At 35.0% G+C, this 72089-nt stretch overlaps 1 pseudogene; it reads left to right on the top strand.

The window, feature by feature from the left end:
• The first annotated feature begins 50435 nt into the window (after positions 1 to 50435).
• LOC149555851 (putative disease resistance protein At5g47280) lies at positions 50436 to 59885 on the top strand (annotated as a pseudogene).
• The last annotated feature ends 12204 nt before the right edge of the window (positions 59886 to 72089 follow it).

The following is a 72089-nucleotide window of genomic DNA, read 5'->3' as shown; positions in this document are numbered from 1 at the left end:
AAATCTAAAAGTCTTAGAGATAAGTTCTATGATATGAGAATGCAAGAAGTGAGAATGTTGCTCAATATTGATTTAGAATATAAGATGATGTTAATGCAATAAGAGAAGTTATCGATAAGATAGATGATGAGACTATAATTAGCAAAATTTTGAGAACATTGCTTCCCATTTATGCTATTAGAGTTTCTACAATTCAAGAACTAAAATGTATACCAGTTTCTGATCTAACTCTTGAAGGTCTAGTAGATAGGCTAACTTCTTTTGAGCTATCTAATTTTGATAATTTCAAATATATAAATGTTGAATCTACTTTCAAAGCTAAGTTTTTATTAAAGGAACCTAATGAGAAGAAGAAGAAAAAGGTAAAATATGTTTCAAGTGATAGTGATACAGATGATGAGGATGTAGAACAACTTGAAGCACTTCTAGCAAGGAGATTTCATAGAGGTAAAGGAAAATTCAAAGGTAAGTTACCTATCAAGTGTTTTAATTGCAACAAAGTTGGTCATATTACTACTAGATGTCTAAAGAAGAAGAATTACAGAGGTGGAGACAAGTACAAAAGTAGAACAGATGTAGACAACAAAGATTACAAAGATAAAGGCAAGAAGTCTTGCTGCATTACTGAAGAGGAAACTAAAGATGGATCTGATGATAATGATGATGAAGTGGTGTATGTTTCAATGAAGGATGATTCTAATGAAGATGAGGCAACTGCACTAGTTTCTTATGTAAAAAAGAATGATAGATGGATCATTGACAATGGGTGTTCACATCACATTGCTGGAGGTAAAAGTAAGTTCATTACCTTGAATTATTATGATGGAAATAGTGTAAGGTTTGGTAATGATGCATCCTATCTAATAAAAGGGAAAAAGGTTCTATCAGACTCACAGAAAATATTTTATGTGACAATGCTTATGTTGAAGGACTTAACCAAAATTCATTGAGTGTGTCATAGCTAAATAATTCAAGTTGTAAAATTGAGTTTGAGAACAAGATTGCTGAGATATATGATACTACTAGAAAACTAATTGATAAACGTGATCAAACTAGAGGTAATCTATTCTACCTTGATAAGAATGATGCTACTTGTCTAGTTGTAGAATTTGATAATGTGTGGCTATGGCACAAAAGGTTATGTCATGTTAATTTTTATAACTTGGTTAGTATTAGTAAGATGAGAAGAGTAAGAGGTTTTCCTAAGTTGAAGAAACTTGACAATATAATTTGCAAACAATATTAGTTAAGAAAAATGACAAAATATAATTTTTAGAGTAAGACTCATATCTCTAAAGGAATATTGGAGATTCTTCATACTAACTTGTGTGGACCAATTGATGTGAAAAGCTACAAAGGTGATAAGTACATTATGCTATTTGTTAATGATTATTCTAGGATGATGATAGTTATGTTTTTGAATTAGAAATCTGATACTTTCCAGATTTTTAAGTGGTACTTAGCAAGAGTTGAGAAGGAAACAAGTAAAAGTTTAAAATGTTTGAGATCTGATAGAGGAGGAGAATTTACATCAAATGAGTTTGAGATGTTTTGTAATGACAAAGGAATCAAAAGATAGACATCTGCCCCTAGGACCCCTCCACAAAATAGAATTGTTGAAAGGGGAAATAGATATGTAATGGACTATGCTAGGAAACTCTTGATGGAGAATAATGTTTCTTTGAAATATTGGAGAGAGGTTCTAAGTACAACTATCTATACCTTGAACCATGTGTAAGTCAAGAAGAGTACACACTCAACCCCTTTTAAACTATGGTATGGATACTCACCAAATGTAAAATATTTTAAGGTATTTGGAAGCAAGTGTTATATTCTCAAATATTTTAAGAATGGAAAACTAGATGCAAAAAGTGAAGAATATATATTCCTTGGCTATTCCATAGAAGTCAAGCTTATACGTGTTTAAATACTAACTAACAAAGTTGTGGAAAGTGCAAATGTAAAATTTGATGAATATAAAGAAGTACATGAGGTTGAACCTATGAAGGAACTAGAGGAATATAAATCATTTTTATATTTGTATGAAGGTATATCTTCTAATGAAGATGTTGTAAATCAAGAAAAAGTTTCAGTGACTGCCGAGTCACATACTATAAATGTTGAGTTGCATTCAAGAACCAAGCTACATTTGGGTGTCGAGTTACAAAATGAAGTTGAGGCACATTCTAACTCTAATATTAGTGTACATGAAAGAGATGTTGAACTACCTGATAGAGATGTACACAGTGATTTAGAAGTTGAGAGACCAAATGAGCAAAATAGAGTAGAACCAAGATTGTCAAGGCATGTCTAGAGACATCACCATGCAACACAAATCATTGGAGATAAAGATGCAAGACCAATGAAAATGAATATGTTAAGAAATGATACATGTTGTCTTAGTATGCATGAACCTGAAATAGTGAAATATGCCTTAAAAGATGTGGACTAGAATAAAGCCATGAAAGAAGAGATTGAATAGATTGAGAAAAATAAGACATGGACTCTAGTTCCTAGACTAGAAGATAAAAATATGATTGGCACCAAGTGGGTATATAGAGATAAGTTAGATGAAAATGGTAAAGTCACAAGAAACAATGAAAGATTATTTTGTAAAGGACATGCACAATAAGAAGGGATAGACTATAGAGAAACATGCACTCTTGTTGCAAGATTGGAAGGAATAAGAACTCTGCTTGCTTACTCTGCATATAAAGGTTTCAAAGTTTATCAAATGGATGTTATATCTACATTTTTTAATGGAATATTGAAAGAAGATGTCTGTATAGAGTAGCCAGAAGGATTTGTTGATGCTAGCAACAAAAACATGGTATGTAGACTACACAAAACTTTATATGGTTTGAAGTAAGTACCAAGAGCATGGTATGAAAGACTTCACAATTATCTTGTGAAAATTGAATTTGAGAGGACTAATAATAACAACAATCTATACTTGAAGATAGAGAAAGGAAAAGGTATTTTGATATCTAAAATTTTTATTGATGATATCATATTTGAAGGTCAAGATACTTTATGTAAAGCTTTTACAAATGAAAAGAATATAGAATTTGAGATGTCTATGTTTGGACAGATCAAGTTCTTCGTGGGTTTGTAAGTACATCAGATGAAATATAGTATATACATAACTCAGTCAAATTATGTAAAGGAGATACTAAATTTTTTTGGATTGGAAGATTCCAAGCCAATAAGTACACCTATGGTGATAGGACATAAATTTTCTAAGAATGATGATTCAACTGAGGTGAATCAAACATTGTACAAGTCTATGATTGGAAAATTACAATATGTAGTACATAATAGACCTAATATTAATCTATTGGGATAGTTGCAAGATTCTCTGCTAATCCTAGGGAGAATCATTTGATGGTTGTTAAGAGAATAATGAGATATCTGAAAGGAACAAAAGACTATGGTCTACACTACAAGAAAAATGAGAAATTTGAATTGAGAGCCAACACAGATGTTGATTGTGATGGAAATATTCATGACAGAAAGAGCAATAGTGGAGGAGCATTTTTCTTAGGAAAAAGTATGGTTACATGGACTAGCAAGAAACAAAACTACATATCTCAATCTATTGTTGAAGTTGAATATGTTGTTGCTACACTAAATTATACAAATAGTGTATGAATCAAATAGCTACTCAAAGGTATGAATGAAGAAATCATTGAACCTATGATACTTTATTGTGATAATACAAGTGCTATAAATATCAAATAATCATGTGATGCATATAAAGACTAAGCACATTGCAATCAAGTATCATTACTTAAGAGAATTAGTTCAAGATAAAGAGGTGAAGATGGAATATATTAACACAAAAGATAAAATAGATGATAACTTCACAAAAGAATTACCTAAGAATGCTCATGAGTATCTAAGAGGTAAAGTAGGGGTGATACCCTTATTTGAGGCTATTTAAGAAGCATGAGAAATGCCCTGCATCAAATAAAGATGATTGACATATGTTACACATTAATGCAACAGATCTTACTTTAGGAGCTGCTTGAAGTAATCAATGAGATGGGGCTACAAATTAGTCACAAGTTAGGTGATAGAGGGAGAAACTAAAAATGTTCATATCTGCATATTAAGATGACAAGTATCTTGCATTATTGTCAAAGAGGGAGAAAGACAAAGAAAGGGAGAAATACATCAATCTAGAGAGGGATATTATAGAAGATGCAGGTAGAAGAAACATAGAATATCTACTTAGGGGGAGATAGTGTTGAGGAAGATATAATAAGTGATCAAGAGGGACTCATAAAGATGAGTTGATTGTTTTTTTATCAAAACAAAATTTTGTAACCTATTCAAAAAATGAAATTTGTTGATAGAGGGAGAGATTTTAATACAAGGAATTATTTTCTTTATGGTATTACTATTGATTGTATTGATTGAGTTTAGTTTTCCTTCAATGCCAAAGATGGAGATTGTTGAAAATAGATTGATACAAGTATGAGAATGTGTTTCAATCATTGGTTTGCCATTGATGTCAAACCTACTACTTGCTGGTAAGACATCTACTTAAATGATTTTAGTACTATAATTTGTTTGATTGATGAAGAGGATTTGATCAAATGAGGTAACAATAGAACCTAGAGGAAAGCTTGAGTTATGTTATTGAAAAGGAGTACAAGGATTAGTTAAGACAATGATATTATAGTGCATTGATTATCTACTTATGGTTGCACAGGATGGATACACAGATTAAGTTCAAAAGAACAAGTAAAAATAATTAAGTTTGCTAAGCTTAACAATTTGCACAATAGGTACCAAGCAATGTTACTTGGAGCTGAGCATAAAATTAGTTGGAGCTGAGTAAAGTCAAATTTTAGTGTATATTGAGTGATACACTATAAGCTAAGTAAAGTTTAGTTGATGTCGAGCACCAATAAAATTTAGTTTGTGCTGAGTGATTTGATAGTAGATGTCGAGCAATGGAATTTGTGCCAAGCATTAGAAGAAAGTTAATGTCGAGTGTCAACATTATGAGAAAGATTATGAATTCAATGAATTTGACTAACCAGTTTGATTTCTTGGATTGTGTGAACCGTGTGGAAGATAAGATTGATGAGTTGGTGGTATAGAATTCAAGATGAATCATTTTGAGGAAAATTCAAAGAGAATTGAAGGAGAACTTTCTAGAAGGGAATGAAATGAAAAGATTGGTAAATTCATTGAATCCTACCTAATCCTATGTAACCCTAAAATGGACAATAGAGGTTGAATGTAAAAAGATCTTACTTTTCTATATATAGAGACAATTGGTCAGAAGCAAAGGTTGTCATGTGTGAGAACTTAAGGAAGAAAAGGAGTCTAAGGTATTATTTCTTTCAGTGACCAAAGAGAAGAGGCTACTATTAGCAAGAAAATAAAGAAGGCTTAAGGGTATGGATACTTGAAGGGTGAACAAGTTATCAGAGCTAAAGTGTGTGAAAGCCAAGCAGGATGAATGACTAAAATAGAGATCTGAAATTTGCAAGTGTGTTGTAAGTTGTTACTAGTCAAGCCTTACTATTATTTTCTAATCATTGTACTAGTCTAGGGTAAGTCCTTTAGATTAAGGTTGACCTAACAGTCATTTGTAAATCCTTTAACTAGGTGACATTCCAAGTGAATGATCTAAACTCCTCCAACAAGGCTCACTCCTAACAAAGTGATTGAAATCCTCTAACTAGGTCACATTTAATAGTGTACATTGTAACCTTTAAGAGGGTTGGCCTTTCACAGGGCATGACCTTAGAAGACTGAGAATGAGTAGCATGTTACTAGTGGTTTTTCCCAAGTTGGGTTCCCACATAAAATCATTGTGTCAAATGTGTTATTGAATATGTTATGTTTCATGCTTACATTTTTGCAAAGTTGATTTGACAGTAACCTACAAGTTTAAGTGATTGTATGATCTAATGGATGCATGCATAATGAATATGGGTTCACTAAGCTATGAATTTTTTTATCTATACATGTGGACCTTGGATAACTGATTCGCACCCCCTCTTAGTTATTCTAAAGAATTCTAACAATGAAGAATGTTGAACAAAATTGACTTAAATAGGGTTTATTCCAATTAAGTGGCGGAAGAAGGGAAGAAGAAAATCTTCTAAAATAGTTAAATTTATAATGGAAGTTGCTATAGAATGTGTGGTTTTATCATTGATTAAAATTTTTAAACTATGCTCACAAACTTCATACTCAGTGAGCTTAATGTAAGAGCATACCTAACTTGTAAATAAATTGAGATTTGCATAATTAGAAGATGGTGTAAATTTATTCTTGATGACAGTTGTTTGAAACACCTTGAAATAAAATCATCATAATAAGAATTTGATGATGAGTAGCGGAAGATATTCATGACATGGAAAAATAGTGACTTAGAGTACTTATTGGTAATGGTTAGGTCCTAACTTTTTTGACATTGGTGGTATTAGTAGTAGTTACGTCCTATACAAGTAAGGAAGGATTGAGGCATTAGATAAAGAGAATGTAGGGAGATGGACAATTCAAGGAATTTTATGGACTTCATAAGTGGCATAAAAGGTGATATAAAAGAATAATCAAGAATGTGTACTAACAAATACCTAATAATAGGAATATAGAATGGAGTTTTGAAGGATAAGAGGAAGTGAGTAAATTTTTTATTTTTACTTGTTAGTCTCTCGAAGGATTATTCCAAGGTTTTTGTATGTTGATTCTTGGTTATAATTAATTTAGAATTTATTTTGTTTAGTACAAGCATATGGTTGTTCATATGGCACTAAATTTTAGTAAATAAGTATAATATGTTATTATTATTTATGCTTATTTAAGTCACTGATTTATGTCATTATCATACTTAGCAATTTTTAATATATTAGTGAATATCATATTTGGTGTTATTTCAATTGTTAGTTTTATTTAAATGAGTGTTATTATAAACTAGAGGACATTTCTTTATAGATTAATTAGTCTTTTTGATGTTATTAATCATGGAAAATAAAGAACCAGATGAAAGATAATCAATTAACCTCTATTGTCATATTTTTACTAAGGAATGTAAAATACATATATTTTGGTTTAAATGGTCTAATATTGTTGGTATGTTGTCACTATTATTTGGATTAGATTGGGTTTCTTTTGAAATAATAGAGGTTTATTATTATTATAAGATTGTTTGGATTGGCTTCTTGTTTTGGGTTCGTAGTCTTGGATTACACCACTTTTTTGAGGTATTATTATTTTGAAAATTTGAGAGTTATGAATTGATGGATTATACCTTGTGATTTTAAAATTAGATATAACAAATTTAATTTTAACATTTTTTACATGCATGTATACTAATCTATGATATCTATGTAAATATATGTAACACTTTGGTAGGGAGAAGTATCTCACAAGAAATGGATCATAACTCATCATTATTTGTTTGATTCTTTATTATAGCACATAAAGTCTAAAATTGAATGGAACAACTTTTACAAGCTCATTATGTCCTTGAGAACATTTAACTAAACTAATCATAGTTATTGTCAAGACCATATTGTAATGTGGATAACATACTAATAAATGGCATGGTCCCTTAAAGTTAATGAGAACAATGTATCAAAGAATTTGAGTTCACATATTAGTTAGACATGCAAAATTAATGGTTTCTAAATAAATACAAGAATCACATTTTTATAGTATAACTCAAATGTTGAGACTATAAATTCAATTAGCAATAGATCATAATAATTTCAAATAGAAGAAATGTGAAATGTAGAGGATTATTTGTAATGTGCAATGATGGAAATAAATAATTGTACCCACTTTCATCATAAGTTGATCAAATTCTTTTAATATTATATCCAAGGAAGAGTCTATGAACATGGGAGTAAGTGCACCATGATGGTGTGCAAAAAGGGAGGTGTAAGTGGACACCTTTTTTTTGAAATTATGTAAACTTGAACTTGGAAGAGTCATATGAGGGTCATGTACTCAAAATGTGAAAATGTGTAAAACAAAAATTTGTAGTACTATGAATCTACTTTTAGAATATTAAGGTTTTCAAAATATCGATAAGATTAAGAGAGACAAACTTGATGCACACATAAAACTATTCCTATTTTTTACTGAAAAACATAACACAATTGTTACCATGTGCTCCACAAAACATATAGTTATATTTAGTATTTCAAAAAAAATCTTTTGTAGGATGATGGGTAAGAGGGATATATAGAAGTTTTGTATTTTTTTATAATTGTATGACAAGTAGTTTTTATTCTATGATTTTTTGAATTGACCTTATCTTGAAATATAGGTACATGTTTGTGTACTAGGCATAACTTGGGTCAAAAAATCTAAAATCAACACCTTTTTTTAAAAAGTGTAAAGAATCAATCGTAGAACAATAATATCCAATTTATTTTTCATTTTCTTAAGTGGATCAAAATTTATTAAAAAAAGCGGTAGAAATATGTCAAAGAGGACTGTGAACACACTAATATAAAAAAATTAACCTCACAATGCTAATGTTGTCCAATTTTGTTTAAAAATTTATTGTTAGAAAGATGAGAATATGTGTGAGATTATGGTGATAATTTTAGAGATACCCAGTTCACCGTTTGTGAACTTGATGAAGTCAAAGACAAGAATTGATCTTTGAAGATGAAAAAACATCTAAAGTAACAAAATAGGGAGAAAACATCAACCCAAGCCTTTGGTAGGTTAACAAGCCTATTAATAGTAAAACTTAATTCTCATACTACCCATTACGTGACCATGCCATCTGTATATAAATTTAAAGTCAATTGCCACTTCCCAGTAACATTATCTATATATATATATATATATAGACATATTTATATTGTGTTTATCTCTAAATATATATAAATATACTTATATAAATTTATAAATGTAATATGTCTCTAGATATATACATATAAAAATACATATGTTTATATCATCTATCTACTCTCTCTCTCTCTCTCTCTCTCTCTCTCTCTCTCTCTCTCTCTCTCTCTTTCTCTCTCTCTCTCCCCTTTGAAAAGATACTCATTTCAATACCAACACCACATACCAAAGTCAACATAAAAATACCAGGTATAATCAAATATCATAAATTAAGAGATAGATTTAATGAAAGATAACCACTTCAAGTCAAAAGCCACATTTCAAAATTACAACAACCAATGAAGCACCAACCACCATCAATGAAAGAAAATCACCAAGAATAAGTCCATACAACAATAAATACACCACCAATCAATACACCTTTGGAGGCTAATACAAAATCTATAGAGGAGACTCATGCTACATACTAGGGAGTGTCATCACATGGTCAAACTACTTGAGTTACTCTAGATTGGTCTCTCATTGGACCTCATACCCTCAAGCATTGAGTTATCCTAGACTGGTCACTCTAGACCCCAGACGCTCAATGTCACGCATGTGGAAGTAGAATACCCTCTCATGAAGACCAATAAAAAATAATCATGCCTCTTACTAGGCATCATCTCATTCCCATCCTTATCATGTATGGGCACTCAAGGCATGGGCAAGGCAATATCTCCCAGTTTTCTTTTTAGTGTGTCTCAAGGAAAGGACTAGGCAAGATATTTTAATTACTATGTTATCACTTGTTACACAGCGTATAATAGTTTATTGGTACTGACCACTTTGGGCCTTGGATCCCTATTGCAAGCTACTTCCAAAAACATGTATCTAGACAACCTCCCCTAGAAACATAAGCCACAGTTATGTCCCATACTACAACCCTCGTAACGATCAAAATTGGTTCCTTAACAAGTAACTCAAAAATAATTTGGCTTTCAAGGCCCAAGGTAACATAAATACTTGTCAAATTACACTTTGTAATGAAAATATCAATTCAAATTATAAAGTGCAACATGATATCTAGTCAAATAAGCATCATAAAATAAAACTCAAATCCTTTGGTGCACATCGCAACTTGGTTGTCTAGACAACTAAAACCCATAAAAAAATAAAATACCACAAAAGTATTGAAAGCACCCATGCCGGATAGACAACAAATTCAAAGCCAACAAAAAATTCCCATATGAGCAATATGCAACAAAACAATTAATGTTCCAAACCAAGAAAACATAGAATCAATCTGAGATACTGAAAACAATCAAATATTTTAGTAAGGTTTGATTTGGCTATAAAGTATCCATATACAAATCACTAGCATAATAGTAAACTAATTATTTAATGATAATTAATAATATTACTTTAAAAAGGATATCATTTTCATTTATATATACAAACTAAATTTAGTACCCAAAATAAAATCCATCACTCAAATTTAGAAACATATAATAAAGAACAATTATTATTCATTAGACCACACAATAACAAATGAATCTAATTATAACTAAATTATTATTATTCTTTCAAGGTGATTTATGATTTACTTTCGAACTTGGTATTTGTAATCACCCAAAAATGGTCTAGTAAATTATAAGACCCCTTGCTCTTTTAAAATTATTCTAATGCTAGACCATAAATCATTTATCTTGACCAAATCTATTTATTTGATTAAAACCCATGGTTTGACCACTTTATCCTAAGTCTCTTATTTAATTTAAAGAACTTGCTCCCTTTTAATTAAATAAAAATTCCCACTTCCCACTTATCCTAAGTGCACACACATAAAACATTATTACAATTTTTAAAATAAAATAAAAGACATTTTTGTCTACACATGAATCCACAACTTTCTATGTGAGAGGAACCTTTTATTTTTTAGATAACTTTAATTATCCTCCACACATTTTAAGCCCTCTCAAAATTCAACTATTGATTTTGGTTAGTGGAAATGCTTATGCACATGGATCACTCAAGATGCATTCTCCTCCCTTGATTATGCCTTTTTTTCCCCTTAATCTCAACCGTCCATTTTTATTTAAAAAGACGGTCTGTGTAATGTCCCCATTTTAGCAGTTGACCAAGTGTGTGTGTGTTAGCCTTGTTCTACATGGTCCCAAGGGCTAACGAAGGGTTTAATGGGATCTTGGAGTGTTTTGGCCTAGTCATTTCCAGTTTGGGCCAAAAACGAAGTTGGTTTACTCAGTTTCAAGCATACTTACTATTTTTAGTAAGTCGGCAGGACACAGTGTAGGTCAATTTTGGTGATTGGATTCGATACTCCTTGATGAGAGCTTTCCGATGAGCTATCACTAGCATTATTCGAAGTCCGATTGCTAATACATTTTAATGCCTGAAGTTTTATTAAAGTAACGTCTAATTTAATTGTAAAACATTAAAGTGTTACTTTAATATTTATTTTATTGTGATGTGTACCCAAGGGAGACATAAGGGGTATTTTAATATATGTTTTATATTACACATCTTTTATCCCACATTGCCCATATGAGTTGAGCGGACCCTTGGGAATATAATAAAAGGAAGCATTTGTGGCTTCATTAGACATGTTGAATATGAGAAGAAATTGGTGTGTGAGTTGCAGCTCCGTTCTTGGCATTTGAGGATGTCTATCCTCTCTTGTAACATTCTAGACGTCATTCCCTTGGCATTTGGCCTTTGGAATTCTTTGTTATTGGCTTCATTATCAGGTAGTTTAGTTGCATTTCCGACTACAGGCAAATTTGGTATTTTTCTCATATCTTCTTCACTACTTGTCCGACACTTATGCCACTTGGAGGGAATGGTATTATGAAGGTAGTGGACTGATTGAAGGACAAAGTATTGTAGCAGCAAGTTCGTAAGCATGGGCTGGAGTATTATGTCAATACTGCTGAAGTAATTAGTGAGTTGATAAATCTGCCATGTATTTGGTTTTATGAATTCTGAAAATAACATTTTATTAGCAGCAGTTCATTTTCACTTTGCATATCATTGTAGTTTCTTTCTTGTTTATGTTGTATGATACCAATTCCATGTACGAAACACAACAAACAATAAACATTTGATTTTCAGAGTTATAAGGGTTTTAAAACATTAAATAGAGAAATAAGGAGTTGAATGCAAACTATTTGACATAATTCCTTTCAGCAATTTGGTTTAGTTTTTTGGGACATCCAGGGGTGCCCATTACAGTGGTATCAGAGCTATAAGTCCTACCATCCTGTGGAGGTCTTATAGGGAATTTGGAACAGTCAGATAGAGGGAAACAGTGTTTGACGAAATGTCAAAACACTAAAATCAGAAATAAATAAAAAACACAGGCTAAGCATTTATCTTTGAGCATGCGATACCAGAGCAAGACAAAATAGGATTTTAGACTTGCAAAGCAAACAGTCTAGTACATCCGTGTAGGTAGACATTGAACCCAACCATATAGACATAGAGGAGATATTCTTTGATCAGGACAATAATATGGGCGATTGAGATGACAGGAATACAGGATTAGGCGGAGGCAGAAATGATAGTCCAGATCAGGGGGAGGTACTGTTCCGACAATTACTGGATACATTAGAGCAGGGGCAGTGTATGTAGCAGGAGCAGAATAGGCGAATGGACATGATGTTGTAGCTAATGGCTAGACAAATGGGTGTCAATATTAATCTAGGTGATGCCAACAACAGAAACAATAACAACGAGGGAAACAATAACAACGGGGGAAACAATAACCATGGAGGCCAAGGCAACAACAATGGTCCTGAGAATAACATTAATGGTAATAATGGACATGGCAACAATGGGAATGAGGCTGATAACTTTAGACACGTTGCATGCCCAGCAAAGACTGCGAGCTCGAGACCTCTTCTACCCACTTTCCCACCCAGAGATCCGGTTCAACCAGTAAATGAACCACAGATTACCGAGTTACACGATCAGTTCAGGAGGGACTGGGAGGCTAGTGGACTAGAGTTTCAGTCAGATATTTCTCTTAGAGATTATATGGACTTAAGGATGAGACACATGCCTAAAGCAGGAGGGTGGAATCAAAACTTTGAGCTAAGGAAGAAAGTTGGAAAACTTTCTTTACCTTATTATGATGCTTCAGGGAAGATGACTGCACGAGCTTGGGTGCAGAAGGTAGATACATACTTGCAGCTAAATCCTATGCCTGAGGAGGAGGCTATCAAGTATGCGGCTATGCACTTGGATGGCGTTGCACATGAATGGTGGCATCATGGCATGGTGACTTTGGGGCATAATCAGATTACATCCTATGAGGAATTCACCAAAACATTGATTGGGAGATTTGACACTAAGGATCCTGAGTTACATTTCAAGGAGCTAGCATAGTTAAAATAGTCAGGTTCTGTGGATGCTTACATTGCCGAGTTTCAGCGCTTGTCTGTACTTGTTACTGATATCTCTCCTAGGAGATTGGTGGTGTTATTTTGTGATGGTCTTGCTGATCCATTACGAGGTTGGGTGAAGGGACATGATCCACTCACGTTAGCTGAAGAAACTAAAAAGGCATGAGATTTAGCCCCTTCGGTATACAAAGGAAAAAACTATTCAACAGATTCTTCCTACCGCAAGGACAAAGACAAAAAATTGTTTCAGAAAGAGTATAGCAAACCCAAAGAAGGATCAAAAGGACTAGACAATGAAACCTTGAATGAACTTTGAAAGAAGAAGTTGTGCTTCCATTGTAGAGAGCCTTGGGACTTATCTCATAAATGTTCTCTCAAGGCTAAGGCAAATCAAATGGAGTATTTTTCAGCAGAAGAGTTAGAGTCAGAAGGGGAGGATCAGCACTCCGATTCAGATGAGGGTAACACTATAGAGGAGAGCAACATTCCTAAGGATGATAGATCGTTGGCATGCTTGATAGGGGCCCAAAAGGAAATCACATTTAAGGTCAGGGGTACTATCTAGGGGCAGAAAGTGATATCTCTTATTGACACTGGGGCTACACATAACTTCATAGATGTACAGTTGGTAGCCAAGAGAGGGTTACAGATAGATGAGCATGATGGGTTTAGAGTCATGGTGGCTAACGGTGATAAGTTATTATGCACTCGGAAGATATCTAATCTTTGAAACAAGTTTGGAGATGGCTACGAGTTGGAGGATGAGTTCTATGTTGTGGACATGGGAGATTATGATGTCATCCTCGGCATGACATGGATGGCTTCACTAGTTTAGTTCATACTCAATCTAGCAAAATTGGAGATGAGATTCCAGCATGAGGGCAGAATTGTGGTACTTAGAGGGCTTTCAGATGGAGGTTGCAGAGTAGTGTCCTTGAGGAGAATGCAGAGACTTTTTCGTCATGATGACATAGAGTGGGTAGCAAAGTGCCACATTATGGAAACTTCACCAGAGCCACAAGAAAAGAGTGATCCACTAGATGTCCAGAAGATACTTGATAGACACGCTAAAGTATTTAGCGATATTCCTCATGGGGCTCCCCCTGACAGAGGGATGGAACATGTTTTTGAGCTCAAGGAAGGAGCCAAACCAATTATGATTACTCCCTATCGTCATCCTAAGAAACACAACGATGAGATAGAGAAGGCGATTAAGGATTTTTTGGTGATGGGGCATATCAGGCCCAGTAAGAGCCCCTTTGCTTCAGTAGTAGTATTGGTAAAGAAGAAGGATGGGACGATGCACATGTGCATCGATTACAGGGCACTGAATAAGAAAACAATTAAAAACAGGTATCCCATTCCTAGGATTGATGAGCTGATTGATGAGTTGCATGGGGCATGCTTCTTCACCAAAATTGATTTGCGATCCGGATACCATCAGATCAAGATGAGAGCAAAGGACATTGAGAAAACAACCTTTCGATGTCACTATGGCCACTTTGAGTTCATGGTTATGCCATTTGGTCTAACCAATGCACCTGCTACATTTCAAAGTTGTATGAACCAAGTATTCAGGAACCAGCTAAGGAGATTTGTCTTGATATTCTTTGATGACATCTTGGTCTTTAGTAAGACCTGGAAGGAGAACTTACATCATCTAGAGGAGGTGTTATCTATTCTGCAGAGAGAGTCATTGTATGCCAAGGAATCTAAATGTGAGTTTGGCATGACTGAGCTCCTTTACCTTGGGCATATCATTAGTTGTCATGTCTAGTTCTAGCTCTACCGAATTTAATGAAGCATTTTGAGCTTCATTTTGATGCATCAGGTGATGGGATCAGAGCAGTATTGATGCAGGAGAAGCATCCCATTGCATTCGAGAGTAGGAAGCTCCAGGGAGTTGAGAAAAGTTATTCTGTCTATGACCAGGAGATGTTGGCCATAATGCATGCATTGGCCAAATTTAGATCATATTTGGTAGGTGGACATTTTGTGATCAAGAATGATCATAACAGTATTAAATACTTCATGAGCCAGCGTGATCTTAATGACCGGCAACAAAAATGGGTGACTAAATTGTAGGCTTATGACTTTGACATAGAGTTTGTCAAAGGTAAGAAAAATGTGGTGGTTGATGCCTTATCTTGAAGACCTCATTTATGTGCTCTGGCAAAAATTTTAGGAGATTGGAGAGATCGGATTATAGTAGAGTATGTGGGAGATGCTTGGGCTTCTGTATTGATTTTAGGTACCATACAGAATGATCGCTATGAGGTGATAGATGGATTGATCATAGTCCAGGATAGGGTTTATTTGATTTCGTCATCACATTTGAGAGAGGCAATACTGAAGGCATTTCATGATGCACCCACAGCTGGACATCTGGGGGTCTTCAAGACCTACAGGCATATCCGAGAGTAGTTTTTGTGGAAAGGGCTCAAGGATGATGTTCAGAGGTATGTCAGGGAGTGTGTGGTTTGTCAATAGAATAAGGGAGAGCACACATTTCCTGCAGGTTTATTACAACCCTTGACCATTCCTGATAGGAAATGGGAAAGTATTTCGATGGACTTCATCACTGGTTTACCACGAGTGTAGGGAAGGGATTGCATCTATGTGGTTGTGGACCGCTTGACAAAGTTTGCTCACTTCTTTTCTATTCTATCCACTTACACAACAGCACAGGTGGTAGATCTTTTCTTTAAAGAGATATTCAAGTTACATGGGCTGCCCAGATTCATTGTCAGCGACCAAGATAGTAAGTTTATGAGTTTTTTTTGGCAAGAGTTGTTTAGGTTGTGTGGTACAGATCTTACACCTAGCACTAGTTATCATCCGCAAACAGATGAGCAAATAGAGATTGTGAATAAATGGGCAGAAGGATATTTGAGGAACTATGTAACTACACAAAAAAAGGCTTGGATCAGATGGTTGCATATGGGAGAGTATTGTTATAACACCACTTATCATATGTCCATCAAGATGACTCTTTTCATGGCACTCTATGGTTATGAAGCACCTAGCTTCATGGATTTAGTTTTGCGGGACAGTAGAGTGCCAAAAGCCAAAAACTTATTGCAAGATAGTCAGGACATCTTGAAAGTGCTCAAAGAGAATATACAACAGGCCCAGAATCAACAAATTTTTTATGCTGTTCAGCACCAAATAGAGCGTAACTTTGAGGTAGGGGATATGGTTTACTTGAGGCTACAACCATATAGACAGTCATCGCTCAAGAAGAGTGGAGCTGAAAAGTTGAAACCTAGATTTTATGGTCCCTACAGGGTGATTCGCAAAGTGGGCAAAGTTGCCTATGAGCTTGAGCTTCCAGAAGGCAATCGAGTGCACAATGTATTTCATGTGTCTAGGCTTAAGAAAGCCATTGGTCAGAGTGTAGTGCCTTCTGTAGATTTACCCCCTTTGGATGAGGAGGGGAAGCTTGTGTTAGTACTCGAGGCTATTCTGGACACCAGAGAGAGGAAGATTAGAAATAGGATAGTGAAGGAGTATTTGGTCAGATGGAAAGACTTGCCGGAGGAAGATTCTATATGGGAGAGTGAGCAGGTTATTCAGCAGGATGGACTGAGATTGCTTGAGGACAAGCAATTTCAAGGGGGGCGGAGTGTAATGTCCCCATTTTAGCAGTTGACCAAGTGTGTGTGCATTAGCCTTGTTCTACATTGTCCCAAGGGCTAATGAAGGGTTTAATGGGATCTTGGAGTGTTTTGGCCTAGTCATTTCTAGTTTGGGCCAAAAATGAAGTTGATTTACTCAGTTTTAGGCATACTTACTATTTTTAGTAAGTCAGCAGGACACAGTGCAAGTCAATTTTGGTGATTGGATTCGATACTCCTCGATGAGAGCTTTCCGATGAGCTATCACTTGCGTTATTCAAAGTCCGATTGCTAATACATTTTAATGCCTGAAGTTTTGTTAAAGTAACATCTAATTTAATTGTAAAATATTAAAGTGTTACTTTAATATTTATTTTATGGTGATGTGTACCCAAGGGAGACATAAGGGGTATTTTAATATATGTTTTATATTACACATCTTTTATCCCACATTGCCCATATGAGTTGAGCGGACCCTTGGGAATAGAATAAAAGGAAGCATTTGTGGCTTCATTAGACAGGTTGAATATGAGAAGAAATTGGTGTGTGAGTTGCAGCTCCGTTCTTGGCATTTGAGGATGTCTATCCTCTCTTGTAACATTCTAGACATCATTCCCTTGGGGTTTGGCCTTTGGAATTCTTTGTTATTGGCTTCATTATTAGACAGTTTAGTTGCATTTCTGGCTACAGGCAGATTTGGTATTTTGCTCATATCTTCTTCACTACTTGTCCGACGCTTATGCCGCTTGGAGGGAATGGTATTATGAAGGTAGTGGACTGATTGAAGGACAAAGTATTGTAGCAGCAATTTCGTAAGCATGGGCTGGAGTATTATGTCAATACTGCTGAATTAATTAGTGAGTTGATAAATCTGCCATGTATTTGGTTTTATGAATTCTAAAAATAACATTTTATTAGTAGCAATTCATTTCCACTTTGCATATCATTGTATTTTCTTTCTTTTTTATGTTGTATGATACCAATTCCTTGTACGAAACACAAAAAACAATAAACATTTGATTTCTAGAGTTATAAGGGGTTTAAAACATTAAACAGAGAAATAAGGAGTTGAATGCAAACTGTTTGACATAATTCCTTTCAGCAATTTGGTTTAGTTTTTTGGGACATCCAGGGGTGCCCATTATAGTCTCTCCCCATTCTTTCATAACAATGATATGGGTGAAGGAGTTGAAGCTATCATCACGCTACCAATTTGAAACCTTCGTACCTTGGAGTCTCATTTCATTCTTGGAGTACTTGGAGCTTACTCTCATCTTGCATCTTGGCCCTTGTTCTTCATGGCTAGGTTAGCATCTATCCATCTTGCATTTCATTTTCTAGATTAGTTTTTTGTCTCCATTATATTGCATTGTACTTTTTCTTTCACCATAGCTATGGTTTTCATCTCATTTAGCTTAGATCTTGCATTTCATTTGAATATTCCATTCTATGGTGCACCTTGCAAGGGTTTCTTAAGTGGTTTCATTTGAGAGTCATTGTCATATTGTTATTTTCTTACTTCATCCTTGTAAGCCATAGATAGCAAGCTATAATCCACCTATTGAGATGCTCTTCATCATATGTATTCTCAAGTATAATGATTTATAGAATTGTGTCCACATTCTTCACACATATTTTTGGCACCCACCATGGGGTTAGAGTCAAGTGTTTAGCTCCATTTTATTATTTGCATTTTAGTTGTATTCTCATTTCTATTTTTTTACAACAATTTAGTGGATCTAATCAAGTGGTTTTGTAGGTTTCTCACTTTGGTTTTAAGGCTAACCCTTGTGCAAATTCATTTGAAGGCCCAAACCCTAGGTTTTCAAAGATTTGATCATATTTCTTAAACCTCTTGGAGTTCATATTTAAAATTCTTTTTGCAGGTTAACGATGCATCCAAATGTCTAAGTAAAAGATTTAGATTTTTTTGAATTTTTTTTGTGAGTTATAATATTTTTACTTTATTTCATAAAAAATCATTTCTAGTCGCAAATCAGAGAATTTTTGAGAAAATTTTACATTTTTGGAAAGGTATTTAAATGGTCTATTCTTTCTGTTTTGAATTTGGAAATAATATTAGGTCTCTAAAAAATGGTTTGTTTTGACAAAATGAGCCCCTAGGGCACAAATGGAGAGATATGACTGGATTTCTTACATTTTTAGAAACCTCTCTAGTTTTTAATAGGGATCTCTTCTCTACATTTTCAATTTTAGGGCAAAAATCATAGCATATAAAGTCAATCTTGATGACTAGGTCAAAATAAATAAAAAGGGAAAAGGGAAAAAAAGGAAAAAAAATTGAAGAAAATAAAAAGTCGAGAGAAAAAGAAAAGGTGCCTTAGTGAAAACCACTTCTTGTGGCACCTTGGTAGAAAAAGTAAAGGGAAATAAGTTCATCCTACAGTAAAAACCGCTTCTTGTGGCATCTTGGATAAGTACAATAATGAAAACCTTGAAAATAGCCATCATGTGTAATTCTTCCATCATATTCCCTCTTCCTCTTTGATCTTGAAAATGTTGAGCTATCCTTACATATTGGCTATCTTATCCATCAACTTCCCTATTGTACTTGCTCATTCATTCATAACCTTCATAGCTAGCTTCATTTGTATTTCCCTATCTCATCACCATCCTATCTAGTTTACCCCTTGGTCTTGATCAAAAGAATAATAAGAAAAACATGGTTCTCATAGGCCTCTTAACATACCTGCACTTTTGGACTACAAACTTTTATGATATTGGATTTCATAACTTTTCCTATATGTTATCGCATTTATTAGCTTCCATTATTTATCCTATATGTTATCTTTCTTGCTAGCTTCTTCTGCTTATCCCATATGTTATCTCTCTTATTTGCTTTAACTACTTATCCTCCATGTTATCTACTTTCTTGGCTTTCTTGACTTGTCTAACTTGATTCATATGGATATCTTTCCCTAGCTTGGGTACTCTTGAGGAGTCAGTCCTCAAGGATCACTTTCATTTTCTTTATTCTTTCTTGCTTATCCCTCTTATCCACTTGGTTCTACTTTATATTCTACACCTTGCTTGACAATGGAACAAAATGATGTGATCTTTGTTGAGAACTAGTAATCTCTAAATCATTCTTTAAAAATTAAAAATTATTATGATGCTGAAAAATGGTCATTTTGTGAAAACCTAACAATAGGTGCTTTGATGTATCATAAAAAAAAATCAAATATCTCAAAAATACAAAAATAAATAAATAAAGTCCTGAAAAAAATATTGTCAAGTGGTGAAAACCTAAAACTAGGTACTACGTAAGACCCATGTACTTATGTCTATTAGTATATTTCTTTGCACTCTGAGCTTAATCCATTTCACTTTATATGTCCTTTTGGTATTCCTAGTTTTGGAGTTGATCCTAGTCTAGGTCTACGGGGGCATAGGTGGTCTTTTGCATTATCTAGGGTATCTTTGTTGCATTGACATTTCTTTGGAAACTCTTGCAAATAGTGTTTCTCAATACTTCCCCTTGACATTGAATGTTTCTCAATACTTATTAGATACCTTTTCTATAGTCTAGGATGTTGTGATACTTCTCACTGGCAGATTTGATTCCTAAGGAAGACAATCATGTGATTTGCACACACACTTAGACACAAAAATTGGCTAAGACTTGTTGGCTTATTTTTCTTTATGTGTTGTCTATGATTATTTCTTTGCTAAGTGTCCCCTCCCTAATAGTCTTTCAAGCATGTCATGGACTAGAGGACTAGGGGCATGGGGCATGTTTTCTTTTAATTTCTATATGCGGGTGTTCTCTTTGATTTTATCTTAGGTGTCTTAAGTATTTTTCTTGGTCCCATGGACACTTAGGATCAATTCAAAGGCTTCATCCTTGTATTTTTTGCAAGTGTGTACTTATGGTTATCTTGACTTTCTTGTATCTTGATGCAAGCACAATCTTGATACATTAAAACTAGGGAATCTGATTGTGTAGTCATCTTGACTTATATGTCTTTGATACATAGGTTGGATTCCCACATTTCAATCCGATATAGATCATATTTATATCTTCATAGATCATCCTAGTGATGGTTGTATGATCTTTCAATGTCCCTAATAAGGCTCAATGTTAAGAAAATACCAATATAAAGAACCTACTTTTGCAACCCTTGCATCATGTAGCTTGCATTTTAGGGTTCATTATAGGATTAGTCTTGCATTTTGAGTGTCAAGAGAACCTCCTCCATCTTTTATGGACTTATAGTTGACTGAGTTTATCTTCACTTTCTTCTTGATCATATATTTTCACTTTCTTGATCTTTCATGTCACCTCTTTGCTATCTTATCATCAAAATTGTTAATCTTTTCATCACATTTATCTACCTTTTGAATATTTTACCTAATTTTGATTTTCTACATCCATTTTTGGGCTTAAAATCTAAATCTAAGTTCATCTTGCTTGTCAATTTGTCTTTTTAAAATTTTACCTTCCTTTGCATAGTTGACTATTCTTTTGAGGCATGTTCTATCATTCTTGTGGTCACTTATCTACATCACTTAATCTAATATCTTGAACTTTATTCTTTATCAATTTGATCAAATATATCTATTTGGGTTTCTACATCTCCTCTATTATCATTTCAATTTTGTTCCTAAGGGGGCAGACATATTCATTTCTTAATCCTTGTTCTTGTTTTGGGGCAGGATCTTTTCTCAGTTTTCTCAGTTCTTGATTGGCCTTACTTAGTCTTTGCTCAGTCTTTGGCATGTTTTGTTCAATCTTACTTAGTCTTTGATTTTTTCTCAGTCCTTGCTCAATTCTTGTGAAGTTTTCTTAGTCCTTGATTTGTCTTTTCTCATGCCCCTTTTCTCAACCACTTTTTCCATTCTAGGCCAAGATCTTTTTCTATTTCTTTGAAATCATCATTCTTTGATGTAATGTGTTCCTAGATCGATCACACATTAGTCAAAGAGGGGCAAATACAATCATTATAAAATGGTCTTGTAAAGTATAAGACCTCTTTTTCTCTTTTAAAATTATTCTAATGCTAGACCATAAATCATTTATCTTGATCAAATCTATTTATTTGATTACAACCTATGGTTTGACCACTTTATCCTAAGTCTCTGATTTAATTTAAAGAACTTTCTCCCTTTTAATTAAATAAAAATCCTCACTTCCCACTTATCCCAAGTGTACACACATAAAGCATTATTCCTATTTTTAAAATAAAATAAAAGACATTTTTGTCTACACATGAATCCACAACTTTCTATCTGAGAGGAATCTTTTATTTTTTAAATGAATTTAATTCTGCTCCACACATTTTAAACCCTCTCAAAAGTCAACTATTGATTGTGATCAGTGGAAATAATTATGCACATCGATCACTCAAGATGCATTCTTCTCCCTTGATTATGCATTTTTTACCTCTTAATCTCAACCATCCATTTTATTTGCAAGGAGGGTCTCTCCCCATTCTTTCATAACAATGATATGGGTGAAGTAGTTGAAGATATCATCATGATGTCAGTTGAAGCCTTGGTACCTTGGAGTCTCATTGCATTCTTGGAGTACTTGGAGCTTGCCCTCATCTTGAATCTTGGCCTTTGTTCATCATGGCTAGGCTAGCATCTATCCATCTTTCATTTCATTTCCTAGCTTAGTTTTTTGTCTCCATTACATTGCACTTTTTCTTTCACCATAGCTAGGGTTTGCATCTCATTTAGCTTAGATCTTGCATTTCATTTGAATCTTATGTTCTACGATGCACCTTGCAAGGGTTTCTTAAGTTTCTTCATTTAAGAGCCATTATCATATTGTTATTTACTTTCTTCAACATTGCACATCATAGATAGGAATCTATGAGACACCTCTTGAGATGCTCTTCATCATGGGTATTCTCAAGTGTAATGGTTTATAGAAGTGTGTCCACATTTTTCACACACAATATTCACTCACTTGGGTTTTTAATTTGAATTTCATGATGACTATCTAAATGGTTGATATTGTTGACCTTGTTATGTGACAAGTATTATTTTTATCATGTTATTATGGACCTATGATAGTACATACAAGGGAGAGCACTATGAGATTGTATATAAAAAGGAAAAACATTTGGTTCACATAGTTTGCATGAATACTACATTAATTATGATTCAATAAATGATGCATGAGATGTTTAATTCATTATTCAAATGTAACCTTAAATTATAAATGTCATTTATGATGCTCATTGAATGAAAATCTAGATTTATTTAAGAAAATATAAGGAAGAATATTTGATCAATGTAGTTTTTGGTTTATGATTAAATAATATTCATATTGTTCTTCATGGTTGGATTTGTATATTTAGTAGTCTAGATTGTATCAACTTCCTATGTGACCCTTTTTTATGATCTTGTGGATATCACTTTTGACTTTGAGTATCATAGTAGTGATAGTTGACTTCCAGGAGTAAGCCTATTTTAAAGGGGGGAGGATATGATACCCCTCCTTTACTGTCATTGTAGACTTCATTGTTGAAGTTCTATATGACTCTTTTGTGGACATGTTATCCCATAACTAAGATTTGAAATACAATAGATTGTTATGTAGAACAATTTATTATATCACATAATAATGGTTACTTATGATGATGATGCTCTAATTTCTCTTAATCAGTGAATGCAACTACCTTTATAATGATGTCATATGATGTGTCTTCAAATGATTCTTATCATATCTTCATGTAAGAGTTTCTTATGTTAGAATACATTGATATTTATGTTGTTCTTAGATAGTTTTGACATTTGAGTGTCAACACACTTAATCACTTTTTTGTATTGAAGTCGAGTATAATATGTATGTCGAGCCACAGTGTTTCTTGAGTAGTATATAAGTGCCAAGTGACATATAGGTGTTGAGTCACAATTGATGCCAAGCAAGTCAGAATGCAATATATGCCAAGTGAGCCAAAATTATGCATGTGTCGAGCGAGATAGAGTGTAATAGGTGTCGAGCAATTCAGGATAGTATGTGTCAAACACCAGTAGTCTACTATGTGCTAAGTAACACAAAATCAACATATGAGTTTGTGCCCTCACAAACTCAAATGTAAACCATTTTTGGATCCAACGTAGAGATTTCAAAAAGGAAAAAGGATAAGGACAAATCATTTACATTCCCTATGTGATCTACATGTAGCCAATTAGAAAAATGGAGAAGGCATGCAACCAATGAGAAAAATACAAGGTATGAGTAGGAATTTGAGATTCAATATGAATCGTAGATCCATACCTAACCCTAGGTCTTCACAAGATTTAAAAGGAGGTCGAATGCTCCAATGCATATGTGGATGAGAACAATGTATGGGGAGATTATAGCAAAATTTTAGTGGGAAGAAGGAAAGACTTAGAGGAATAGAGCAACAATTTCATATCTAGTTGATCAGAACAGCATAAGGAACAAGAAACATGATCAAACATCAAATCTCAGAGGATCAAGACCAGAGAGAGCAGATCAAGTGCTTGAATCCAGCAATTAGAGATAGCATACTGTTAGGTTTTATTGTTCTAATACTTTCTTGCCATTGTATTAGATGTTGAAATCTTATATTGATAGGTTAGCTTAATAGCTAGGTAGGAGAACCTTTGGAGAAGGTGATTGAAAATCCTATGTATTAGGTGGGTTTAATAGCCTATTGTAAATCCTTTAACAGGGTAACACTTCATGTAAAGTGTTTTAAATCTTATAACTAGGTCACTATTGACATAGTGTAAAGCCTTTAACAAGGCAGGCCTTTCATAGGGCAGAATATTAGAAGTGCCTGAACATTTATTGCTGCAGTAATTTTTGTGGGTATCATCCCCACCCAAGTTTTACCTTCTTATTCCTAGAGGGTTTCTGGGTCACGAATTCTCTTGTGTTATGTGTTGATGCATGCTTTCATTTCATGTTTGCTTATATGTTTACATGCATGTAGTTTACTTTTTAGTTATGTAATTTAAATTGTTAAAAAAAGGTTAAAAGTGTGGTACTTCTAATTCACCCCTCCCCCCCCCTTCAGAAGTACTCTTCCCATTTTGAAGATTCAAAAAATTGGTATCAGAGCTAGCTAGTTCTCATGAGGAAAATCCTAATAGCTTAGAGAAAAGGTTTGAAGGTGGAAGTCTTCAAATTTGGGAAGATCATTGACAATCAAGTAATTGATTTGAAACTAGCTCTAAACAAAGTGGAAGAAGCCAGAGAGGAACTGAGAAAATCCTTAAAAAGAAGAAAGGAGATAGCCATAGCTGAAAATGACATACAGTACAAGGAGATTGATACTACACAAGTGTTTGTAAATGGAGATTCCAAAGAATTTGATGCAGCAATAGCAAAATTGATGGACAAAAATAGAGCTCAAGCAGAAGAGATAAGATCTCTTAAAATGGAACAAGAATCACAAGCCATAATGCTTTCTGAAATGACTGAACAAAAGAAAAGAGCTATCGAAGATAAGGCCATGATAGAAGATGATAAAAGAAATCTCACCAATAGACTAGAAGAGAAGACAATTGAATTTTGAAAAGATCTCAAACATGTAGCTAGACACCTTAAGCCAGATGATGAATGTCCATCATAAGCTAAACATGAAGGACATTGAGATCTCCACCTTGAAGATGCAAATTGAAAAATTGCAAAATGAATTAAAGAGAGAAAAGGAGATAGTAGAAGGCTACAACAAAACCAATGAGGCTATCAAATATTTTGAGCAATTACTGAAATCACCAAGGACTAGTAATGATACTTTAGGACTTGGCTACACCAGCACTAAACAAGGAGAATCATCCAAGACTACAAAAGAAAGGATCAACAAAGGTAAGAACACTAAACCTACTTGTCATTTTTGTGGTAAAAAGGGACATACCTCTAAAGTGTGCAGCAACAAGAATAGTCATCAACACAATCGTATTGGTGGAATCTATGATTATGATTAGTGTTTTTTAAGTAATTGTCAGTTGCTTGTTTAAGAACTAATGTATGGTATGTGGTCTTTTGTGATCTTTTGATTTTATTGAGCTTAGAGTATGTTATTTATAATTTCATGTCGAGAAGTGGCTTACAATGGAGGTGAGGGCCCAAAGTGACTGCTAGGGTAACCCATTGTAAGTTGTTTAATAAGTGAAAACATTACAATAAAAGGGAATAAAATGAACCTAATAAGAGTCTTTTTATTTGCTCGCCCATGCCTCGAATTCTAGTACAGACTAGGATGGGAGTAGAGAGGATGCTTGGTTGTGACCATGCATTATTAGTATGCCTTGTCAGTACGAAAGGATACTAGTGCCGCATAGAGTCACTAGGGGGCCGAGGTCAAGTTAGATTGCTAGGGTAACTCTAGCATTGATTCGTGCGATGACACTTGCCCACTTGAATAGTAGATTTCTTACATGTCTGTGTTGCCTCTAGGATTAGTTGATACTTGTGTCTCGGTACCTTTGAGTTAGATTGATTTTAGGTGATTCCTTGAACCTGGATGTTGGATTTTATTATTGAGTTTGATATCATGTTTGGGACTTGAGACTATCTCCTCAGCATGGTGGGAATGGGCCTTTTTGGGTTCCACAAGGTCGGGTGGTAGTACTTTTTCTTATACCATTGAGATCTGACTGTCAAATATCTCTGGTGGATGTGTTTGTGCATATGTTCCTTTCTATCTATTCTTGTATTTCTATGATGGATGGTTGTACTATTGTATTGTATTTGATTTTATAAGATCTTAAGAGATGATGCAATTTATTTCATGATGTATATTATTTCAGCCTTTCATACCCTATGGCATGTACAATGGATGATTGTGCATTTTGTTTATTGCCAAGTGGCATCATATATAATTGTATATTATTTAAATGGATTCATACTAGTATACTATTATTTGATGTGGATTTATTATATATTAGATTTATTATTAATTAAACTTAAATGTGATTCAACGTCATGGAAACCTTAAGAGTTGTAACTTGTTTATGTGTTGTTGATGTATGTTAATTGCTTCTGCTATGTTATAACTATTGTTGTTAAGTTATTATCTTTAACTTTAAAAAAAATGTTTGAAAAACTTAGCAAAACTTTAGGTTAACTTCTTTTGGGTCACACGGTGGGGCATTACAACTTCAAGGTGTTTTTTCAGTTTGGGATTAGTAGTTCTTTCTTGGTTCAGTAGGAAACAAAAGTTTGTGGCTTTAAGTTTAGCAGAAGTAGAATACATAACAACTAGCACTGTGACATGTGAAGCTATATGCCTTCAAAATTTGTTGGCAGCCTTGTTTGGTTAGAGAGTTGAAACTACTGTGGTACATTGTGACAATCAGAGTTGCAGCTAGCACGGTGACATGTGAAGCTATATGGCTTCGAAAGTTGCTAGTAGCCTTTTTTGGTCAAAGAGTTGAAACTAATGTGATACATTATGACAATCAGAGTTGCATCAAGTTGTTTGAGAATCCAATGTTTCATGATAGTTCTAAACTTATAGACATTAGATATTACTTCATTAGAGATTGTGTACATAGATAGGTTGTTCAGCTACAATGCATACCTATAGATGGGTAGGTAGCAAAAATTCTGACTAAGGCATTGGGGAAGGCTAAATTCATCTTCTTCAGGGATAAGTTGGGTATCATGTAGAACAACTTCCTTGCTAAGAGGGAGTGTTAATTTTTGTAGTGAGAAAGTTGTCCAGTCCTAATTAAATAATTACGTATTTTACCGAGAACCTTGGTTAATTAAATAATTGTTTAATTATTAAATTCTTACAACCAATTTAATTATGGTTGTTAAGATTTATTTTATCTCAGCTAATGGAATTGATTATTTTCGTTTCAAAGAGTGTAGTATAAAAGGAGGGCTAGGGGGCATTTGTAATCATCAAGTCTTGAAGACACATTTGTAGCAATAACAAATGTATTTGTAGTGTTAGCAAATCAAGTAGTTGATTAAATTTTGTGAAATCATTTGCAGTGATAGAAAATGCATTCACAATGAAAGAGAATAATGTTGCAGTGGGACAAGGGCACAATGTTAGCATTGGGATAATAGTGGGGGATATCAATGGGAGATATTGGGAGTTTGTCAGAGTTTTGCCAGTGAGAGGCAAGGAATTCTTTTGTAACTCTTATATTGCTGAAGATTAATATATTTTTCATTTGAAGAATTGGTTTTCCCTTAGAGGTTTTTCCAGGAAAAATTTTGTCCAAAAATATTGTATCATGGTGTTCAAATTTCTTTATGCAGAATATTTGTGAAGTTGCAATTGTGTTGTTGTTTAATGTTTGGTTGTGAATTAGTTTTTGAGAGGTAAATAATCTTTCAAGATAGGAGATTAATAATCAATGATTGCAATCATTATTTTTCACACTTTGGCAATGTTTTTGAAGGCCCTCTTCTTGAGGAAAAATATAATAAAAGCACTAAATTTGAGAAAAAATAGCATAGATTTAAAAAAAAATATCGGTCATGAAAAAATCAAAATTGAATAAACATTATTTAAAATTTTTGAATGTCTAAAAAACCATAATTGCAATGGAAAAAATTTGAACAAAAAAAAACCTTAAATGAGATGATCGATACCTTGTGAAAGAGGTGTTTCAATAACATCTTATTGCTTAATGTAATAACCAGTGAAACATGTGGACTCCACCCTAAACCTCAAAGTACCCATCCCGGGACATCACCGCACCAGATACTTGGAGCATTGGACTACCCCCACCTCTGCCATTCTACAACCATGGTGCAACTAGGATAAGTACTTGAATATCTATTTGAATTTTAATTTTTGAATGTTACTAATAGATATGTAATATGTTACCATGTTAAATGATCAATGACCTTGTCACCATCCCCTCCAAAATTGAGACCCGTTGTTGCCATCCCATAAACTTGTCCAAAACATCCCGTTGTACCCCACTACGAATATTACGAATTTTACACTATTAATAACTCGTTCCCTCCAAAATTGAGACCCACTGTTGCCATCCCAAAAACTTGTCCAAAACATCCCATTGTACCCCAATACGAATATTACAAATTTTACACTGGTAATAACTCATTCTCTATACTAGAGAAATGGGGAAGGAAAAGCAAAACCTTGAAATAATAATAATATATTTTCTAATGAAATGAAATGAACGATTCCTATGGAAATGATGCTTATTGTTCCTTATTATAAGACTCCAGTTTGAAGTGGAGCTGGACATGGAAGCTTTGCGTGTAAAAAGAGTCTATGAAACAGAGGTGAAATAGTGGTCAAACTGCACTGTTACCTTTAAAACGCACAGGAATGACCCTAAAATTATTCGAACAAAATGCTTGGAAAATGTGGAAGCAGAAGACAAGGCACATGGTTTTTAAAAAGTGGAAGCAAATTGTATTATAAATAATAATTCAAACATCTATTTTTCTATTATGATAATAGTTTATTACGCAATAAAAGATTTTCAAAGGTGTGAGACCATTTTACAGTGTAGGATAGAGCATCTAGTATGATATCAAATAATAATCAAGAAGAGCACCAAGGAAACCACTAAAACCATTACCAAAACTTTCAAATCATCCATCTGGAGGAGGGTGCTTTGTTCTAAAATTTAACCACATTACGAAGATCATTTTCCTTCACAAAGAAAATTTCATAGAAACCACTAACAGATGTAGCATAAACAAAGAAACCAGAGTATGATATCATTCAGGGACTAGTGGACTAGTGCTAACCCCACCCCAGACAGGGACTAGTGCTGCACGCACAACAATCTAATACAACTGGTGTAAGACTCAAAAGGCCTATAGTAAGTAGACAAGACCGTAGAAACGCACTAATAGTTTTATTAAAAAAACACTTATTGCATACCCCTAAAAACTACTATTATATACTACAGGTGTAGAACAGACAAAAAACATGCACCGCAGTCATAAGAAGCGCCACTGACCCTACGAACGAAGCTATGATCAAAACCCAAATTTCTCATATAGTAGTTATAGAGGCCTTTCCTGGCATTGTTGACAGGTTCACAGATTGGATTCCATGTTGATCTGCTCAATCTTTTCGCAATCTCCTCATCGTCCATGCCCAAGGTTGAAAAGATTTCATTTTTCCTCAGCAACTCCACGTCATTGGTGTCATGGATTAGCTCCTTCAATAGCCAAATAAAAGTAGTAACAACATTTTATTTAATCTCTGGTGAGCATACCTCAAATGCTATCAAGTTTGTAACGATCGTCTCAGTCATAATACCAATCTTTAGCATGGGAAGATATAAACTAGAATGAGTGGTATCAAACCATATCATCTCAATGCCTCCATCGAAACGGCTGAATTTTACTCCGATTTTGCTCAAGTCTGAAGCAGACGGAATACCAATCTTTCGTTGGTTGCGAAGCCTAACCTCTTTCGATTGTCGCTCCTTGTGATTTCTGTTTCTAAGCCGTGCACGAGGAGACCAGCCATTTTGAGTAGGGCGTTGGTCAGAACCCTCATGATGACGCTTCCTATAGAACCTTGCATGGATGGAATGCAGGAGATGTTGACAGCTATCTACATCTAGCGGCTCTTCATGTCTGTGTTCAATCCACAAGGGGGAGTATCTAGAGCATATGCCTTCAACAAAGTTCTTGAAATTAGACTGATTTAGTGGACCACAAATAAAAGCATAGAGTGACTCTAAGGAAAGCAGAGGGATTTGATTCTCCAATTTGAAGACATCTGTCATCACAGCAAACCATAGACCTTCACCTGACTTTAGATCTTGGAATGGGTTGCTATACTTATCTGAGATTTTTTTTTGGTCGATGGTGGGAGAGTAAAAGGAGGAGGAAGGAAGCATCCCTAAACAACATCATGGCAAAAGTCTCATCGTTCAAATTTTTGAATAAATGAGCGTCCCCGTAGAAGTCCCTACAACGAGGGATTGCACTTGCAAAGAAATTGTCATCCTTAAGATCTGGAAGACTCCCGTCATTTTGAACTTTTTAAAGTGGGTCAAAGAAATCTTCGGGAAGCTTGCTGATAACCGTCCGTGCAATGACTTGAGATTTCTCAGACTCCATTTCAGCAAGGTGTGGTTTGAGGAAGTGATAGGGCCCTAACAATATCGCCTAAGGAATGAAGATGGCATCGTTTTCTCTGAGAGTAATTGGCACCATGAAAATGCTAGCAAGCCCTTTATCGCTACCCACTTGTAAGATGTATGAATCTTCTTGGTTTTTGGCCAACCATTGTGAAACATCAATGGGATCTTGACTGTCCATCATACCTTTCAGCTTAGATGTGCACAAACTTCACCAGGATGCAGTAACGGGCTTAAGGTTATTATGCCCAAGGCATTTTTCTATTTGAAGAAGCTAATTTTTCCATCTAACGGCGGATAATGTTGTACATCATCGGCATGACCATAGAAACGATCCTATCCATTGCGTTTTTTGCCTGGATAGTGATTGACTGGCACAGAGACCTAAATGTGGAACAACTGATTCAAATAAAATATAAGAACCTCTCTTTCTAATCTTTAATTGATGTCGACATCAAGAGAAAATGCTAAAAACACACAGACGGCGAGAAAAACCTTACCAACTTCAAGATTGGATTCCATTTTGCCCCAGCGCAATTCTCACAATCTCGACACAAGCAGCAGCAATTATTTGATTACTTCGCTCTATTGAAAGGCATGTTCATTCTATATTTATTTTTTAAACATCCCCATAGTTGTGAATATTACAATTACCTTCTCCCTCACTAGATTATCTCTTTGATTTTATCTTTGAAGTCAAGTCATTCTAAATTTAATAATAACAGAGACTTCAAATTCCTTTCTTTCGATTTGTCAGAATAGTGTACTTTGTTTTGGAACACTCGCAAATTATATTCTGTTGTCTTTTACTTAGCTTGTGAAATAATCGCATAGTTATTATGTTGTTTTAAGGAAAATCGTATTTTCTGGCTTTATGCTTAAGGTCTATTTGGTTCCTGGAATTTAAAAAAATGAAATTTCTGCGAATCTTGGTTTAGACAAATCAAGGTTTTGCAAATCTTCATTCTAATTTTTGGGATTTTACTTAAACGGTTTATTTCACTTGGAAGATGCATGTGAAGGCACATTTTTATGAGTAAGCTTAGAGTTGAAGACAAATTTCAAAAAGCAGTCCAATCTATTTTTTTCACACTCCTTAAAAGACATAACCAGGTTTTGATTTTAAATTCCTACTTGCTAGTAGGAAGTTGGAAAACCTGGTATTGAGGCAAAATTGGAAGTCCGGTTCATTAATTCCATTTTGCCAATTTTGAAACAAACACAAAAAATTTCAAATCCGGGTTTAGAAAAACCAATCCCTGTCATCTTCCAGGAACCAAATGAACTCTTAGCCTCATATTCTGTGAGAAGAATACTCCTGTTGCTTCTCCTGGGAACACCTTTTTATTATAATAAGAATCCGGTTAACTTGGTCAAAAGCAAGCAACTCAAAAGAAGAGAGGAATGTTGAAAGACAAGTGATGCATTTGTAGCCGAATCGAGGGATTCTCGGATGGGTTGGCGACAATCAAAATTAAATCCCACACAACAAATGAGGTGGAATATTATATTCAAAATATTAATCTCATTTACCTCATGTATAATACAAAATTTTAAAGTATGCATGATTAATCTAAACATTAAAGGGAATTAAAAAAATATCAGAGAAGCAAAGCCTATGCCGTGAGAAATCATGTGACGAACTTCTTCTTCATGGCAATATTTCTCCTTCATGTAAAAATTATTGCTGATACAAATCACTACAATCTCCTCAAGCAACTTCTCATTTTAATGAAGATCGATCATGCATGAGGTTCGACCTGTGGAACGTTCAAAATCCTTGAAAACAAAAAACCACTATTAGTTGGATAAGATAAATCGAAAAACCTTTCCCAACAACCAGGAAATCGCATTTTTGGTGCGAAACCCAACTTAGCAGCCTGAACATCTGTAGGGAGAGTTAAACAAGTCGAAAAAAAACCCTTTGCTTTTGTCGGTAGTGTGAAAGAGGTCAAAAAAACTTGTTTATCTCCAACGCGAGACAAATCCAGTGGGTAGTGCCCACATAGGGAATTCCTTATCAATTAATTAAAATTGTTAGTACATGAAGAATATAGTATCATTAAAAATTATTATATCATTATTTTGTGCTTACAATGATAAACTAGTACGTTTTTAATAATACAATTATTTTTTAGATATAATTTAATGTGAATAAATTAAATTGCAATAAATTTTTTTAATCATTAATAAAGTCTTTATATTAATACTAAAAAAGAAATTATATATCAAGATATGCCATTAGAGGCAAGAAGACCCTTCCATATGTCATGGACATATCCATGCCAACCCAGTGAAAAAAAAAACTTCCCAACAAAAATTGCCACCCAACCCTTTACATACATCATAGCAAAATAACCACATAATTTACATAAATATGATCCATACACCTAGACTTCCAAAACCAAACCAAATGCTACTCAACCTAAACTTATTAAAACCACTTCCCTACATCTTTTTTGGTAAAATTTAGAAACCCAATGCTTGCCCTAACAACACCAGCCTTGCAATAAGCCTACCTCCCACCAGAATCTTTCATACGAGAAGAAGCAAAGACACATCAATGCTTGTTCCAGAGACATCTATAAACTTAGCTAGGGAACTCATCACCAGATCAACACCTGGCCCAACTCACGTTAGCTGAAGCAACTAAAAAGGCATGAGATTTAGCCCCTTCGATATACAAAGGAAAAAACCATTCAAAAGATTCTTCCTACCGCAAGGACAAAGACAAAAAATTGTTTCAGAAAGAGTATAGCAAACCCAAAGAAGGATCAAAAGGACTAGACAATGAAACCTTGAATGAACTTTGAAAGAAGAAGCTGTGCTTCCATTGTAGAGAGCCTTGGGACGTATCTCATAAATTTTCTCTCAAGGCTAAGGAAAATCAAATGGAGTATTTTTCAGCAGAAGAGTTAGAGTCAGAAGGGGAGGATCAGCACTCCGATTCAGATGAGGGTAACACTATAGAGGAGAGCAACGTTCCTAAGGATGATAGATCGTTGGCACGCTTGATAGGGGCCCAAAAGGAAATCACATTTAAGGTCAGGGGTACTATCTAGGGGCAGAAAGTGATATCTCTTATTGACACTGGGGCTACACATAACTTCATAGATGTATAGTTGGTAGCCAGGAGAGGGTTACAGACAGATGAGCATGATGGGTTTAGAGTCATGGTGGCTAACGGTGATAAGTTATTATGCACTCAAAAGATATCTAATCTTTGCATCAAGTTTGGGGATGGCTACGAGTTGGAGGATGAGTTCTATGTTGTGGACATGGGAGATTATGATGTCATCCTCGGCATGACATGGATGGCTTCACTAGTTTAGTTCATACTCAATCTAGCAAAATTGGAGATGAGATTCCAGCATGAGGGCAGAACTGTGGTACTTAGAGGGCTTTCAGATGGAGGTTGCAGAGTAGTGTCCTTGAGGAGAATGCAGAGACTTTTTCGTCATGATGACATAGAGTGGGTAGCAAAGTGCCACATTATGGAAACTTCACCAGAGCCACAAGAAAAGAGTGATCCACTAGATGTCCAGAAGATACTTGATAGACACGCTAAAGTATTTAGCGATATTCCTCATGGGGTTCCCCCTGACAGAGGGATGGAACATGTTATTGAGCTCAAGGAGGGAGCCAAACCAATTATGATTACTCCCTATCGTCATCCTAAGAAACACAAGGATGAGATAGAGAAGGCGATTAAGGATTTTTTGGTGATGGGGCATATCGGGCCCAGTAAGAGCCCCTTTGCTTCAGCAGTAGTATTGGTAAAGAAGAAGGATGGGACGATGTGCATGTGCATCGATTACAGGGCACTGAATAAGAAAACAATTAAAAATAGGTATCCCATTGCTAGGATTGATGAGCTGATTGATGAGTTGCATGGGGCATGCTTCTTCACCAAAATTGATTTGCGATCCGGATACCATCAGATCAAGATGAGAGCAAAGGACATTGAGAAAACAACCTTCCGATGTCACTATGGCCACTTTGAGTTCATGGTTATGCCATTTGGTCTAACCAATGCACCTGCTACATTTCAGAGTTGTATGAACCAAGTATTCAGGAAGAAGCTGAGGAGATTTGTCTTGATATTCTTTGATGACATCTTGGTCTTCAGTAAGACCTGGAAGGAGAACTTACATCATCCGGAGGAGGTGTTATCTATTCTGGAGAGAGAGTCATTGTATGCCAAGGAATCTAAATGTGAGTTTGGCATGACTGAGCTCCTTTACCTTGGGCATATCATTAGTGCAGATGGTGTTCGGGTTGATCCTGAAAAGATTAGAGCTATTGTAGAGTGGTCTACTCCCACAAACCTTACACAGCTTAAGGGATTCTTTGGTTTATTTGGTTTTTATAGGAGGTTGTTTAAGGGATTCTCACAGATTGCTACACCCTTGACAGATCTTACCAGGAAAGGAGCCTTCGTGTGGATAGGAGCAGCATAGAGGTGTTTTGAGCATTTCAAGCAAGTAAGGTCTTCATGTCCAGTTCTAGCTCTACCGGATTTCATGAAGCCTTTTGAACTTCATTTTGATGCATCAGGTGATGGGATTGGAGCAGTATTGATGCAGGAGAAGCATCCCATTGCATTCGAGAGTAGGAAGCTCCAGGGAGTTGAGAAAAGTTATTCTGTCTATGACCAGGAGATGTTGGCCATAATGCATGCATTGGCCAAATTTAGATCATATTTGGTAGGTGGACGTTTTGTGATCAAGAATGATCACAAAAATATTAAATACTTCATGAGCCAGCGTGATCTTAATGACCGGCAACAAAAATGGGTGACTAAATTGTAGGCTTATGACTTTGACATAGAGTTTGTCAAAGGTAAGAAAAATGTGGCGGTTGATGCCTTATCTCGAAGACCTCATTTATGTGCTCTGGCAGAAATTTCAGGAGATTGGAGAGATCGGATTATAGTAGAGTATGTGGGAGATGCTTGGGCTTCTAGATTGATTTTAGGTACCATACAGGATGATCGCTATGAGGTGATAGAGGGATTGATCAGAGTCTAGGACAGGGTTTATTTGATTCCGTCATCACATTTGAGAGAGGCAATACTGAAGGCATTTCATGATGCACCCACAGCTGGACATCTGGGGGTCTTCAAGACCTACAGGCATATCCGAGAGTATTTTTCATGGAAAGGGCTCAAGGATGATGTTCAGAGGTATGTCAGGGAGTGTGTGGTTTGTCAACAGAATAAGGGACAGCACACATTTCCTGCAGGTTTATTACAGCCCTTGCCCATTCCTGATAGGAAATGGGAAAGTATTTCGATGGACTTCATCACTGGTTTACCACGAGTGCAGGGAAGGGATTGCATCTATGTGGTTGTGGACCGCTTGACAAAGTTTGCTCACTTCTTTTCTATTTTGTCCACTTACACAGCAGCACAGGTGGTAGATCTTTTCTTTAAAGAGATATTCAGGTTACATGGGCTGCCCAAATTCATTGTCAGCGACAAAGATAGTAAGTTTATGAGTTTTTTTTGGCAAGAGTTGTTTAGGTTGTGTGGTACAGATCTTACACCTAGCACTAGTTATCATCCCAAAACAGATGAGCAAATAGAGATTGTGAATAAATGGGTAGAAGGATATTTGAGGAACTATGTAACTACACAAAAAAAGGCTTGGATCAGATGGTTGCATATGGGAGAGTATTGTTATAACACCACTTATCATATGTCCATCAAGATGACTCTTTTCATGGCACTCTATGGTTATGAAGCACCTAGCTTCATGGATTTAGTTTTGCGGGACAGTAGAGTACCAAAAGTCAAAAACTTATTGCAAGATAGTCAGGACATCTTGAAAGTGCTCAAAGAGAATATACAACAGGCCCAGAATCAACAAATTTTTTATGCTGGTCAGCACCAAATAGAGCGTAACTTCGAGGCAGGGGATATGGTTTACTTGAGGCTACAACCATATAGACAGTCATCGCTCAAGAAGAGTGGAGCTGAAAAGTTGAAACCTAGATTTTATGGTCCCTACAGGGTGATTCGCAAAGTGGGAAAAGTTGCCTATGAGCTTGAGCTTCCAGAAGGCAATCGAGTGCACAATGTATTTCATGTGTCTAGGCTTAAGAAAGCCATTGGTCAGAGTGTAGTGCCTTCTGTAGATTGACCCCCTTTGGATGAGGAGGGGAAGCTTGTGTTAGTACTCGAGGCTATTCTGGACACCAGAGAGAGGAAGATTAGAAATAGGATAGTGAAGGAGTATTTGGTCAGATGGAAAGACTTGCCGGAGGAACATTCTATATGGGAGAGTGAGCAGGTTATTCAGCACGATGGACTGAGATTGCTTGAGGACAAGCAATTTCAAGGGGGGCGGAGTGTAATGTCCCCATTTTAGCAGTTGACCAAGTGTGTGTGCGTTAGCCTTGTTCTACATTGTCCCAAGGGCTAACGAAGGGTTTAATGGGATCTTGGAGTGTTTTGGCCTAGTCATTTCCATTTTGGGCCAAAAATGAAGTTGATTTACTCAGTTTCAGGCATACTTACTATTTTTAGTAAGTCAGCAGGACATAGTGCAAGTCAATTTTGGTATTTGGATTCGATACTCCTCGATGAGAGCTTTCCGATGAGCTATCACTTGCATTATTCAAAGTCTGATTGCTAATACATTTTAATGCCAGAAGTTTTATGAAAGTAACATCTAATTTAATTGTAAAATATTAAAGTGTTACTTTAAAATTTATTTTATGGTGATGCGTACCCAAGGGAGACATAAGGGGTATTTTAATATATGTTTTATATTACACATCTTTTATCCCACATTGCCCATATGAGTTGAGCGGACCCTTGGGAATAGAATAAAAGGAAGCATTTGTGGCTTCATTAGACAGGTTGAATATGAGAAGAAATTGGTGTGTGAGTTGCAGCTCCGTTCTTGGCATTTGAGGACATCTATCCTCTCTTGTAACATTCTAGACATCATTCCCTTGGGGTTTGGCCTTTGGAATTCTTTGTTATTGGCTTCATTATTAGACAGTTTAGTTGCATTTCCGGCTACAGGCAGATTTGGTATTTTGCTCATATCTTCTTCACTACTTGTCCGACGCTTATGCCGCTTGGAGGGAATGGTATTATGAAGGTAGTGGACTGATTGAAGGAAAAAGTATTGTAGCAAAAATTTCGTAAGCATGGGCTGGAGTATTATGTCAATACTGCTGAATTAATTAGTGAGTTGATAAATCTGCCATGTATTTGGTTTTATGAATTCTGAAAATAACATTTTATTAGCAGCAGTTCATTTCCACTTTGCATATCATTGTATTTTCTTTCTTGTTTATGTTGTATGATACCAATTCCTTGTACGAAACACAAAAAACAATAAACATTTGATTTCTAGAGTTATAAGGGGTTTAAAACATTAAACAGAGAAATAAGGAGTTGAATGCAAACTGTTTGACATAATTCCTTTCAGCAATTTGGTTTAGTTTTTTGAGACATCCAGGGGTGCCCATTACAGTCTCTCCCCATTCTTTCATAACAATGATATGGGTGAAGGAGTTGAAGCTATCATCACGCTACCAATTTGAAACCTTCGTACCTTGGAGTCTCATTTCATTCTTGGAGTACTTGGAGCTTACTCTCGTCTTGCATCTTGGCCCTTGTTCTTCCTGTCTAGGTTAGCATCTATCCATCTTGCATTTCATTTTCTAGATTAGTTTGTTGTCTCCATTATATTGCATTGTACTTTTTCTTTCACCATAGCTATGGTTTTCATCTCATTTAGCTTAGATCTTGCATTTCATTTGAATATTCCATTCTATGGTGCACCTTGCAAGGGTTTCTTAAGTGGTTTCATTTGAGAGTCATTGTCATATTGTTATTTTCTTACTTCATCCTTGTAAGCCATAGATAGCAAGCTATAATCCACCTATTGAGATGCTCTTCATCATATGTATTCTCAAGTATAATGATTTATAGAATTGTGTCCACATTCTTCACACATATTTTTGGCACCCACCATGGGGTTAGAGTCAAGTGTTTAGCTCCATTTTATTATTTGCATTTTAGTTGTATTCTCATTTCTATTTTTTTACAACAATTTAGTGGATCTAATCAAGTGGTTTTGTAGGTTTCTCACTTTGGTTTTAAGGCTAACCCTTGTGCAAATTCATTTGAAGGCCCAAACCCTAGGTTTTCAAAGATTTGATCATATTTCTTAAACCTCTTGGAGTTCATATTTAAAATTCTTTTTGTAGGTTAAGGATGCATCCAAATGTCTAAGTAAAAGATTTATATTTTTTTGAATTTTTTTTGAGAGTTATAATATTTTTACTTTATTTCATAAAAAATCATTTCTAGTCGCAAATCAGAGAATTTTTGAGAAAATTTTACATTTTTGGAAAGGTATTTAAATGGTCTATTCTTTCTGTTTTGAATTTGGAAATAATATTAGGTCTCTAAAAAATGGTTTGTTTTGACAAAATGAGCCCCTAGGGCACAAATGGAGAGATATGACTGGATTTCTTACATTTTTAGAAACCTCTCTAGTTTTTAATAGGGATCTCTTCTCTACATTTTCAATTTTAGGGCAAAAATCATAGCATATAAAGTCAATCTTGATGACTAGGTCAAAATAAATAAAAAGGGAAAAGGGAAAAAAAGGAAAAAAAATTGAAGAAAATAAAAAGTCGAGAGAAAAAGAAAAGGTGCCTTAGTGAAAACCACTTCTTGTGGCACCTTGGTAGAAAAAGTAAAGGGAAATAAGTTCATCCTATGGTAAAAACCGCTTCTTGTGGCATCTTGGATAAGTACAATAATGAAAACCTTGAAAATAGGCATCATGTGTAATTCTTCCATCATATTCCCTCTTCCTCTTTGATCTTGACAATGTTGAGCTATCCTTACATATTGGCTATCTTATCCATCAACTTCCCTATTGTACTTGCTCATTCATTCATAACCTTCATAGCTAGCTTCATTTTTATTTCCCTATCTCATCACCATCCTATCTAGTTTACCCCTTGGTCTTGATCGAAAGAATAATAAGAAAAACATGGTTCTCATAGGCCTCTTAACATACCTACACTTTTGGACTACAAACTTTTATGATATTGGATTTCATCACTTTTCCTATATGTTATCGCATTTATTAGCTTCCATTATTTATCCTATATGTTATCTTTCTTGCTAGCTTCTTCTGCTTATCCCATATGTTATCTCTCTTATTTGCTTTAACTACTTATCCTCCATGTTATCTACTTTCTTGGCTTTCTTGACTTGTCTAACTTGATTCATGTGGATATCTTTCCCTAGCTTGGGTACTCTTGAGGAGTCAGTCCTCAAGGATCACTTTCATTTTCTTTATTCTTTCTTGCTTATCCCTCTTATCCACTTGGTTCTACTTTATATTCTACACCTTGCTTGACAATGGAACAAAATGATGTGATCTTTGTTGAGAACTAGTAATCTCTAAATCATTCTTTAAAAATTAAAAATTATTATGATGCTGAAAAATAGTCATTTTGTGAAAACCTAACAATAGGTGCTTTGATGTATCATAAAAAAAAATCAAATATCTCAAAAATACAAAAATAAATAAATAAAGTCCTGAAAAAAATATTGTCAAGTGGTGAAAACCTAAAAAAAAGTACTACGTAAGACCCATGTACTTATGTCTATTAGTATATTGCTTTGCACTCTGAGCTTAATCCATTTCACTTTATATGTCCTTTTGGTATTCCTAGTTTTGGAGTTGATCCTAGTCTAGGTCTACGGGGGCATAGGTTGTCTTTTGCGTTATCTAGGGTATCTTTGTTGCATTGACATTTCTTTGGAAACTCTTGCAAATAGTGTTTCTCAATACTTCCCCTTGACATTGAGTGTTTCTCAATACTTATCAGATACCTTTTCTATAGTCTAGGATGTTGTGATACTTCTCACTGGCAGATTTGATGTCCTAAGGAAGACAATCATGTGATTTACACACACACTTAGACACAAAAATTGGCTAAGACTTGTTGGCTTATTTTTCTTTATGTGTTGTCTATGATTATTTCTTTGCTAAGTGTCCCCTCCCTAATAGTCTTTCAAGCATGTCATGGACTAGAGGACTAGGGGCATGGGGCATGTTTTCTTTTAATTTCTATATGCGGGTGTTCTCTTTGATTTTATCTTAGGTGTCTTAAGTATTTTTCTTGGTCCCATGGACACTTAGGATCAATTCAAAGGCTTCATCCTTGTATGTTTTGCAAGTGTGTACTTATGGTTATCTTGACTTTCTTGTATCTTGATGCAAGCACAATCTTGATACATTAAAACTAGGGAATCTGATTGTGTAGTCATCTTGACTTATATGTCTTTGATACATAGGTTGGATTCCCACATTTCAATCCAATATAGATCATATTTATATCTTCATAGATCATCCTAGTGATGGTTGTATGATCTTTCAATGTCCCTAATAAGGCTCGATGATAAGAAAATACCAATATAAAGAACCTACTTTTGCAACCCTTGCATTATGTAGCTTGCATTTTAGGGTTCATTATAGGATTAGTCTTGCATTTTGAGTGTCAAGAGAACCTCCTCCATCTTTTATGGACTTATAGTTGACTGAGTTTATCTTCACTTTCTTCTTGATCATATATTTTCACTTTCTTGATCTTTCATGTCACCTCTTTGCTATCTTGTCATCAAAAGTGTTAATCTTTTCATCACATTTATCTACCTTTTGAATATTTTACCTAATTTTGATTTTCTACATCCATTTTTGGGCTTAAAATCTAAATCTAAGTTCATCTTGCTTGTCAATTTGTCTTTTTAAAATTTTACCTTCCTTTGCATAGTTGACTATTCTTTTGAGGAATGTTCTATCATTCTTGTGGTCGCTTATCTACATCACTTAATCTAATATCTTGAACTTTATTCTTTATCAATTTGATCAAATATATCTATTTGGGTTTCTACATCTCCTCTATTATCATTTCAATTTTGTTCCTAAGGGGGCAGACATATTCATTTCTTAATCCTTGTTCTTGTTTTGGGGCAGGATCTTTTCTTAGTTTTCTCAGTTCTTGATTGGCCTTGCTTAGTCTTTGCTCAGTCTTTGGCATGTTTTGTTCAATCTTACTTAGTCTTTGATTTTTTCTCAGTCCTTGCTCAATTCTTGTGAATTTTTCTTAGTCCTTGATTTGTCTTTTCTCATACCCCTTTTCTCAACCACTTTTTCCATTCTAGGCCAAGATCTTTTTCTATTTCTTTGAAATCATCATTCTTTGATGTAATGTGTTCCTAGATCGATCACACATTAGTCAAAGAGGGGCAAATACAATCATCATAAAATGGTCTAGTAAAGTATAAGACCCCTTTTTCTCTTTTAAAATTATTCTAATGCTAGACCATAAATCATTTATCTTGATCAAATCTATTTATTTGATTACAACCTATGGTTTGACCACTTTATCCTAAGTCTCTGATTTAATTTAAAGAACTTGCTCCCTTTTAATTAAATAAAAATCCTCACCTCCCACTTATCCCAAGTGTACACACATAAAGCATTATTCCTATTTTAAAAATAAAATAAAAGACATTTTTGTCTACACATGAATCCACAACTTTCTATCTGAGAGGAATCTTTTATTTTTTAAATGAATTTAATTCTGCTCCACACATTTTAAACCCTCTCAAAACTCAACTATTGATTGTGATCAGTGGAAATAATTAAGCACATCGATCACTCAAGATGCATTCCTCTCCCTTGATTATGCATTTTTTACCTCTTAATCTCAACCATCCATTTTATTTGCAAGGAGGGTCTCTCCCCATTCTTTCATAACAATGATATGGGTGAAGTAGTTGAAGATATCATCATGATGTCAGTTGAAGCCTTGGTACCTTGGAGTCTCATTGCATTCTTGGAGTACTTGGAGCTTGCCCTCATCTTGAATCTTGGCCTTTGTTCATCATGGCTAGGCTAGCATCTATCCATCTTTCATTTCATTTCCTAGCTTTGTTTTTTGTCTCCATTACATTGCACTTTTTCTTTCACCATAGCTAGGGTTTGCATCTCATTTAGCTTAGATCTTGCATTTCATTTGAATCTTCTGTTCTACGATGCACCTTGCAAGGGTTTCTTAAGTTTCTTCATTTAAGAGCCATTATCATGTTGTTATTTACTTTCTTCAACATTGCACATCATAGATAGGAATCTATGAGACACCTCTTGAGATGCTCTTCATCATGGGTATTCTCAAGTGTAATGGTTTATAGAAGTGTGTCCACATTTTTCACACACAATATTCACTCACTTGGGTTTTTAATTTGAATTTCATGATGACTATCTAAATGGTTGATATTGTTGACCTTGTTATGTGACAAGTATTATTTTTATCATGTTATTATGGACCTATGATAGTACATACAAGGGAGAGCACTATGAGATTGTATATAGAAAGGAAAAACATTTGGATCACATAGTTTGCATGAATACTACATTAATTATGATTCAGTAAATGATGCATGAGATGTTTAATTCATTATTCAAATGTAACCTTAAATTATAAATGTCATTTATGATGCTCATTGAATGCAAATCTAGATTTATTTAAGAAAATATAAGGAAGAATATTTGATCAATGTAGTTTTTGGTTTATGATTAAATAATATTCATATGGTTTATGTTTTAAGGAAAATCGTATTTTCTGGCTTTATGCTTAAGGTCTATTTCGTTCCTGGAATTTAAAAAACTGAAATTTCTACGAATCTTGGTTTAGACAAATCAAGGTTTTGCAAATCTTCATTATAATTTTTGGGATTTTACTTAAACGGTTTATTTCACTTGGAAGATGCATGTGAAGGCACATTTTTATGAGTAAGCTTAGAGTTAAAGACAAATTTCAAAAAGTAGTCCAATCTATGGTTTTCACACTCCTTAAAAGACATAACCAGGTTTTTATTTTAAATTCCTACTTGCTAGTAGGAAGTTGGAAAACCTGGTATTGAGGCAAAATTGGAAGTCCGATTCATTAATCCCATTTTGCCAATTTTGAAACAAACACAAAAAATTTCAAATCCGGGTTTAGAAAAACCAATCCCTGTCATCTTCCAAGAACCAAACGAACTCTTAGCCTCATATTCTGTGAGAAGAATACTCCTGTTGCTTCTCCTGGGAACACCTTTTTATTATAATAAGAATCCGATTAACTTGGTCGAAAGCAAGCGACTCAAAAGAAGAGAGGAATGTTGAAAGACAAGTGATGCATTTGTAGCCGAATCGAGGGATTCTCGGATTGGTTGGCGACAATCGAAATTAAATCCCACGCAAAAAATGAGGTGGAATATTATATTCAAAATATTAATCTCATTTACCTCATGTATAATATAAAATTTTAAAATATGCATGATTAATCTAAACATTAAAGGGAATCAAAAAAATATCAGAGAAGCAAAGCCTATGCCGTGAGAAATCATGTGACGAACTTCTTCTTCATGGCAATATTTCTCCTTCATGTAAAAATTATTTCTGATACAAATCACTACAATCTCCTCAAGCAACTTCTCATTTTAATGAAGATCGATCATACATGAGGTTCGACCTGTGGAACGTTCAAAATCCTTGAAAACAAAAAACCACTATTAGTTGGATAAGATAAATCAAAAAACCTTTCCCAACAACCAAGAAATTGCATTTCTGGTGCGAAACCCAACTTATCAGCCCTAACATCTCTAGGGAGAGTTAAACAAGTCGAAAAAAAACCCTTTGCTTTTGTCGGCAGTGTGAAAGAGGTCAAAAAAAATTGTTTATCTCCAACGTGAGACAAATCCAGTGGGTAGTGCCCACATAGGGAATTCCTTATCAATTAATTAAAATTGTTAGTACATGAAGAATATAGTATCATTAAAAATTATTATATCATTATTTTGTGCTTACAATGATAAACTGGTACATTTTTAATAATACAATTATTTTTTAGATATAATTTCATGTGAATAAATTAAATTGCAATTAATTTTTTTTAATCATTAATAAAGTCTTTATATTAATACTAAAAAAGAAATTATATATCAAGATATGCCATTAGAGGCAAGAAGACCCTTCCATATGTCATGGACATATCCATGCCAACCCAGTGAAAAAAAAAACTTCCCAACAAAAATTGCCACCCAACCCTTTACATACATCATAGCAAAATAACCACATAATTTACATAAATATGATCCATACACCTAGACTTCCAAAACCAAACCAAATGCTACTCAACCTAAACTTATTAAAACCACTTCCCTACATATTTTTTGGTAAAATTTAGAAACCCAATGCTTTCCCTAACAACACCAGCCTTGCAATAAGCCTACCTCCCACCAGAATCATTCATACGAGAAGAAGCAAAGACACATCAATGCTTGTTCCAGAGACATCTATAAACTTAGCTAGGGAACCAATCACCAGATCAACACCTGGCCCAACTCCCTGCTAACTAGAGGCATTTAAATCCATAGACAAAAAATCACCCCCAAAACAAGGGGTTTAACTGACACACTCGAACCATTGACTAACACTGGCTAAGAGTAGGCTTAGCCCACTCTTAGCCAATAGCCTGAGCCTAATGCATAACAGTGGCCCTAGGCTATTGGCTAAGAGTAGCTAGGCCCATGTTCGTATGAGTCGATTAAGCCTATCCCCAATAGAACCAACACCATCCCACTCAAATCTCCTCTTACTCTATCTTACCAAAATTTTCCTTCAGATTATCAACTTCCTATCCTCACCCATAAGCCACACTGGTAAGGATTGCAACTCACTTGGGGCACCACCAATCATCCACCGAGGTTGATTTTCCATGCGGATAATAACCCCCAACTCTGCCATTATGAAAATATCTTCAATTCTACCACCCTACTTTGGCTCTACACATTCTCTAACCAAATACATCACCTCTAGTTTCAAATCAACCACCGTAAGTGATAAAGAAAAAAAAAGAGATAAAATCTCCAAATTTGACCTTGGACGTTAATCTTTTTGTAGATATTCTTCACTAAAAAATAACTTTAGCGCCTCCTAAAAAATTTGAACTTGCCAATCTACCACACATGCCAAAACTATGGGTACTTAGTCATCTATGATCTCCTCTACCTCCATTTGCATAAGGAATGTCTACTTTTAGAGATTTTGATGCAATGGTGGCATCAGTTTGTACAGGTCTAGGTTGCAAAAATCCTCCTCTAAAATACAATTTTTCACATTAGCTCCCAACTTTGACAATGTGTATGCCAACTCGTTGGCTTCCCTTATTACACGTGATTAATATAATTCATCAAATTTGTCCAACGAACTTTGTATCAACATGCCATGTTTATCTAATTACCAAGTTTCCATTTCACCTTGGGCGATGTCATTCAACACTAGTAGTGATTCACCTTCCAAATGGATTCTTTGACCCCAATTCTCATGCCCAACAATACTGCTTCTACTACAACTAGACACTTAGCCTGATTATTGGTTTTTCTACTATCCTTTTTATCGCTATTGCTAGTATTGCCAGTCTCATCCCTAACAACTACACCAATCCCAGAGGGTCCCAGGTTTCCTTTGGAAGTCCTTTCCAAATTTACTTTGATCCAACCTTCCTCTAGGACCTTCCACAAATTCTTTTCTTGTTGAATCTAAGAGGATTAACCCCACGAGATCTATTAACACGAAAATTATAAGTAATTTATAATTTTCAATTTAAGTAAAAAAATTTCTTCTAAAATATATTTTAAATAGATTAAATATGTTATTTAATTTTTATTTTTTTATATGAATAAAATGACCATTTAAAAAACCTCTATTAAAAAAAATTGTTTCAAAAAATTAATAGAAAAATAAAATGAACAAAATAGCACAAATCAAGATAAGAGAAAAAATTAATTATAAAAATTAAAAATTAAACTAGTTTAAAAATTAGAATTAAAATAATCTAAGAAAGAAACTAAATTAATTTTGAAATCAAAAAATTAAATTAATTAGCAAAATCAACACGAATAGAAGTAAGAAAATAAACTCAAATAATTACAAAAACTAAGAACTAAAGACTTGAAGGCTTGAGTGCTTGAGTGCTAGTGTGTGTGGAATGATGTCATGAATGCATGATGCAAAATGGAGCAAATGGATGGGCTTATAAAGGGTTCAAAGTGAACTTTATCCCACAAGTTGACTAAACCTTAAATAACTCCTTAAATCAATCCTTGAACAGGGCTTGAGAGGGGGACAAAAATGGGTCTCAAGCATGGATGCACATCGTGTTGATCTCTAAGCGCAAGTTTCCTATTAGTGTCTAATACTTAATCATTTCCATGGTAGTGTTGGTCAGTCATCACTATGGCTGAGCCATCTAGAGAAGGTCAAGCTACAAAGGACTTGTTTATATTTCTTCACATCTCGAACAAGTCAAAGGTTGTCAAGTACCCCAGTAGAGAAAGTGTCAGGATGCCAAGTAGAATAGTAGATATTGAGAATTTGGAAAGTTAATTAATGTCGATTGAATTAGTATATGTCAAGCATATAGAAGCTGAGTGCCAACATGAATGTTAGTTATGATTGAGCATTAGAACATTCAAGTGCTGAGTAAACCAAGTTTGACATATGAGTTTGTAATGATGCAAACACTTATGTAAATCATTTTAGCTGACTTCTACATGATATTGAATGATTGTAGAGATAGTTAAGGAGAAAATTACACATTTTGGATGAAGAAATTAATCCCAAGATAAGCATATTAACCAATCATAAAATTAGAAGGATTAAATGACAAAAAGATGAAATATGGATCGTTGATTATGATCTACAACTTTCTACAATTATCTATTTAAGGGGGGGTTCTAACCGTAAAATCATTATGTGTGATGAATGGACAAGTGGAGGAGTGAAAAAACTTCGACCAGAGTAAGGAAAGCTAAGTCATATAAGAGATCAGACGAAGCAACCAAAGCAGTGAAGGATGAAACAGAGTATATTAGATAAGGAGGTCAAATAGAGATATTGAAGAGAGGAGATCCATAAATATCTTGTAGAGCAAACCAAAGGATCAAGTACTAAATCAATTTTAATAGACTGAGTCAGGGAAAATTTCTTAACAAAGTGGTTTTAGTAGTCCTATTTAATTCTTCTAATAGAGTCCTTACTTTATTGTAAGTATTAAATCCTTCAATTAAGGTATGACCTAATAGTCTTAAAAGATTTTAATAGAGCATACCTCTAATAGGGTAGATCATTAGATATGATCAAATTGTAGCCCTAACAGATGAAATTTTATTATTGCAACAATAAAGAGTTATGGGGTTCATCCAAGGATAACTTTAAGAAAGCCCCTATCCAAAAAAATTATAAAATATTGGAAAATCCATCATTTTTCAAGAGGAAAAAAAATATTTTCACTTGGCAAAATTTTCAATGTACAAAAACTTTGTTTTAATTGACTATTTTTTTCCAATGTGGAAGAATTTCATAAAATCAGTGTGATTAATTTCTTTTTTTTAGTGAAATACAAAACTTAGGAAGCAATTTTTTCCCTCTTGAATGGAAATAATATATAAATTATGAGGTGATGTTTCCCCATTTGATGGAAAAAAATACATAATTAATGAGGCAATTTTTCCCCTTAGCTGGAAAGGGTACATAATTAATGAGACAATTTGGTGGCTATTAATACAAACAAATGTAACACATTGGTGAATGTTGTACAACTTGTTTTCAAAGCATGTGAAACATGACAATTAATTTCCTTTTGGCATTAAATGCATGCTTTATAAAACCAAGTTGTTGACAAAAATGAGAACATGTACTCAAAGCATAAGGTTTTCTCTAGATTAACAACTGCGGTTGGGAAATTTGATGAGCATCCCAGGACTTCATATTCATGAGCATCCAAAAGGATAGGCACCAAACCCTATAGTGCACCTAGGGTAGGTTGGGTCTGAAGAAGATTAGTATGATATTATTAGTAGCATGATGAACATTATGTGGAATCTCTAGATAAATTATCCTAGGTATATCAGTGACCAACATGAACTAGAGCAGGAGGTAGAAAGGGAGGTGTTGGACCAAGCAATTCATGATTTGTGATGACAAAAGAGGCTCAATCCACATGCTGCAAACATAGAACACCTTGACAATTTATTGGTAATGTTTCAAGCTATGCGGTGGGTAATTCATTAATTGCTTGTTTCCCAAATCATTTTGTAAAATTTTTGGGAAAATTTTGCAAATTAGTTATTAGTTACCAAAGGTACTGAAGCTTGTATGCAGCCCTTCATTTTCTATAAGAAGGGGTACCAAGACCCTTTGGGACTTGTATTTATAGGATATACAACATATAATATGTATAGTTATAAGTTATTGTACTTTGCAAAATGTTCATAGAATATAATTTATAAGGTTATGCAAGTATTTCAATTTTCTAGCTTGATTGTACTCATATTTTTCAAATTAATATAAATCCAGACTATTTTATGCCTTACTGGATGATGTTTGATCAAGGTATTTTTTGCCTACTAGACTTTATCTTGAAAGGCCTTCCTTGGTTGGAAAAAAGTACATATTAAAATTTATTACGTAATAACTACAAAATGGAAATGGGTAATAAATACAACACAATGGATTTGTACCGAACAATATCATTTGATGATTACATATCAATGGTGGAAGTCTTATTTCGGGCCAAATGCCTAAAATGAAACATCGATCTAATTTTAATTTCCATAATGGTGAGAAGTGTCCACTATCCGCACCACCACCTCCACTTCACACTTGCAATGTGAGTTGGGATTAATTATATGTCCCATCACTATCAATTACATTCCCTTTACCATTCACTTCAAATGATTCACTTCTTCTTTGGTGTTGAAGAAAAATTATAAACTATAATCCTACATATGTGGGAAAGATTTCCAAAGATTTTCTACTAATAGAATTTAACTTTAAGGACTAAGGTATACAAAAGGTTAAATGAATGCCATGGCAGTCGACCTTATTAAGTTATTAGTAGGCTCTTTTCTTTGTCATTTGTCAAAAAAAAAATTCATTGCATTAAATTGGTTTATAATTATACCCACTAAACCATTGTGGTGCTCAAAATGTCATATTTATTATTATAATTATGATTCTATTCTAGCTTTTAATTTTTAATTAATTAATAATTAAAAAAATGGTTGACTGACTCTCCCTCTCTTGTACTATTTTGAAAACTTTTATTTTTCTAATTTTCTTGAAAGACTTCGGGTTTTCCTAGACAGTAAATTGAAGAGAGGTAAAGGCGGGAAGAAGGGCCCCATATGTGGAAAATTTTCTTGCTCGCTCCCTAAATGTAGACAATTCATCGTGGAAAAAATGTGCGAGAAATTTCCACTCTGCTTCCAACATCCCACATTCAATTTGTTTGCTTGCTCGCTAAATGAGACAATTCAACGTGGAATCAACACTGCAAGAAGTTTCCTCTCAGCTTTCATATCCTGCCATTTCCACTTCACTCTAGGAGTCATTGATAAATAAGTGGCTGCCCTAATCACCCCCGATACGCTAACAAAATGGTTTCTACCTATGTTCTCGCACTTGTTCAAGGAGCTATTGGAGAGGTTGTTAGAGCACTTCTCTGTAGGCCTGTTGATGCGGGTGTCGATACCCTTCTCTCAGGCTGTCAAAAATTGGGACAATGGGTGAGCGAGGGGTTGTTATGCTTGCAACCCTCATCTTCATTTGTAGACTCATACATTCCAAAACTACCCAAACATAGCGTGGGTTTGGAGAATCAAGTAGGGGATTTGAAAAGGTGGTTATTTGAAGATTATTTCAATAAGATCGGAGTGATGGGAATTACGGGTAGTGGCAAAACAACCTTGGTTGCTACTCTCTGGAGGGATTCTGATGTCCAATGTAAGTAGACCATATATTTACTCTCTGAATCAAGTAATCTCGTAAAATGCATTTTTTGGGAGTTGCTCTCGGGAGGGATGCTGAAACCATAAGTTAACCATTTACACACACCCACACAAAAATTCGTGCTGAATCAAGGAATTTTGTTAAATACTTTTTTTTGTATTGTCTGGGCTTTGATAGGAATTAGATCTGAGAAGAGGAGGCTATTTTAAAGCTGGCCTATATTCGCCCAAGTGTTGGGCAACCTATTTCGCTGCTAGGTAAAATGTGCATCACTTTAGCAATCGGATGCAAGAACTATATGTGTTCCATCGCACTCAGATAAGCCTATATTCAAAACATCAATCATACCCACAACCTTAACCGTGGTGTGACGAGACAATTTACCTCTGGTTTGTGGTGATCTCTATGTATAGGTTATGTTTCGACCTCCTTTTTAAGTATATAATCTCATGCTTAAGTTAGGGAGCTACTCTAGCATGGAAATATTCCTCAGTTAGTCAAGCAGGGGAATCCTTTTCCATTGGTATTTGTTAACTATGTCTCGTCTGCTATTGATGAGCTCTTCATTGTGTGAACCATCTCCTATTGACAAGCCTGGATAGTCCTCTTCCATCCTCTCCTCCTCACAGTGCCTGAAAATGATTCATGCCTTAATGTGGTTTCTGGATTCTCTTCTCCTTCCCCTGGATCTGTCTTCACCTCCTCGAAGTTTCTGAACACCATTCATGCCTCCACCTTTGATGTGAAATCCTCTCCCCTTCCCCTCTTTCTCTTCTGTCTTCATTGAAGTGCTTAAAGGCAATTGAATCCTCAACTTGCTTATGTCAATGCAATCTTCTCCCCATCTTCTCAATATATCCTCTTCCTCTCTTTCTTCTTAAAGAGCTTAACGACCATTCATATCTCCTCTCTTCCCTTCAATAACCCCCTCCTCTCCTCTTTTACACGTATGAAGAGCATTTATTCATCATCTTTCTTTACTTGGTGTAGTCCTCTCTTCTTCCTCTTAATCTGTACTCTTTTCTGCTCTGCTCTCCTCTTCCTCTTAAGCTATCATGTTTGGTCACTCCTGTGAAGACATCTATCCTCCCCTTCTCATCTTTTATCCATCCATTCAAGCCCCTAATCTATCAAGACTTTACTATCAGGTCAAGTGGCCAATATGCGAAATACATATGCTTAGGATAGCTTTTATTTTCACTCGAAAGTGGGCTTGTCCTCTAATATCAAAATGACAAGTTAGAAAATGTTTCCAATGAGGAAGTGGTGTGTTTAGAGCTTCTAGTCTGGTTGGCAAAGTTGCGTGGGGATTTTTAGCCTGGCTACAATCCTACGTTAAACTTCTAGGGAGACTAGAACATAAGACCTGATCTCACTTACTATAGTATGCTCTTTGTGTTCACACTTGTGTATATTGGTAACATCACTGAGTCGTGATTAGACTTGCCCGTCAACCTCTCAATAAAGAAGTCAAAATTTCAATATCTTGATCCTAACTTACTTCCCAATGCATTCTAATGACAGCAGTAATGGGAGAGTTGAAAGAATTCATATATTGCTGCAGTGATTACGAATCTGCATATGTGCTCAACCCTTGCAATTTATTGGCCACCATATCGCAGAAAAAATTGTCGTTAGTAGGAGAAGAAAAACAACACAAATACGATACAAACTCAATGAATTAGCAATTTAGCAAATAAACTTATTTATGTTTGTTAATTAATTACTAATGAGACCTTACTTATACTTGTTTATCTATTGGAAATGACCCTTGCGTTATTTTCTGATTTCCCTGACCTTACGTTCTCCATTCTTCTTCTTAGAACATTTTGGAGACAAGATAATTATTCAAACAGTTTCCCAGCTACCAGATAACAAGACGATTCTTGAGAAAATATGGAAAATGATTACTGGGGATCAACCGTTGCCTGATTCTCACAGTGAGAGCATTCATGAGGCTCTTCAGGAAATACTCAGGCTTAAGCGAGAAAATATTCTAGTCATATTAGATGATCTGGGGCCAAATGTTAATATCGGAGAATTGTTGTTTGAAGCAGAGGGATGCAAGATTGTTGTTACAGTCAGGGGCAGTGTCAATTCCATACACCTTGATAGCACTCATTATATGTCTTCGCTAGGAGAGGAAGATTCTCTATCCCTCTTTTGTTATTGGACCTTTGGACAAGAAAGCATTCCAGATGGATGGTTCAACAAGCAACCAGTCAAAGAGGTATACCTATGTCTATCTACATATCATTTGTTGATTTTAGTGAACCTGAAGTCTGCTAAATTTGCCATAATACGACATTATATTTTGCTAGCTGATATTGTGTAGATCTGCTATCCATTTCGCAATTTAAGAAGCATGGTTCGTTTAGTTCAATATGTGTAGATCTGAAGGCCATCCTTTGAGATTATATTAGGGCTAACTAGTCTGTACTAACTGTAGGATTCAAGAAAGATCAGCAACACAATAAAAAAAAATGATAATATTCAAAACAAGGAAGGCTCTGTTTTACTGCAGAGAAAAAAACTGATATATTATTCCATCTACAAATTGCTGTTCAGCCAATACATTTATTCAAATAAAAATTGTTAAAACTAATCCCTAACACATAGATCAAAATATAGATTAGGAGTTCTGACAGTAGTTTTAGCATTATTCCATGCTTATGATTAAGGATGAGAGAAGAAGTAACTAAGACTAGACAAAAATGCATCCAAAAATATCATCTAATGCATGCCATATGTACAACATGCTTCTTGTTTAAACTACTCCTAAACTGAAGTATTCTAAAAATTATTTATAGAATGGTGGAAATGGAGCAGTGAAGCTGGAGTTTGAAGTGAAGATCTCAGCATCAATCTTCATACTCCCCCTTGATGCTGAGAGGACTCACAATCTGATCTCTGAGTACCAAAAACTGATCTTTTGTAACTGCCTTTGTGAAGATGTCTGCAATTTGCTCCTTTGTGCTGATGTACTTCAACTCAACCGCTTTATTTTGTACCAAATCTCTAATAAAATGTTGTTTAAGATCAAAGTGATTGGTCCTGCTGTGATGAACCGGATTCTTGGTCAATTTAATGGCACTTATGTTGTCACAAAAAATCACAGTAGGTTGAACCTGTATCTCTCCAATTTCTTCAAGAAGCTTTATAAGCCATAAAGCTTGTGTGCCAGCTGAAGTGACCGCAACATATTCCACTTCTATAGAAGAGAGAGCAACCATACTTTGCTTCTTTGAACTCTATGTAATTAAACCAGAACCCAAAGAAAAACAATTACCAGTTGTAGATTTTAGGTCATCCAAACAACCTACCCAATCTGAATCACTAAAGCCAACAAGCTCAAACTTATTAGAAGAATAGTGAATGCCAAAATGTACCATGCTTTTCACATACCTCAAAATTCTCTTGGCTGCCTTCATATGTTCCTCTGATGGATTTGTCATATACCTTGAAACCAGTGAAACTGAATAAGCAATAGCAGGCCTTGTGTGAGTTAAAAACATCAAACTCCCCACAATGCTTCTATATAATGTCTCATCAATAATTTTAGCACCATCATCTCTACATAATATAACTCCATGAGCAATTGGAGTGGAAAGAGGTTTACAATCAGCCATATCAAATTTTTTCAACATATCTTTTGCATACTTTTCTTGACAAATAAAAATTTCATCTTTACCTTGATAAACCTCCATGCCAAGAAAGTACTTCATGAGACCTAAATCTTTCATCTCAAACTCATTCGTCATAGCAACTTTAAATTCATCTTTCATCTTTGAACTACTACCCATATATAAAAAATCATCAACATACAAACTCACAATGAGAATATCATTACCTTCTTGTTTGTAGTAAAGGGTAGGTTCACTCTTACTTCTTTGAAAGCCATTCTATTGAAAATATCCATCAATTCTTGCATACCATGCACGTGGTGCTTGCTTGAGGCCATACAAAGCCTTCTTAAACTTGTAGACATAATCTTCTTTGCCTTGAATCTCAAAACCTTGTGGCTGTCCCACATATACCTCTTTTTCTAAGTACCCATTCAAGAAAGCACTTTTCACATCCCTATGATGAATACTCCATTTCTTTTGAGCTGCAAGAGAGATTAGCATCCTAATAATTTCTTGTCTTGCTACCGGTGCAAAAGTTTCTTCATAATCAATGCCATACCTTTGAGTGAAACCTTTAGCAACCAATCTTGCCTTGTGTCTTTCAACACTCCCATCACTATTATACTTGGTCTTATAGACCCATTTTGTGCCAATCTTCTTCTTCTTATGTGGAAGATCTGCAAGCTCCCATGTTTCATTCCTATCAATGGAATCCATCTCTTCATTCATTTCTTGCATCCAAACCTCATTAGCACATGCATCTTCAAAACATGATGGCTCAAAATCAGCTTTAGCAAGTAATGCAAAATTTACTGTCTCACCTATTGGATCTTCTTCATGTGCTTGATTTTGACACCTCTCATAAATATCACTCAATCTTCTTACCTTCCTTGGAGGACTAGAGGATGGACTTGATCTTGGTATTGGTGAGGGGTTTTTTGGTGGGCTTGGTGATCTTGAAATAGAACCATTAGCTGGCTGCTCATTATCATTATCACCAATATCATAATCATCCAAAACTGATTTTGGCTTTCCAACATGTTGTTTTTGATGACCATAAACTCCCCCTTCATCAAAAATCACATCTCTTGAAACAACAATCTTATTAGTAATAGGATTGAATAATCTATAAGCTTTGCTTTCCTCACTATAGCCCACAAAAATACATGATTCACTTTTAGCATCTAGCTTTTTCCTATTCTAATTAGGGATGTGAACATAAGCCAAACAACCAAAAACTTTAAAATCATTTACATTGGGCTTTTTCTCATACCATGCTTCATATGGAGTCATCTTGTGTAGGGCACTTGTAGGACTCCTGTTGAGAATATATACGGCTGTAGCAACTGAATCAGCCCAATAAGAATTGTTCAAACCCTTGGTTTGTAACATGCTCCTTGCCATTTCTACCACAGTACGATTCTTCCTTTCAGCCACTCCATTTTGTTGGGGTGTGTATGCAGTTGTGAGTTGTCTTTTGATGCCATTCATCTCACAAAAATTCTGAAAATTGTTTGAGCAAAATTCTCCTCCTCGATCTGTTCTCAAACATCTTATTGTGTTCCCTTTCTCATTCTCTAGACAAGCTTTAAACTTCTTGAATGTATCAAAGGCTTCATCTTTAGTCTTCAAAAAATATACCCAACACATGCGTGAGTAATCATCAATAAAAGTAATGAAATATGGCGACTTACCCAAACTTTGTGTTTGCATTGGACCACAAATATCTGAATGAATAAGTTGAAGTGAGTATTGGGCCCTCCATGCATTGCCTTTTGGAAATGATTCCCTTGAATGTTTCCCTTTTGCACACCCTTCACAAATCTGTTTATGCTCTTCAACCTTAGGCAATCCAAGAACTAATGCATTTGATGTTAGATTCTTCAAACTATTGAAATTTAAATGGCCATACCTGAGATGCCACAACCAACTTTTATCCTCATAAGCCATATTGACAAGTTGATTATCATTTTGACCAAACTTCAAAGGAAACATCCTATTCTTTGTCATAGGAACAACTATAATCACTTTATTTTTTTGATTCTTATCATAGATAGTACAATGCATGTTCTCAAATACCACTCTATAATTCTTCTCACATAGCTGCCCAACACTCAATAAATTGTGCTTTAACTTGGGAGTATAATAAATATCTTGAACACTTTTCATACCTTCCTTTGTCTGAATATCCATGTCTCCTTTGGCCACAACATCCATAGTATTGTTATTACCAAGGGTAATATTGGATCTGTAACTATCATCAAGCTTTGAAAATATTTCTCTGTTGCCAGACATATGGTTAGAGCATCCAGAATCCAAATACCAAACATCATTCATAGTACTTTCACCTTTCCCATAACACAAAAATAAATTACCCGAGGAAGGATCCTCATCTTGTTGGGCATAATTTGCACAATTGTTACCTGATTTCAGTCTACACTCTCTCTCAAAATGTCCATACTTATTGCAATGATAGCATTGGATGTTCCTTTTATCAAATCTGCCTCTACCTCTGCCTCCTTGAGCACCTCCTCTTCCTCTAGATCCTCTTGAAAAATTCTGATTTTGGCCCCTTCCCGAGCCTTTTTTGTTGTTACTATTGTTGCTAGCACCATCGTTCTTTGAAATTTGAAATTGGAAAGCAAAAGCCTTCTCATTAACACTGATAGATGTGTCCCTTATTCTATCCTCATGTGATATAAGAGATCCAACCAATTCATCATACTCCATGGTAGCTAAATTTTTGCTTTCTTCTATGGAAATTACTACAATATTCCATCTTGGGGTTAGAGATCTAAATACCTTTTGTATTATTTTCTCTTGAGCAATAGATTCACCCAAAGTGGCCATTTTATGAGTCACATCTTTCACGCTCACACAGAAATCTCCCACACTCTCTGTCTCCTTCATCTTCAAGTTCTCATATTCTCTTTTCAAGGTTTGTAGCTTCACAACCTTGATCTGATCATTGCCATGGTAAGCATCTTTTAGAGTCTTCCAAGCCTCTTTTGCTGTCTGTGCATCAGCAATTCGAGGAAACTAGCTCTTATCAAGAGCCATCTGAATGTGAAACAATGCCATTGCATTCTTCTTCTCAGCTTCTTTCTTCAATGTCCTGTCATTAGGTTGGAGAGTATTCCAATTTGCAGGCTCTTCATATCTAGATTCAACGATCTCCCAAAAATCTTTCCCAATTAAAAAAGTCTTCATCTTGATTGACCAATATTGGTAATCAACTCCATCAAACTCTGGGATTTGCAAATTGTTTGCCATGTTGCTGTCTTCCAAACACCTTCCGCTCTGATACCAAATGTAGGATTCAAACAACAACAGCAACACAATAAAAAAAAATGATAATATTCAAAACAAGGAAGGCTCTGTTTTACTACAGAGAAAAAAATTGATATATTATTCCATCTACAAATTCTTGTTCAGCCAATACATTTATTCAAATAAAAATTGTTAAAACTAATCCCTAACACATAGATCAAAATATAGATTAGGAGTTCTGACAGTAGTTTTAGCATTATTCCATGCCTATGATTAAGGATGAGAGAAGAAGTAACTAAGACTAGACAAAAATGCATCCAAAAATATCATCTAATGCATGCCATATGTACAGCATGCTTCTTGTTTAAACTACTCCTAAACTGAAGTATTCTAGAAATTATTTATAGAACGGTGGAAATGGAGCAGTGGAGCTAGAGTTTGAATTGAAGATCTCAGCATCAATCTTCACTAACAGGTAGCAAAAGAATGTCTAGGATTACCACTTGTATTGGAGGTGATTGGATGTTATTTACATAAATACAGTGAAAATGCGTATTGGGAATACGCCAAAAGGCAGCTTTCACAAGGAAGACGAATTAATATTAGATCTTATGAAGAGGATTTTCTCAAGCGCCTAGCACTGAGCATAGAAGATCTGGACAGTGATACAAAAAAATGCTTTTTGGACCTGATATTGTTTCCTGAAGTTAAAAAAATCCCCGTTGATGCTTCGTTTGATATTTTGATTCATGTTCACAACTTAAGCCTAGAGCATGCGTCGATGATTCTTGTTGATCTCAAAAAAAGAGGGCTCTTGAATTTGGTACAGCTAACTCATAATTCAAGGTGAGTGTCTTCTTTTAGATTCTTTTGTTGAAATTGCGTTGAAATATGTAGCAGAAAGATATAGATAGTGATCATCAAGCCGAAAGAGTAAATCTCCCATTTCTTCTAGCATGATCTAAATGGAGTTTGGACATGTAATCGTTTTACTTCAACTCAAAATTTGTAATCATTGAGATGTTGCTACTTCATTTTGAGAACTTGAAAAAGATGTCTCACTGAAGATTGAATGCATCTTAACTCTTGCTTTCCCAGCAATTGTGAGATATATTCAGTTCAACATGATATGTTGCAGTGTTTGGCTATTTATTGTGCGGAATCTGCGGACAACAACCAAAATGACAAGATATGAAAAAGGTTGAGATTATCTCCATTCTCTTGCTGGGAAGATCCCTCACATGGAGATATAAAAGCTGCTGAGATTATTGCCATTCACACAGGTTGATTTCTTTAAATTGGTTTATTGATATTCACAAGTATCAGGCTTCAAGAAAATGAGTGAGGCCCATCAAAATATATATATTCCTTCTTTAAAAAGTTTTGAATACTTTTGCAGGTCCAATGAAAGAGAATAAATGGCCTAAGTTGGAGTTTTCGGAGGCCCGTGCTCTTGTATTGATATTTGATGGAAATGAATATTTCCTTCCACCATTTGTGGAGGAAATCTCTCAGTTGAAAATTCTTATCATAATCAACCAGAAATCCTAGGGCTAAAATTGACGGCATGTCAACCCTTAGTTCATTGGTTCAACTGAAGAGCCTTCAGCTTGAAAAATTGATTGTCCCTGATCTAGATTATTTTCAATATTTAGAAAATCTCAGGAAGCTCTCACTGAGTCTCTTCAGCACTGATAAGGGGTGATTGGACATTGAAGTGTGCTCAAAGCTGCTTAAACTTGAAGAGATTAATATTGACTGCTGTGAGGATATTGAGGAATTTCCTCTTGGTATTTGCAATTTCACTTCACTGAAAACACTGTCTATAACAAATTGCCATCAACTTCGCAAGATTCCTGAGAATCTGGGGAAGCTTGCAGGATCTCTTCAAGTGCTGAGCTTAGTTGCTTGTCTGAATCTCAAAGAACTGCCAGCCTCAATTTATGAACTTGGAAATTTACATTTCCTTGTCAAGGCTTGGAGGCTCTTCCACGTGACTTCAATAAGTTGGAGAGACTCAAAATTCTCAACATGGGTGACTGCAAAAAAATCAAGAAACTTCCTAGAATGGTTAATGGCCTTACGTCTTTGTCAGATGTGATCTACGATGAGCAATTGAAAAAAGAGTGGTCTCATTTCCGTGAGTCGATTAATGTGATAATTGCAGAACCAACATTTAGTTTAGAGTTTCTGGACACATAACTTTGCTCCGGCAATCATTTATATTGTGAACAGTGACTGTGGACCATGGGTTGAGTAATTTTCTTTCTAGTTTTAGAAGCAGAGTTAGAAATTAAGACCATTTGTGTCATTGGGGTTGGAGTTCTATCTATGAACTTTAACCTTATGGCAGGATCACAGAGTGCTTAGCACTATCGTCAATATTGTATTTATGTCATATGTTTTAATTTTAAATTATTAAGGGATTTAGTCCCTAGCTATAGTAGACACATGAGTGATCATGCTGCAATGTTCTTTTCATGGTAAATTGTGCCTGAGCAACAATTAAATCCTTTCGCTCGTGCTTTAACGTGTTTTCCTAGAGTAAGAAATTAGCAGATCAAAATTTTTCTTTTCCGCGTATTACATTTTCCTGGGTCTGGCAAATGTAAAGGAATTTATAAATTCTTAATCCTTAACATACATCTGCAAGATGGTGGAGAACAAATAGAATCAGTATAAGTACGTAATTTTTGGATTTCATTGTGTAGAGTTTTTTTATCATTAATGTTTTGGATCATAGTACATGATTCATCAGTATAAGTACGTAATTTTTTGATTTGATTGTGTAGAGTTTTTTTACCATCAATGTTTTGGATCATACTACATGATCCATCATCAAGATACAAGAGAACAAGAAGATCCATAGTGAGGACAAAAATGAATACTCCATGCAAAATTTCTATCACGCCCTTTGCCAAAAAAATTCTGATGTGGGACTCTATGTATGATAGAACTCAAAGCCCTTCTAAAAGTAGGAACCACTTTTATAAAAAGTTTAACATATTATTAAAATCAATTTGGACTATATTTATCTTTGATAGGTTTTAATTTTTAATTTTTTGATTGGTACATAGTTTTTAAATTTATTATCATGTAACTAAATTTAATAATATTGTTTTACTTTTGATAATTTAATTGAATAAGGGACTTGTACATATATTCATTTACAATTAATATACTATTATTTTATTTCAATAAATAATACATTTGACTTTTTAATTCTATAGTATACTATAATTTTGTATTAACATTTTTAAATTATTTTGACAATTAGTGGAATATATATATATATATATATATATATATATATATATATATATATATATATATATATATATATATATATATATATATATTTCAATGTTGGTGAGCTAATCTTTTTGTTATTCTAGAAAGCTTTGTAGATTGTTGTTAGTCCTTGCAAATTAATGTACAGGGATGCAATTAATTTAAAAAAAAAGAAATATCTTAATAGTCCAAAATTGAAAATGATTTATTTTTAAAATATATTTATGTTTACTAATTTCATCATTCTTATTGATTGTTATATTTTTGTTAGGGGCTAAAAATATTTTTTTTGGGACTAAAAAGCCTCCATCAATCTGGATATTCTGTATCATTTTATTCTAGGGACTTACATCTTACCCAAGATCTACTAGGTGTGTTCAAATCAAATCATTTTTACAGACAACACTTAAATTGGTAGGGGATTTTCTAGCCTCAACCCAAAAGCAGCCACTGTAAATTGAAAATTGAGAAGTCCTTTCTTCTAATATGAGGAACAATTAGCAAATCTTATGGTACGACATCTGCTTCCTCGTGCAACTCTCTCTTTTTAATTGGAAGAAATCTTCTTTCAACATCAAAATTTTTAATTTTAAAGTTATGAACCCTAGTCAATTTCCTTGTACTGATCAATGCCTTCTGCAATCAATTTGGTTTTGTATCTTTTCTTACCTGTCCTCTTATGTCAATCAAAATGTCTATTGATTTTTAAAAGCTCAGTGCTTTAGGAGAAGTGAAAGGAAATCACAAGTGTTATTTGCCACTAGAGGGTGCATTTTCTCTTGCATTGTTTCCCTCCTATTGTCACACTTTGCAAGTACTTATTAAATTTTGATGGCTCTAACTAATTATAGAATAAAAACCTTGGCTCTACTTCTTCTAAGAATAACAACTCATACACTAACATTTTTTTCATCCTCAATCTTAGATTATGACTTGGATCAGTACTCTGGTTTGATTGTTATTAATTAATATTGTCTCTCTTACCAACAACATTTTTGAGTACCCCTCTATCTCTCCACTTACCTTACCTTAGATCATTTCCCTAATAAAATATAATATAATACTTACTTTGTAATAGAAACATATTTCTAGATTAGTCATATATGAATAAAACATGATAAAACATATTTAAAAAGGTGATAGATGCTACTCTGTGCAAAGACCAAAACCATGACCTACAACCTGTAACTACACCCTTTCATGAGACCATGGGGCATCCAACCAAACTATGGATGTGACTAAATTGTTAGGATGCCCATGGCTTGTATTCGCTGCATTAAGTAGGAAATGTTTGAAAATATCTCTGTGGCAAGTTAAGTGACAATATATTGTCATTCGCTTTTTTCTATGCAATTGAACAGGTTCGAACAAAAAATTCTACAAACTCAAACATTAATGACAATTATTTTATAAATTGAAATGAAGCAAGGGGAAGAAACGAGCCCACAACCACCTAAGCAATCAAAGCTTAGTGTGTTGCTTAAGCTCGAGCATTTGAAAGGAACATGTCTATTTTCCAAAGAAACATGGATGTAACTAAATGTCAACAAACCAAGATGTTGGTCTTTTCACTTAAAAAGGAACATAATGTGGTAACATATAAAACTTTCACACTTATGTGGAGCTCCACGGAGATCATGACATAATAAGGATACCTATGCATAGGACTAATCTTAAATAATTAAAGCTTAGTTTGGAATCATAGAGGATGAAGAGAGATAAAGGAGGTTGGAAAACACTATATACTCTTCAAAACACATGTAGGTATCCAAGAACATGGGTTACTTGTCATGTCAATGGAGCTTTATTGATGGGATGTTTGGATAAGCAGCAAATTGAATCTCAAATGTAGGCAGACAAAAGTGTTAGAGTAAATAATTAATTATTAATTATTTATTCTATTACTTAAGCTTACTTAGGTTAATGCATATTTAGTATTTAATGCATGTAGTGGTTGTTGTTGACAACTCAGGAGTTTTCTCTTTTTTTAGCATATTCCACTTTCTGAGGATATGTGTTGAGTTGTCGTTTTTGTCCTCTACCTCCTTCCAGCTTGTTCTACAAGCTTCCATGAGGCCTTTTTAAACGGTCTCTCTCTCATTGTAATTAATTTCCATTCACATAGCAATCTTATTTTCCTATTGTGAAATATTTCCTCTTGCATTGTTTGCTTCATGCTCTTGCTCTTTCGGTTTCTCTTCAGCAAGCTATTTGCATGTAGGTGATCTTGGCGACTGCGGAGTTGGATTTCATCAACTCCTACATGGTATCAGAGCCTCCCTGCTGCTTCTTGTTTGAAGGATTTGTGAAGCCGTGATTCGAAGTCACAAACCCTAGTTTGTTTGTGCATTTTTTCTTCAAATCAGGGCTAGAGCAAATTTTTGGAGCACTTTCAGCCCAAACGGGCATCACCATTGGATCCGGAAGGCCGTTTGCAGTCAGGATTCATATAAAGCTTTTCATTTTTGGAGACAGGGCAATTTTGGCGATTTTTTGAAGATCCCGGGTTCGCTGCCGTACGAATCGTACGGACGCAGCGCGAATTTTTTTTTTTTTTAAAAAAAAAAAAAAAATATTATCTGGCGCCGCCGCCGCGCCATCGCGGGGCCGCCGCCACGCCACCCGCGCGCCGCCCGCAGCGGCCGCAGCAGGCAGCGCCGCCCGCGCTCTGCCGCGGCTCCTCCCGGCTCCGCCTCCTCCTGTCCGCCGCCCGGGCACAGCGCCTCCGCCACCGCAGACAGCGGTGCCGCCGGGTTTTCCTCCCGGGCGCCACCGCCGGCGGGTGATATTCCTCCGACGCCGTCTCCAACTTTTCCGACCATGACGTCACTTTTCTGACGCTGACGTCTTTTCCAGTCAGTGACGTCATTTTCCGGTAATCGGATTTTTTTGCCGGCGACTGGTCTGTGACGGGCATACGGCCGTCAAATTTATGCCATTGTCTGTAATTTTCCAGCAAGTGCATTTTTGGAGCAGCAGTCGGTTTTTTGGCTATAACTTGAGCATACGGAGGTCTTTTTCCGATCCGAAAGAAGCGTCGGAAAGCTGACTCAGAGACGGACGCATTAGTGCTAGTTTCACACGATTTTGAGTTCATTTGAGCTTCCATTTTTGGTGTCAAAGTAGAGGATTTTTCTGCACAACAAATCCAGGTTCCTTTCCAATTTTTTTGCTCTCCTTAGTTGTTTTTTTGTGGTATTTGAGAGATATTTTTGTACGTTTGTGGGGGGGTGTCTTTCTTTTCTGTAATTTACTTCAGTTAAGACCCTTCTACTTCCGTCTTCTTCTTTCTCTCAATGGCGGATCCATCTATATCCCGTCTCACACCACACAACTACCACACATGGAAGGCACAAATGACTAGACTTCTAATGTCAAGAGGTCTATGGTCTTGTCTGGATGAGCATCAGCCCAATCTCCAACGACCTTTTGAGATTCTACAACACAGGAACAAGATGGATGAAGCCATGGGGCTTATTGCACTCAACATTTCAGACAGCTTGTTGTTTCACTTGGATGGTTTGACTACTCCACGGGCTTATTGGCTAAAATTTTAGACTTTGTTTGGACAAGTAAATGAGTTTCGGGCACTTCAGCTAGATGCAGAATTGACTTCTTTGACACCTGATCACTTTCCCACCATTGAGGACTTCTTGATGAAGTTCAAATCTCTACGTACACTTTTGCAGGGATGTGGGAAGAACAAAACAGATGATGAGTGTATCTTTTTGGTACTCTCAAAGTTAAAGGGACAGTATCAGATCTTCTCTTCCACTTTCTACTCCACTATGGATGCCTTGGGTGATAGACATAGGATGCCTTCATTTGAGATATTTTGTAATCGGTTAACCCGTGAACAATCGAAGATTACTCAAATGGATTCACTTTCAAGTTCTCAGTCACAAGTATTGCTTTCCAAGGTTACACAGGAACAGAAGTTGAAGCAGCTATCAGATCCCTCTTCTACTAGTTCATCATCTTCTAACAAGAAGGAGAAAAAGAAGACCGCAACTCCTACCTGTTCCTATTGTGGGAAAGGATCTCATGATGAGGCACGTTGTTTTCAGAAGAGATGTGATGGCTATGAGAAACAGATTGCTGATTTGCACGCTCTCCTTCAGAAGAGCACTATTTCCTCTCCATCCTCTTCTACCTCACAAGGGTCTTCTTTTCAGGCTTCTTCCACCTCTTCAACATCTACATCAGATCTTGGAAAGGGTCATGCATTACAGGCTTCTATTGCATCTTCTTCACAGGTTCCTTGGATACTGGATTCAGGTGCTTCTCACCATATGACATCTTCTCAAGGTGTCTTCTCCACTCTTGAGGCTTCTCCTATTCCTCACATTCTCATGGGGAATAACACTGCATTACCAGTCTATGGGAAAGGTTCAGTTCACATCCAAGATGGTATATTCAATGATGTATTGTATGTTCCATCTTTGTCTGCCAACCTTCTCTCAATTTCTCAGATTACACGCAGTGGATCAGGGAAGACAGTTGAGTTCACTACTGATTCAGTCTTCATTCGAGATCGTGCTACAGGAGATCTTATTGCTACAGGAGCAGTTGATCCTTCCACTCATCTCTATACCTTCTCACACTTTGGTCCACCATCTCCTTCGCAGGAGCATCGTGTGGTGCAGTCAGGACACTTGAACCTTTGTATTGTTCCTGAGATCCCTACTTTGACTGCCACACCACAACCAGATGAGGGCTTTTCCTCTCTACAAGATTCTCCTTCCGCTCTACCTGATCTTCCAGCTTCATTTATTGAGACTCCAGGTACACTTGTTGCAGATACTTCAATGGGCATTCATGACAATGTCATCACACCTGCCTTGGGAATTCCCGTTTCGGTTCCTCATACATTCTCTTCTGGACATCAGCTAGGCTTTCCAATTTCTCCTCTCATGCAGGGATTTCCTTGTTACGTGCCTTTGTTCCTTCCGAATTGGAATTTCATTGGTTCGATCATTTCTACAGGAACTCCATCATTATGGGGGGGGCTTGGTGTCTATTCTCATGGGGGGGCTGGTTGTACTTATGGTTTTGAGAAAGTCTCTTGAAACATTTCTGGCGGAAGTTGTCCTTGGGGGGATTGGTTGAGGCCTTCCTTCCTTCACTTCATGTTTTTTAGCATGTTGTTTTTACCTCTTTTTGGAGGAGGGTTTTTCCCACAGGGTTTTCCCTCTTTCTCCGTTTTACAGAGGTTGCATTGTACATGGGTACCTAACATGGCCTCGTTGCCGGGACCCATTTTGCATTTCATCTTAGTTTTGTGAGCTTAAGGCATTTCCCTAAGTTGCACTTAAGGGGGGGTGTTAGAGTAAATAATTAATTATTAATTATTTATTCTATTACTTAAGCTTACTTAGGTTAATGCATATTTAGTATTTAATGCATGTAGTGGTTGTTGTTGACAACTCAGGAGTTTTCTCTTTTTTTAGCATATTCCACTTTCTGAGGATATGTGCTGAGTTGTCGTTTTTGTCCTCTACCTCCTTCCAGCTTGTTCTACAAGCTTCCATGAGGCCTTTTTAAACGGTCTCTCTCTCATTGTAATTAATTTCCATTCACATAGCAATCTTATTTTCCTATTGTGAAATATTTCCTCTTGCATTGTTTGCTTCATGCTCTTGCTCTTTCGGTTTCTCTTCAGCAAGCTATTTGCATGTAGGTGATCTTGGCGACTGCGGAGTTGGATTTCATCAACTCCTACAAAAAGAACTCAAAAGCAAGTTACCATGAGCAGATTCAAGACTAAAGACTAAAATCTTATATGAGATCCCTCTATAGAAAATGGGTACTTGTCGAATTGCAGAAGTAGCTATAGTTCACCTACTTGGGTATCTCAAAAAGATCATGAAATCTGACAAGTGGCCCATTCTAGTATGGAATGAAAGTTGAATAGAATAAATAAAACTTGGATGAACCAAAATAATTGGTGGATTTTTGACAAAGTCATTAAAAGGCACATGGACTGATCAAGAGATAAAATACAATGAAAACATCAGACTAATCATATAAAATCAAACTAATCATGCAGACAAAAACAACTTGGGAGGAAGTGGCAAGCCATATGAACATGACCAAAATGTTTACATGGGTACAACAATTAGGTGGAAAATGAAGATACTCACTAGTCTAGCTATAGATTAGCTATTCAAAATCTAGTTATGAGATTGGTAGATTGACAAACTTGAAGACTATAACTATAAATGGAAGTGAAAATATATTGATATTGTAGCGACTAGGCTATTTCAGTGTGTTGGGGAAAATATCAATTAACTCGGTGTCAGTAGGAGGCTTAGGTTTTCATAAAAATGATTTGTACTTTAGTTCAGACCTAACTTCCCCAATCCCCTCTCTATTTAGACCTCCATAAAAAAACTAGTTGGTGTATAGGCTTAAATCTACGCACTCAACAAATGAGGATTAGTAGCACCAAATGATCTAATAATGAAATCACATAAGCTACCAAACATGAGCCTATGAATGTTCAACAAAATAAGAAGCATTAAATAATTGGAATCACATAATAAAATATGCAAACCAATCAAATACTCCAAGATTTTGTTACTTCTCTTTGGTCATATGAAGTGTGCACACAGCTATGATTTTAGTAGCACTTAGACTCCGAGCTCCAAGAAATATGATAAATAGATAGGATTTCAAATGATAGGAAAATGACATAGGTTCGATCTGAAAGTTAGTTATGAAATTAAGATGTATGAGAATTGTTTATATAGATTTTTTGAAAATCCATAAATGGTTGAGATCAATTTGGGAAAATCATGATGAATGGACAAGGATGAAAGAGACTGGAGGAAAAAATGGAAAGTTTCCAATTTTAAATTGAACAAGACAAAGGATAAAATTTGAGATATTTTCAATTTTGGAGAGATAAAGTTTCCAAAAATTGAAAATTGATACTTCAAAATCATTTCTGATTTTGTATTTTTAGAAAAAATAGATTTTTAAGTTTATGAAGATTTTCTAATTTTTAAATTTCAATTTCTCAAAAAATTAATTTTTCAGATATTAGAAGATTTAATTGATTTAAAACTTCAATTATATTTGAAAAAATATGAATCATTGCCAATATATTTAATAATAAAAATAATAGATTTTTAAGATCTTTCATAAATAACACAGATTTATGAGTACATATATTTAGAAATGAATATATTTGCAAATCAAATTGAGGCTATCAAAAATGATTTGAACAATATATAAATTGAAAGAAAACTAATATGATTTAATCTTGTTCATATTTATTTTTTGTCATGCATGTATTACCATTTCTATTTGCTTCCTGAACTTCTCTATAATCAATATGCATGCATTTTGTAATTGCTCACTATGCATTTATTACTATATGAAACTTGTCAAACAATTCAAATGAATATATAAACTTGTTATAATCTATATGCATACATTTTGTAACTACTCATTATGTACTTATTATTATGATAAACTTGTCAAGCAATTCAAACCAGTATATAAACTTATGGCATTATAATAACTACATATATGAAAAAAAAAAATTGAACATGCACAGAAGATAAAATAACCAAAATTGATGATAGGAAATCCAATAGAACCTACACAATGTCAGAAATGAGAGAAAAAATAGGTTAATTGATAAACATTTAAGTTAAATAGAAGAAGAAATGGAAACTTTTGAAGAAGAAATAAAAGTTAGAAATTTTGCTACAAAAGTAACAATGATAAAGGAAACTCAATTTTTTTTTAACTGAGTCTTTTAGATCAACGGAAAATCATAAAACCGTGAAGTCTTACAATATTTCCGTCCAGTCTTACAACATTTCCGTGCAAAAAAAGCAAATTGAGGAGCAAAGCTCCCACAATAAGCCTATTGGCTTAATTAGAAATTGAAATTGATGTGAAATGAAGATGAAATTTAATTTAATTTAATAAAGAGGAATAGATTAGTTAATTTAAAAAATCAATAATTATTATTGAAATTGTGGGAAATTGAATTTAATTAACTGATAATGATCAATTAATTAAAGGTTAAATAATTAAATAAATTTAATTAATTTAATTAAAATTAGGGAATGATTAAATGATGCAAATATTTGATTATAGAAGAAATAAGATGATTATTTAATAATTAAAGAATTAATAATTAATAGAAGAATAATAAGTGTGTTAAATGTAAATTTGCAAGTCTGTCCATTTTTGGGTGTCTACAATTAGACCCCATATTAGTGAAAAAAAAATTGTATACATACACATGTACGGAAAAGAAATAGAAGTTATTTAAGGATGCCCAAATCCTTAACTTTGTTTAATTTCTTGATAACTCTGCCTTTTACCTCACAATGCCTAGGGTCCTCACATTCCCCATGACCCTAGTGTTAAATTTTGTAGTGAGAAAGTTGTCTAGCCCTACTTAAATAAAGATTTATTTTACCAAGAACCTTGGTTAATTAAATACTTGTTTAATTATTAGATGCTTACAACCAATTTAATTATGGTTGTTAAGATTTATTTTATCTCAGCCAATGTTAGTCGTTATTTTCTTTTCAATGAGAGTAGAATAAAAGGAGGGCTAGGTGGGATTTGTAATCATCAAGTTTGAAGATCAAGTCTTGAAGATAGATTTGTATTAATAGCATATGTATTTGCACTGTTAGCAGATCAAGTAGAAGATCAAGTTTTGTGAAATCATTTGCAGTGAAAGTGAATAATATTATAGCGGAAGCGAGGGCGCAATGCTAGCATTGGGATAGTAGTGGGGGATATCAGTGGGAGACATTGGGAGTTTGTCAAAGTTCTGCTAGTGAGAGGCAAGGGATTCTTTTATAAATCTTATATTGTTGAAGATTAATATATTTTCCATCTGAAGAACTGGCTTTCCCTTAGGAGTTTTTCCAAGGACAATTTTGTTCAAAAATATTGTGTCACTGTGTTCAAATTTCTTTACACGTAATTTTTGTGAACTTGCAATTATGTTGTTATTAAATATTTGCTTTTGAATTAGTTTTCGACAATCAAATAATCTTTCAAGATAGGAGATTAATAATCAATTATTGCAATAGCTCTTTTTCATAGAGTATTAGAGCAATGTTGAGGGTAAAGAATGTTAGGATTAACCTTAGACATAAATAACAATTACATGCAAATACAACCAATACCAGAAAATAGTAGATTGCATAAAAGAGAACACAAGAAACCAAGAGTTAACGTGGTTCACCCAATCCTTGGGCTATGTCCACCAACAAGAAGTCCAATATTATTATTATCCAATGATTACAAATTAATTATGATTCGTGATCCCTTATAGATCAATACTGCCACAAGAAGCTACAATATCACCATTCATCATGAAATCCCTAACCCTAAGCATTTTTATACAAGCTTTTGTTGTTTACAAAATTAGTGCTAGAATAATAGAAAAATAGTAGCCTATGCCTTTTACAATATAAGGGCATTTTTTGTTTTTGGGGGGCATTGCCTCTTGACCCCACCCTGTAATGTGATAGAGAGCACACTTGGGGTGCTACCCTAGGACCTTGCAGGGGCGCTACCCCCAACCCCTCATAGAAATAATCTATCCTATTAAAGAAATTAAGGGTTTATTAAAACCTTATCTCTTTAGATTTATTATTGCTTTAATCCCTTAAGATGGCTTCAGCTTTTGTGAGAGATCGAGATAGATTGGATGGCGCCTCAAATTTTGGTGTTTGGAAGGCTAGACTTTCTTTATTGTTGGAAGAGAATGGTATTAACAATTATGTTACCAGTGTTGTACCTATACCTACAAATGTGACACAACTTGCAACATACAAGAAGGACGATGCCAAGGTGAGGACGATAATCCTTTATGCTGTCAAGGATCATATTGTTCCACATATCTTAGAGCTAGATACATCAAAGAAGATGTGGGGTGCCATTTTGAATATGTACCAGAATGCTACCACAAACATGAAGATGATTCTTAGAGAAAAGTTGAAGAATGCCCTGATGAACCAAAGAGAAGATGTCACAAGTTACCTCACTAGGATTAGACTTGTCAAGGATGAGTTAACAGTTTTTGGAGATAATCTTAGTGATGACGAGCTAGTGAGAATAGCCCTAAATGGGTTTACTAAGTAGTGGAGTGTCTTTGTTCAAGTTGTTAGTTGATGATGCACCTTATCAAGTTGGGATTGACTATGGATTGATTTCACTCAGCAGGATTTTAGACTATGTCTTGTCAATGAGGCTAACAAGAGTCTGAAAAATGAGGTGGAACATGAAAGTGTTGCCCTAGCAGGAAAAGGGAAAGAAAAGAAGGGGTCTAGCAAAGGATCGAATTCACAAAGTGAGAAGAAAAAGGACCTTTGTAAAGTCAAGTGCTTTGGTTGTCATGAGTATGGTCACTAAGTCAGTGATTGCTCAAAAAAGAAGAAGGCAAAGAAGCGAGTAGCAACTTCAACAAGTGCAAAAGAACTCGCTAGTAGAATGGATTTCTATGAGAAACTTGTCCAAACTCAATCCAGTTGGAAAAGGGATTGCTTAGTTTTAAAGGGAGAATGGAAAGATAATTCCACTTCATGGTTTGTTGCATGTTCTTAGCTTAGGTATGAATCTGATTTCTGTATATGTTCTTTAAGATAAGGGGTATAGTGTACTCTTTAGAGGGACTCATGTGTTGATTAAGCATAAGGATTGAAAATCACCCATAACTATTAGAATTAGGAGTGGTTGCCTTTATAGGTTGTAGTTTGATACTCCTAAGGCACTCATAAGTAGAAATAATCCTAGAGATCTTTGAGAGTTATGACATAGGAGGATGGGCCATATTCATTGTGGAGCACTTAAATTTATTTGTGAGACAGTGATAGGTTTTATTGAGGTGAGCACAAAGCATGATGATGTATGCAAGGGATGTGTGTTGGAAAAGTTTGTGAAAGCATCTTTCCCAAGGAGCGATACCAAATTTGAGGGTGTTCTTGATCTAGTGCATTAAGATGTATGTGGACTAATGTCGATGAAGTCTCTCAAAGGATATGAGTACTATGTTTCTTTTATTGATGATTTCTCCAAGAAGACCTAGATATACTTCTTGAAGACCAAAGATGAGGTTTTTAGTCGATTCTA

The sequence above is a fragment of the Cupressus sempervirens genome, chromosome 5, assembly GCF_028749045.1.
Source record: "Cupressus sempervirens isolate cs-2001-9-10 chromosome 5, ASM2874904v1, whole genome shotgun sequence".
NCBI lineage: Eukaryota > Viridiplantae > Streptophyta > Pinopsida > Cupressales > Cupressaceae > Cupressus > Cupressus sempervirens.
The sequence above is the reverse complement of the archived record's forward strand: the minus strand, read 5'-3'. Positions and strand labels throughout refer to the sequence as shown.